The 60948-nt window shown below is 46.6% G+C and overlaps 1 protein-coding gene and 1 long non-coding RNA gene across 2 annotated transcripts; one reads left to right on the top strand and one right to left on the bottom strand.

The window, feature by feature from the left end:
- Positions 1-470: 470 nt before the first annotated feature.
- Positions 471-16014, bottom strand: LOC135972689 (uncharacterized). The gene is made up of 2 exons (XR_010589170.1): positions 15966-16014; positions 471-3136 (listed from the first exon to the last, which is right to left on the bottom strand). It is a non-coding gene; the product is annotated as an uncharacterized LOC135972689 (long non-coding RNA).
- On the top strand, positions 14570-39148 carry LOC101941747 (cytochrome P450 2H2-like). Its single transcript, XM_065551586.1, has 9 exons — positions 14570-14924; positions 17804-17966; positions 26689-26838; positions 32483-32643; positions 33561-33737; positions 34109-34250; positions 35441-35628; positions 37623-37764; positions 38380-39148. The coding sequence occupies exons 1-9, from the start codon at positions 14745-14747 to the stop codon at positions 38556-38558; spliced, it is 1482 nt and encodes a 493-aa protein (XP_065407658.1). The 5' UTR covers positions 14570-14744; the 3' UTR covers positions 38559-39148.
- Positions 39149-60948: the final 21800 nt, after the last annotated feature.

Genomic DNA, 60948 nt, shown 5'->3' with positions numbered 1-60948 from the left:
GCGGACCAAAGCCCGAGCCCACCCCAGCCCTGCCGCCTTGGGCAGAGGGGCCAAAGCTGAAGTCCAAGGGCTGCTGCCCTGGGCAGGGGGCATGTAACCTTAGCCCCCTTGCCCAGGGCTGAATCCCTCAGGCCTCAGCCCTGGGTGGCGGTGCTCAGGCTTCGGCTTCAGACCCCGGCAAATCTAACACTGGCCTTGGCAACCCCATTCAAATGGGGTTGCGACCCATTTTGGGGTCCCAACCCTCAGTTTGAGAACCCCTGAACTTCACAAAATTGATTTTAGTGTTTATAACCACATTGCTAGATTTTTGTCTTGCTGCCCTTTTATTTCACTCTCTTCTTACCAAACTGTGGAATACTTTTAACTCCTCTGGGTAGAAAGTCAGTTATTTGACTATAGATGAATCTCACCATTTGGGGCAGAAAATATGAATGTCTAATTGTTAGGCAATCAGGCAGGAAGCTCACTTATAGTTTAATAAACCCTCACTACTTTTATTTGTGTCCTGCAGTGCACAAACCTCTCATTCAATACAGTACTAAAGCATTTCTCATAACATTGTTTTACAGTTCAAGTGCTGGACTGTACATTGTTTATGTCTTTTATTTTATGCATCTGGATGAACCCAAACGAAGATTTTGATGACCTAGTTTAAGTTCCATTTTTCCCTGACTTGTCAAGGTGACATATTTATAAATGAAATGTTTGTTCATTATGTAATAGTACTTGATTTTGTTCCAGATTGTGTTACTGTACTCTAGCTCCAGATTGAAATACTGCTTTAGTTGCAGAAAAGGAATCATCGATTCTATTCACATTGAACCCAACTCTATGAACACTATGCACCTGAATAGTAATTGTATATACATTTACGTGGGCAATTACATTTGAAGGCATCACTGTAATAAATACAGGAAGATATATCCATTATATTTCTGACATAATGACCTTCTTTATTCTATGGCATAATAAAGGAGAGAGAAATAAATACTGTATATGCATATGCAGAACACTAATAACATATGATAATTTAATTCTTATTGTGAAATCTCTCTGCAGGCAGTTTGCATCTCCCTTCAAGTTCTTGAAGCTACAGGCTGTTATTTCCAGTGGAAATGTTCTTTTGCATTTCCACAACTCATAAGCTCTTACAATGGATATCAAACTAACTAATGCTACAATTATACGCCACATAGGCTAGATCCCTGGGGTGTGCCCAGAGTGCTAGTCATGTGCACATCTATAAAGGTAGCTTAAAGCAGAATCTAATGTTGCTTCAATGCCAGAATAGTCCTGTGCCAAGCGACAGCCATCCCCAAGGGCAGATTCTGTAGTTAGTGGCTGCAGTGACACAGGGAAGTCCCAGCCATACCCTGTTTTTGCTGCTGTGCAGATATCAGGGAGAAAAAATGGTACTGCAGCCCCTATTGGAGTTCTAAGTAGCCCCGTTTTTAATGGAGTGGTCCTCCCAGGTCTGGTTACACCGGTTTTAGGACCGGATTCCCCTGGCAGTCCAGAACCACACTGGAACATCTGTCTCTATATGCCTGCATAAATTACTAGATTATGTTAAAGATGGAAGAAATAGTTTAGGAAAGAGATAAACCACCTGAAACATCTGCCACTTTTAGAACCAAATTTGAATCAAACCTTTTAAAATAAATATTTAGTGCTTTTGTGTTTCTGGCTCAGCAGAACCGACAGTGACAAAATAGTGCAACAGAGACTGTTCTTGTAATATTGTAGCTAGAACTGTACTGTATGTAGTACTGAGTGTTGAAATATTTCCAACCATAGCTTGCAGATTCAAGGAGCCAGATTCAGTTGTAGCCTCTCCCTCCACACAATTGCTAGAAATAATAAAGTATCTGATTTTGCTGCACCCAACCAGAGAGTGAGAACTCTGTTTTTCTCCGACAATTTGGGGGCTCATCCGGGAAGACACGAGGGAAGTGGGAGGGTTGCAATAAGGTACGGGTTATATTATTCATTACTAGAATAATTTCTATACAGGTAAAATTTCCAGTGGCAGAACAAACTCTTTGGGTATTCGTTTGATTATTCACTAATTGGGTGACCAAATAACAATAAGGGCCTCTTTCATTTAACACGTTGCAAATTCCAGGAATAGCCATCATATCTACTTCGCTATAGAACCCATCAATTTCAATTACAGATTCTTGGGGTTCATTTGTAGTGATATCCTATAACTCTATCTCCACCGATCCATTTGTTTTCCACTCAATTGTTCGGTTATATGACCTATTCTGAACTTTAAAGAATAATCTTTCTGAACAAAATTTCAATAAATCACTAAGATGTGAAGGCCTTGGCCAATTAATTTACTTAGAATTTACGGTATTGTCTGTATCTGGGTAAATTACAGTGGTGGTGGCAAGGGTCGAGGGGCTGTTGGGGGTAATTTTTTGTGGTAGCAAGGCGCTTTTGATATTCATCATCTGGAAGCCAATTAGGGAGGGCAGTGTATGCTGATGGTACTCATCCAAAAATACAGGGCACAGCCTGTAGAATAAACCCAAAAATCGAATCAATACCACATTCCCAAGCATGGGTCCCACAAGTTTTTTTCCTGCCAGTGTATAATTCTTTGTTTCTTCACCAGGGTCAGTTCTTAATATCTTTTGTAGCCTGGAATTCCTGGACTTTAGCAATTTCAGCAGAACAAGTATTTCCTTCTGCTTTCCTGAAGCAATCGTGGCTCAGCATCATACAGGGGAGAGGTTACTAGCACATCACCCTGTAATGCTTTGGTTTCTGTAGCAAATACTGAATGCAGGTTAGCTCTATCAGTGGACAAGGGAGAGGTTACCAGCACATCACCTTGTCCTTTTCTCCTGCTGTCCAGAAGGAGGAAAAGAAATACCCAAAGAAGAGACAGGCTGATCGAGTGGAATTATCTTGAGGTGGAGGAGCTTTCTTGCAGTGAGAAGCATGGGTCCCGACAGTCAGTCCTTGACACTTTACAGTGGTGTTGGTAGGTAGCAGGACATGGTAAGGGCCTTTCCAGTGTGGAGCCAGAGCAGTCTTTCATTGATGGACCTTACGTAGACTCAGTCTCCTGGTTTCAATAAATGGCAGGGCTGCTAGGGTCTTTAGATAATGCTTCCTTTACCTGTGAGAAAAGAAACCTGACACGTTTCATTAATGCCTGGCAGAGTTTGCAGATTCTACAGCTGCTTGGGCACATTCAAGCGCCCCACCCCCTTTTGTTGGCTCGAGCCAAGTCCCAGCCATGAGTAGTGTCCTTGAACGGGGCCAGCGTCTTATCTTCTGGACTGTTGTGTTCTTTTTCCTTCTCCCCTTCTTGGCTTCTTTAACCTTCCGGTGACTCTCATTCACACTGGTGTACACACATGTTCACTAAGGCCTCTGTTTCTAACTCTCCACTCACACACCTTTTTCCCCGCAATGAACACATACATATTGCCATTATACAGTACTTTAGTCTTATTATTCAATGTATGCCACATACACGCTTCCAGTAAAATAACTTTATTACAGAGCTTTGGAGCAACAAGCCAGGACGAGCACACCCATTTTTGAGGAGTCCCTCAGTACAACCTCTGGTGTCCAATAGCTTCGCTCCCTCCCCAGCCATCTGGCTAGAAATCTGAGGTAGCCAGAAGGATCCCATGTGCAATATGGGGAGTGGGTTAACCTTTCATGTCCTTGTTTCCAAAGACTGTTGGTGTGCAAAGTTTAACAACAATTTTTTCAATTAAAAGATCTGGCCAATGAAGTTTCTTTTTCTTACTTAAGCAAATGTGTTAGACTTTAGTATATCACATTTTCCTGATTTATCCAAACACTTCGTATTTCAGGTTGAATAAAACAAGTATCTGCATTTTAATTTAACCCTTCTGTTTGATTTTAAACTAGACTATCCTATGAAAATATTAAACACAACAATTCTGGCCATGAGACAAACACCACAAGACAGGACATAGAACACAGAACATAATTCCTATTATGCCAGTAAATGCATGGTATGTTGATTGCTTTTCAGCTGGCATCAGATTTCTCTGATTATCTGAAAGTCAAAAAAACAGAGGTCTACCCCTTCTGGGCAGTCAGTCATTGCTTAAAATATACAAATACCCTTGTTGATTTCAGGCAAAACAGAGGAATTACCCCATATTTTCTTGTATTTGTTTCATAGGCAGCCCAGGTTTCAGTGCTTCTATCTTATCAGTTAGATAATTTGCATTAATACAGATGCTTTTTGGCTTGCTTCTGGATCCAAAGCTATCCACAGCTTAAAGATTCTTACTTAAAAAGGGACACAATTAACTTTACCAGAATTTTGATTGCCTTTTACTTCTAACTCCTACTTTCAAACACACAGTGATCTGAAAGAAAACACTACTTATTATAGCCCCTTAGAGCATAATAGGATTTTAATTAAATAGCACTGTATACATTTCTTTAGCTAATTCGACTAAATTGTTCATAGCCAAATGATTGCAATCAAATAATTTCTTTGCATGGATTTATTTACAAACATTTCAAAGACAGCAAGAACTTTCCCCTTTAGCATTTTTACAAAGTTTATATTAGAAAATATTAAACACAACAATTCTGGCCATGAGACAAACACCACAAGACAGGACATAGAACACAGAACATAATTCCTATTATGCCAGTAAATGCATGGTATGTTGATTGCTTTTCAGCTGGCATCAGATTTCTCTGATTATCTGAAAGTCAAAAAAACAGAGGTCTACCCCTTCTGGGCAGTCAGTCATTGCTTAAAATATACAAATACCCTTGTTGATTTCAGGCAAAACAGAGGAATTACCCCATATTTTCTTGTATTTGTTTCATAGGCAGCCCAGGTTTCAGTGCTTCTATCTTATCAGTTAGATAATTTGCATTAATACAGATGCTTTTTGGCTTGCTTCTGGATCCAAAGCTATCCACAGCTTAAAGATTCTTACTTAAAAAGGGACACAATTAACTTTACCAGAATTTTGATTGCCTTTTACTTCTAACTCCTACTTTCAAACACACAGTGATCTGAAAGAAAACACTACTTATTATAGCCCCTTAGAGCATAATAGGATTTTAATTAAATAGCACTGTATACATTTCTTTAGCTAATTCGACTAAATTGTTCATAGCCAAATGATTGCAATCAAATAATTTCTTTGCATGGATTTATTTACAAACATTTCAAAGACAGCAAGAACTTTCCCCTTTAGCATTTTTACAAAGTTCAACTGCTGTTCCCTCCAGCCAATACAGAGATAACTTCTCATTCTTTCCTTAAATCACTTGCTTGTCTTCCAACGGCCACTTTTTATCAACTTAAATCACCATTTCAAGTATTGTCCTGGGGATTTGAAATCCCCATGCTTATACTTACTTACTCCTTCCTTCCACTATGCCCTCAAACTTTCCAACCTGTTTTCCAGTCTCTCTATCTGTTGCTTGTCCGCTTGGGCCCAATCCTGCTTTCCTCGCTGAACCGTCCCTTCCATGGGCACCGGCTTTGTTCCACTACCAATTTAGCTAGAAGGGTGGGCTTCTCAACTAGCCCCCAACCTTCCTGGTCTCTTCCCTTAAACATTCTTACTCACAAGGCTACCCGAGTCCTCCCCCATGAGGCTTTCCACCTGGACAGAACACACAGCCAATTGGCATTTAACTGTTCAATTTTCTCTCTAGCTGTCAGGTATACATCTCTTCCCTTATTCCCCAACTCCTCTATTCCCAGTCCTGCTACGACTGGGGCTAGATCCACCTGCCACCCTTCCCCATCAACTGGGGTGGAGAGAGGACTGCGAAACCCCTGTCTGGTTCCCAGACCTACTGCAGCTGAGAGAGAACACACTTTTAATCATGCAGTTCTTAACATATAATACCAACAATACCAAGCAAAGCAAACATAAAATAACAAGGGCAAAACAAATAGATGGTGTGCGTTCTGCAGGGCTCTCCTGTTTTGTCAATTGCCCACCAAACTGTGACAGATTTCTGTTACCAATCTATCCCTCATGTCAGGTGATCAGGCTGACAGCGCAGGATCGTGGGGGGAAGATAAAGAAAACACACCATATGACTGAATTTTAAAGCTTCATTAATAAAATAATAAAACAACAACAGAGAGTGTTGGGAACATTCCCACATCACTCAGAGGAAGAAAAACATTAATTCCCCAAGCCCTAAGCCACTTTCATACTCACACACGTACGTCCAGACTGGCCACGTCTGTGTATAACATTCAGAGAATGGGAAGAGGTGGACAGGAGATTATCCTGTATACAGCTTGTCCAGAATTTCCAACATGCTTCCGCTCTTGGGAGCGCTGTTCTTTTACACCCTGGGGTCTACTGGGCATCTTTTTCAGAGATTCCAGTCCAAGCTGGCTGCCTGTGGCTTCTTCAGAGTCCCCAAACCACGCCGGCTCCAGGGTCGCAAAGGCAGACTGTTGGATCTCACTGGACAGTTAAGCTTTGCAAATGTAATCTGAGTCCTGTAACTTGTATTGCCTTTGGTTTGCCTCTGTCTATATTTTTTCACAGCCAGCTGGGGCCAAAAGCAGTTTTTCTTTGTACTTAGAATGGTCTGCATTGATTCTTGACTTTGAACGCAAAGCAACTTTCTCTTTATCTCTGGGTCAAGCTGAATTTCAAAATTACCCATTCCTTTCCTCAATAGACAAATTGCTCCCACTGTGTGTCAGAGGCTTTTTGGTGATTAAAAGCTCCTCTGAGATGTATGATCTTATCTAGATTGAAGGTACCTTCTAGTGGGCATTGTTTAGATGGATTTTCACACATGTAAAGATTCCAATTTTCTAAATATCTGCAGGTTTTAGGACCATAATGTACGTACATGTAACATGCTGGGGTACCCTTAGGGGGTGAGAGGGAATGCTTAGACTGTCCTCCACCCATTTTCCAATCACACACAGGGAGAACACCCTGTCCGCTAGCGGCTCAGAAACTAAGGGTCTCACCCTACAGGGCACTCACACAGGAGAGGTTAACGAGGATGGCCATGACCCTCCTACATCTCCCTTCAGCCCTCAGAGAGACGACGCCGCTTACTCTCATTGCCTCCAATGAGATGGTCAGATCAGTCAGTGACTCACATGGAGATGAAAGGGGAGGGAAGATGGGTTCACACACTCCTAGACCCAGGTAGCTCCCTCGCTGGACAATGCCAGGCAGAGGCAGCCCACCGTGGGTCAGATCTTTTACCGATCCTCTAGGTGGAGAGTCACCGGGCTTGCTTTAGAATTTTTCTGGTCACGAGCCAACAGCTTCACAGAATACTCTAGGCGTCTTCCGGCGACTCTCATTCACACTGGTGTACACACACATTCACTAGGGCCCCTGTTTCTAAATACCATGATGCATCGGTTTTCTCCTCTTTTTATCTTTTTTTTAATTTTAACCTGAGGGCATTACCACAACCCCTCTGCACCGGTGCATTAACCTAATGCATTTCCCTTATGTATTAACCTTATAGGGGGCGGCCAAACTATAGTCCCCAGTACCGCATACAACTACCTTATTTAGGGTGGCAAACTAAGTCCTCAGTACCACTTCAAACTAACCTTATTGGGGGTGGCAAAACAGTTCCCCAGTACCGCTCTGCATCTGATCTTGCTGCACAGTCAATAAGTTCGGATGGCATAAGCCCAACAGGGACAGACAGCCCCACGGACAGTCCTCCTCCGACACCCCAACTTCTCACACAGTTCTTTCCCACTTGCCTCACACAATCCTCACGTCTACAAGTCTCGCGTTATTAGGGTAACAGCTAGCCTGACTCTTGCTCACAGAAGAGACTGTTTGCATTGACAGGTTTCAGAGTAGCAGCCGTGTTAGTCTGTATCCGCAAAAAGAACAGGAGTATTTGTGGCACTGTAGAGACTAACAAATTTATTAGAGCATAAGCTTTCGTGGGCTACTGCCCACTTCTTCGGATGCATATAGAGGGGTTTTTTTGAAGTGATAATCAAGCTAGCCCAGTACAGACAGTTTGATAAGAAGTGTGAGAATACTTACAAGGGGAGATAGATTCAATGTTTGTAATGGCTCAGCCATTCCCAGTCCTTATTCAATCCTGAGTTGATTGTATCTAGTTTGCATATCAATTCCAGCTCAGCAGTCTCTCGTTGGAGTCTGTTTTTGAAGTTTTTCTGTTGTAAGATAGCCACCCGCAGGTCTGTTATTGAATGGCCAGACAGGTTAAAGTGTTCTCCCACTGGTTTTTGAGTATTATGATTCCTGATGTCAGATTTGTGTCCATTAATTCTTTTGCGTAGAGACTGAATAAGGACTGGGAATGGCTTCTTATCAAACTGTCTGTACTGGGCTAGCTTGATTATCAAAAAAAAAAGAATTTTTCTCTTACTTAATTGGCCTCTCAGAGTTGGTAAGACAACTCCCACATGTTCATGCTCTCTGTATGTGTGTATATATATCTCCTCAATATATGTTCCACTCTATATGCATCCAAAGAAGTGGGCAGTAGCCCACGAAAGCTTATGCTCTAATAAATTTATTAGTCTCTAAGGTGCCACAAGTACTCCTGTTCTGTTTGCATTGAAATCCCCTTCAAATCCCTGTCAGTTCTTGCTCTACTTCCACAACTGGAATATCATACAAGAAGATTTGGATGACTTTGAAAACTGAAGTAATAGAAACGGGATGAAATTTAATAGTGCAAAATGCTAGGTCATGCACTTAGGGACTAACAACAAGAATTTTTGTTATAAGTTGGTACTTATCAGTTGGAAGTGACAGAGGACAAAGACCTGGCTGTATTGGTTGATCACAGGATGACTATGAGCCATCAATGTGATGTGGCTGTGAAAAAGGCTAATGCAGTCCTAGGACGCATCAGGCAAGGTACTGCCAGTAGAGACAGGGAAGTGTTAGTATCATTATACAAGGCACTGGTGAGACCTCATCTGGAATACTGTGTGTACTTCTGGATTGCCATGTTTAAGAAAGATGAATACAAACTAGAACAGGTGCAGAGAATGGCTACAAGGACAATCAGAGGAATGGAAAACCTACCTTATGAGAGGAGACTCAAAGAGCTTGGCTTGTTTAGCCTAACCAAAAGAAGGCTGAGGGGAGATATAACTGCTGTCAATAAATACATCAGAGGTATAAATACCAGGGAGAGGAGGTATTTAAGTTAAGTACCACTGTGGACACAAGAACAAATAGGTATAAACTGGCCAGCAACAAGTTTAGGCTTGAAATTAAACAAAGGTTTCTAACCATCAGAGCAGTAAAATTCTGAAACAGCCTTCCAAGGGGAGCAGCGGGGGCAAAAAATCTAACTGGCTTCAAGACCGAGCTTGATACATTTATGGAGGGGACGGTACGATGGGACTGCTACAATGGCATGTAGCTGATTTGCGACTGCTAGCAGCAAATATCTTCAATGGCCAGTGATGGGACACTAGAAGTGGAGGTGTAGCAAGGCAGTGGGATACCGCACAGCCCCACTTAGGGCCGAACCTCCCCTAATACCAACGTGAGCGGAGTCACCGGGTCTGGCGCCTGCCCCTCAGAGGTCACGGCGCCGACCCGGAAGTATAAAAGCCCACCTGCCGAGCTCAGTGGAGAATAAGCTGGCGGAGAGAGCAGACGTCTGTGGCCGGGCTCCCGCTTGGGAGACAGCCGCAGGCCGCGACCGGCCTGCTGACTCACCAGGCTGTGACAATGCGGTTCTGGCGGAACCCAACTGAGAGTGCCAACTCAGGACAAATTGCTCAAATAGGGCAGTTCCAGCCCAAGGCTGGGGTTTTTTCCACTTCTAAGGCAAACCAAACCAGCCAGACTAGGAGGCCTTCGGTCTCACCCCACTGGCTAACCGCAAGTCTCACAAGCAATCTCCTTAGACACTCCAGTTTCCCAATACTCCCACCAGTGCCACTCGTTATGGGGACAAATGGTTATGAAAACCAATACCCCAGTAAAAGAAAAAAGGTTCTCCTGATTCCAAAGGACCAAGCCCCAGACCCAGGTCTGTGGTGACGACGCAGGAAACAGAACGCCAGGTTTGTTGGTAGCCAGAGAGCTTTACAAGCCTCTTGCAAAAAGCCTCCCAGGAAAACTTTTCCTGGGGTTTTTATTTCTCTCCTTGCTTTGTTTACAACACTTCTTAGTGGTTACATTTCATGCGCGTAAAAAGGCTAGGCAGTATACATGCACATAAGATAACGAACCCATCTCTTGAGCGCGTGAACACCAGCTGCGAGGGTACAATCAAATCAGCCAAATAAGTTTCCCAAACATAGGCGCTAGAACAAGGTCACTCCTGCGTCACTGCCAGGGGAACAGTTTGCCGTTCTTCAAGGCTTGTGATTAGGGAGGAACACATTCCTACACAGGTCAATATACAAATCAGGTATTACCCACAAATCACGCTGCTGCCAATCCTTTAGAATCTAAAATCTAAAGGTTTATTCGTAAAAGGAAAAAGATAGAGATGAGAGTTAGGATTGGTTAAATGGAATCAATTACATACAGTAATGGCAAAGTTCTTGGTTCAGGCTTGCAGCAGCGATGGAATAAACTGCAGGTTCAAATCAAGTCTCTGGAATACATCCCCCGCTGGGATGGGTCCTCAGTCCTTTGTTCAAAGCTTCAGCTTGTAGCAAAGTTCCTCCAGAGGTATGAAGCAGGATTGAAGACAAGATGGAGATGAGGCATCAGCCTTATAGAGTCTTTCCCAGGTGTAAGAACACCTCTTTGTTCTTACTGTGGAAAATTACAGCAAAATGGAGTCTGGAGTCACATGGGCCAGTCCCTGCATACTTTGCTGAGTTACAAGGCTTATCTGCCTTCTCTCAATGAGTCCATTGTATAGCTGATGGTCCTTAATGGGCCATCAAGCAGGCTAGGCAGAGCTAATCTCAGCTTGTCTGGGATGTCACCCAGAGCATACCATAAGTTTGCCATACAGACAGTATAGAGCCAATATTCATAACTTCAACTACAAAACTGATACACACATATAGACAGCATAATCATAACCAGTAAACCATAACCTTGTCCTAGACACCCCATTTGACCCCCTTTATACAAGATTTGGGTGCCACTACAGGACCTTGGTTGCAACAATGATCTATACTGTCCCAGTTTATGTCAATAACGTCACACAGGCCAGCCAAGCCTACCCCTTGCCCGTTACCCTGAGGAGGACTGGCCAAGCCTGCCCCTTTCCAGCTATCCCGAGGAGGGGCCGAGCCTGCCCCTTTCCTGCTATCCCGAGGAGGAGCCGAACCTGCCCCTTTCCAGCTACCCCGAGGAGCCGAGCCTGCCCCTTTCCTGCTATCCGGAGGAGGAGCCTAAGCTACCCTTCGCTACCTACTCGGAGGAACCAATGCTGGTGGAGAGCACCGAGGACACTAGTACGGTCCAGGTACCGTACGAGGGGGAGAGTGGAAGTAGCCCGGGGGCAGCCGACCCCAGTCTGGCTGCAGCACTGCCAGAGCCTATGTCAGTGCGTTGCGGCCAGGAGCCCCACTGACAGCAGCGAGTTTCCGCCGCTGCTAGGGCCCCGGGCTGGGACGCAGTGGAGTGGGAGGGCCTGCGTCCCCCCTGCCACCCACTCCTTGGGTGGCAGACTCCCCCTTTTCCCTGGCCTAGAGAGGCTGGGTTCCTGATTGCCTATTTGATTGCTGCCCTGCCCTGCCCTGACCTAAGGCCTGGGCTGCTACAAACATTGACTCAGCCCCGGCTTAAGGGCCTGGGTTCCTGATTGCCTATTTGATTGTTGCCCCGCCCTGACGTAGGGCCTGGGCTGCTACAAACATTGACTCAGCCCTTGCTTAAGGGCCTGGGTTCCCGAACTATTGGCTCAGCCCCTGCTTAAGGGCCTGGGTTCCTGATTGCCTATTTGATTGTTGCCCTGCCCTGACCTAGGGCCTGGGCTGCTACATACATTGACTCAGCCCCGGCTTAAGGGCCTGGGTTCCTGATTGCCTATTTGATTGCTGCCTTGCTCTGACCTAGGGCCTGGGCTGCTACAAACATTGACTCAGCCCTTGCTTAAGGGCCTGGGTTCCCGAACTACTGGCTCAGCCCCTGCTTGAGGACCTGAGCTCCAGACTGCATGGTTGCTGCCCCACCCTGATTGAGGGCCTGGGGCTTTTTCTGACCTATTGGCTCAGCCCCTGCTTAAGGGCCTGAGCCCCTAACCGTGTGTTTGCTGTCCCACACTACCGCTGGACCAGGACTGATGGCGGACCAGAGCAAGGCGGTGGGATACCCTACAGCCTCGCTGAGGGCCGAACCTCGGCCGAGACTACTACAGGAGGGCTCTCAGTTACAACAGGGAATTCTTTCCCAGGTGCCAAAGCTGCTGTGCATTGACGTAGTTGTGCATAGGTCTCCTCTTCAAGTTGTCTCCCACTGATGTATGTGCACCGTTACGCTGACATAGTAATGTCACCTCCCCGACTGGCATTGAGCCATGGTTCATGTACATATGTCAATTCAGCACGAGTTGACCCTAACAGTCTCCAGCAACTGTCCCACAATGCCCGACGCTGGCCGCTTTTGTCACAATTGTGAACTCCACTGCCCAGTGGTCATGTAGACTGGAAGCTACCCTCTCCCCACACTTAAAACATCCATGATTTTTTTTAAATGCGTTTTCCTGATTGTCCAACTGAGTGAGCACCCCTAGCAGCTCTCCAGTGTTGTGTGCAACTTCCCAGCTGACCATGCTGGCTACACACCTGGAGTAGTGAGGAGATACTGGGCCTGTGGGGAGAAGAGGCTGGGCAGGCACAGCTCTGAACCAGGCTGACCCTTCACACCACTGTGGATACCTCAGAGGATCCCAGGTCACAGGACCCTGCCTTGAACCGAGAGGTGTAGGAGGAGGAGGAGAATGGGGACAGGCAACCAGGGAGGGGAGTCCAGCTGTGCTGCGAGCCAGGATCTGTTTTTGACTCCTCCGTAGTCCAGCCAGTCCCAGCAGTCGAGCACGGACAAGCCCAAAGCAGGGGAAGGATCCTTGGGTAAGTGTGTAAATAAATTTTCCATGAGTTATGACTCTCCCAACTTATCTGGACACAGCTATCAAATTTTCATTAATTGATTCATACTAGAAGAGGCAGACAAACAACAAATAGCAGTAGAGTTATCTGTGTTTCATTCCCCTACGCGGAGGTGGGAGGGGGGCCACGTGGAGCAGTTTCTTTACGTACACAGGGATGTCCCTTGAATCTTCATGAGAGATCTTGATGACACTTCCCTGGAGGTACTTTTCTAGGGATGGCAGCCTTATCTCTTGTTTATGCCCCACCATGCATTGCCAAAACTACCCAAACAGCAGTGTGCTGAACAGTGGCTGGTTGCTTAGTGGGAGACCTACCTATAGCTCATCACCCTATGCATTGGCACAAGCACTCTTGGCTAGTACGCACAGTGCTGACACAGGAAGTCAAGTACGCACACGCATAATCAACGTACTAACTCCCGCAACTGTACACCAATGTAACTCACATTGGCAAAACTTTGTAGTGGAGACATGGCCACAATCTACACAAGGCAGTGCTAACATGAGGCATACTGCCTCCCTCAAGGTACACATGCACTGCTTTGCTTTGATCACACCCATGTGGGGCTTGCACGCCCCCCTACATTCACTTCATATCACAATCACAGCTCTGGCCAACTAACTCTTCCACCATTCCATACAGTTAGCCCCATCTCAGTGAATGCAGCTGGAGTGATTACAGATGATTCCCAGCCCCAAGGAGGCAGTTACCATTGTGTGGGTGATACCTTAACTCTAAATTGCCTGGTTTTCACAAGTTTGCATTTAAAATACCTTAACTCTTCAGTGCCTGGTTTTTGAAAAGTTTAAGTTTTGCTGAACTCAGTGTTCTAGAAGGGCACAATTGTTCACTGGTTCTTTTCCCCACTATCCAGCCCACACATGTTCCCGACCGACTCTTGGGCCGCAGAAAGTATGTCATTTATTTGCTGCTTCAGTGAGTGATCAGTTCATGAAATAGGGCAGAGCAGAGGGTTAAATGCAAGTGCACCCCCATTTTCAGGTGCATGCCTAACATACATTGTTGCAAAGCTATTCATTACATATTGTTTAACCACTTTTCTGCCTAACACTATGATTAGTTTGCTAACTCTGTTTTTTTCCTGACCAAACTGCTGATGTGGGTGGTCACCAGATCAGGTTGCTAGCTCAGCTTTTCACCTGGCTGTTCTCTTTACTTGCCAGACAAGTTGGTATCTTTTCACATGTTCTAACATCTAAAATATACATGCTACTTATTACATAGCCTACAACAATATACTTTGGGAAAACCTTAACTATGTGTTAACCAAGTTTTTTGTCAGTATAAGTATGTAATATTTCAGCTAACAGCATGCCTCCATGCAATATGTATCAAAACTGGAGAAGTCCATGGAAGTCTGGACCGCTTTAGAAAGATTCACTTTATGATTAACGTTTGCCCTCTCTGGACAAATACATGGGGAACAAAGGCTGGAGGGGCAAACACACATGATATACAAATAAAGGTTCAAAGGAGATCATTCCTAGTTTGATATCAGGTCTCTTTTGCTGAACAATGACTAATCTAGTTTACCAAGCGGAACTGAGAGCAGCTATTAGCTTGCATGCTCTGTTCCACCGCACAATATATAAAGTGTGGATTCTGAAATACCAGTAAACTCCCTGCTAGAACCCAGAATAATTGCTACTCTGTAATGGAGCCTCTGGGAGCAACAACTATTTTCCTGGCAGTGTGCATCTCTTGCCTTCTTTTCCTTTCAGCATGGAAAAAGATGTCTGGAAGTGGGAAGCTGCCGCCTGGCCCTGTTGCTTTTCCCATCATCGGAAATGCACTGCAGCTGAATACGAAGAAGTTGCCCCAATCAGTGCGTGAGGTAAAAGTATTTGTTTCTCATCTATTGTTTGGTTGTCAGGGCCGGCGCTAGGTTTTTTGCTGCCCCAAGCAAAAAATTTTTTGGCTACCCCCCACCCCAGCCGCACCCTCCTGCTGCCCCAGCCCTGGGTCACTGGTAACTCGCTCCCAGGGCGGGTCATTCAGCAGGAATTCTGGATGTGCACAGAACACAGACAGGATTGGTTCCCATATGGTTACAGAACTGCAGTAAAGTGGAACAATTTTCAGCTTGTGTGACTGGAGGATATCTGGATGCACATTATAAGACTGTCCTACATAAATGAGGAAAAGTTGAGGTGCCTTTATTATTCTTTTGTTCCATTCTTTGTTTCTATAGGGAATGCACTATCACGGTCTTTCTTTTAAACAAATAAAACTAAAACTTAAAAAAAAAAAAAGGAATGGCTGTTGAAAATAGCAACTCCAGTCCTAATAACCACTGGGAAGCATTTCTTGCTCAATTTATTCAACTTTTTCTACAGCAAGTTACAGTGGATCAGTATATTTGATTTGGGGGAAATGAAGTAACAGCTGCCTGAATTGAGCTTGAGCACTCGTGAATTTTGAGGGTGTTCAAATCTGGAACACAGGTGCTAGATTCCCTTTCTGAATATTAGCTATATCTGGAGAGGAAAAGTCAATTTCTGTTTCCATGGCTCAGAAGTGGAAATCCTCCTAAGTGCCTGTTACTGTATCTAAAGCTGCCCAGGTCTAGAGCCTCCCCTCCCTTACTTTTCATTTTAAATTCTAGTGGGATCCACATACCTCCCTTGCTAGGCTTCAGATAGAGAGGTGCACCGTCCATTTAGTCCCCCCAATTCCTTCTTTGGGGGAGAGCCCAGGGCTGGGGCAGCAGGAGGGTGCAGGTGGGGGCCAGAGCTGGGGCGGCAGGGGAGTGTGGGGGGGAAGAGCCCAGGGCTGGGGCAGCAGGGGAGTGCAGGTGGGGGCGAAAGCTGGGGTAGCAGGGGGTGTGGGCAGGGGAGGGGGATGGCAAAAAACCTAGAGCTGGCTCTGTTCCTACCATTCACAGCAAGCTGCAGATTTCAGTTCCATACTCCTTTCCCACACCCCTTCCTGTTGCTAGTGGCCAAGGGAATGCTGGGAAATGTAGTTCTTTCCCTGCTCCAGGGCTGGCTCTATAGGCAGGGAGCTAACCAAGGAACTATAGCTCCCAGGGGCCCCTGTTGCTTCTTAGCTCCCATGCTGGATTCTTGTGCCCCTTGCAAATCTGCCGCCCCAAGCAACTGCTTGCTTTGCTGGTGCCTAGAGCCGGCCCTGTTGGTTGTCGTTGGAGGTTAAGCAGAGCGTAGCTCAAGCAGAACTCTATGAAATGTCTGGCGTTTACACAGTGACAATCCCATGTCACTCAACTCCTCATAGTTCAGTCTTAATTCTCCCCCCCTCCACAAAAATAATCAATCTTGAATGCTAGATATAAACTGTTCATGTTAACGTATGCCTTTTATTATAGGTGTCTTAGCCACAGGTAATCCAGAATATACCTGCCCAGCTTCACTGCAAGCTGTATAGACAATCACACTGTGGGGGGAGTGGTCTAGTGGGGTCTGTCGAGAAATGGCAGTCAGACCTGGTTTTTATTCCTACCTCTGCAACAGACTCTGGCTACATCTACACTTGGAGCTTGGGGTCTGATTCCCAGCGCACATGGGCAGACTTATGCCATCAAACTAGTGTTCTAAAAATAGTAATAGCTGCAGAAGCGTGGGCTAGCCACTCTAAGCATAAACCTACTTGTACCCCTGGGGTATGTACTTGGGGCAGCTAGCCCATGCCACGCTCTCTGCTACTGTGGCTATGCCACTGTTCTTAGTGGGCTAGCCCAATGAGAGCTGGCATGAGTAGGTCTGCTCGAGTTGGGAATCAAACCCGTAGCCCCAAGTGCAGATGTAGCCCATGGGTGCATCCAAGTAAGTCACCTAAGCGCTCAATTTCCCCATCTGTAAAATTGCTGTAATGATATTTGCCTGCTTCACAAGGGGATGGTAAGGTGTCAACTGCAGGTCAGCTATGAAAAAATGGCTTTGTTCTGCCCATGCTATTGTTTCACTATAATTGTCATCTCAAATACCATCATCTCACATGCGAATGGCAATCCACAGCCTGGGATCTGACTGCCAAGTTGGTTTCTTTCCTTCTTGCTCACCATCGCAAATAATAAAAGTTAAACAGGAGAAACTCTGCCCCCAGTTACATCTGTTCAACCTCATTCTCATTGAATCCTACCGTAAAGAGTTACAGATATGTAACCCCATTGTGGTTGATTTGCACAGGTGTAATGGATTGGAAATTAGGCAGTAAGTCTATTTGTAATGTAAAAGGGGGAACAGAATCTCACTCCACTCTCTCTCTGGCTCTGCAGGGCTGACAGGAATAAGGAAAAACTGTCTTGTCATTATAAAGTCAGCAGATGTTGCTATGAATAAATGGAGGCAGGAGTTCTGTGGCATTAGAAGTGTCATTTGTACACAGTCATTTTTCAGAGTAGAACTGAATTGTCTTTAGTTAAATAGTGCAAATTGCTGGAGCTCACAAATGAAAGGACCTGCATTAATTCCAACTGCTAGCAGGATGAGATAATTATATAACACAGATAGAATGATCCTTCTTTCACACTCACTCTATCTCTCTAGGAAAAACACAGTGTTAACAGAACATCAAGATTAGAAACTGAAGCAAATGTCAGGCAATTCCCAAATCAGAATAGTAAACTCTGACTAGTATTATCTTAGCCGCATATGAGCTCTTTCATTAATTTGTAATTTGATCTGATCACATTCTTATTCTTAATTAAGTGGATTTATGTTAAAACGTGCTGGTTTTGTGTGTTAACTTTGACAGCTCAGTGCAAAGTACGGCCCGATTTTCACAATATATTTGGGCTCAGAGCGGGTTGTGGTGCTGTATGGACATGAAGTTGTGAAGGAAGCGCTGATTGATCAAGGGGACGAGTTCAGTGACAGAGGACGTATGCCAGTATTTGAAAGGTTGCCCGACAAAAAAGGTAAATTTCCAGTAACATCAGCATATAGAGCTGATGTTCTCTATATGTGGAGAACACAACTGAGATGACACAAGGGGAAGCAGCTGGAGTTTCATTTAGAACAGTAGCAAAGATTGGTTCCATTCTCTGTTACTCCACTAGCTCCCTGACATGAATGGGTGGTAACATCTCACTACAGGTGAGTGAGAAGCAGTGACTAGGCCATCGCATAACAGAAGGGCCAGAATACAGCCAGGAGACCAGAGCTGGACAGGCCAAGAGGGTCATGAATTCCTATCCCCTTCTTCCCAAGCTCAGTGGTGTAACAAGGCCCCAGAGGTCCCTGGTCCAAGAATACATTAGGTAGCCCCTTTTTCAAATCACAGGCCATAGCCCCCAACCTTCCTCCCTCCCCCACAACATCCCAGCCTACAACTCACCTCATCACCCCCAAAATCCACTATTTCCCTCCACACCTCTCACATCTCACCCCACTTGCCCTCAATTCCTCACCCTGCAGATCACTGATGCTTCCCACTCCCCCTATAACACCTCAACAACTGGCCCTCCAGCCCTTCACCTACTGCCCCTGAGACCTTCCTGGCCACGCACTGGTGACCCAGCAGTTCAGCGCTCCACTGCCATCCCAGGTTAGGGCTGCTACTCCCAATCCTGGCTGCCCAGTGGTGCCCATCTCCCACCCCACACTCACATGGCCTGAGTCCAACTGGAGTGATGAGTGGGGTTGTGACTTGGCGCACAGGGTTGCATCACCACTCAGGTTTCGGCTGACTACTCTTCTGTCATGACAAAGGGCAACCAGTCCAAACCTGAATACCCAGTCGCAATGCCACACAGAGCTGGCCCGGCTGCTCCTCTGTCCGACGCCATGCTCCAGGTGACGTGCTGGAGCACTGCTCCATCTGGTTGAACCCCCATAAACTTCTGGGCATTGGCAACTGCACCACTTGTGCCATTGTAGCCATGCCACTGCCTGTCCTCACTAGACTAGGTATGTCCCAGGAGGGGTGGAGGATTATTTTTATTATTGTTTCACTTTGTTGCCTGAGCTTTAGATTATGTATTCATTATATAGATTACTTAAGAATTCCCAGTTATCACTTTGAGGGTTGCCAGGTTCTTGCCCCCAAGATCAGGCCCAGAATTATAAAAATTATTATACAGTTGGGAACCCTGATGTGCACAGTTGCAACACTCACACTATAGAAACTCTTTTATATTTACAAATATTGTTTATTAATACATTTAGTCCTGTCACAAACATCCCAACTCAGTAAAGTAGATAGAGATACTACGGAATGTACACCTGCACATCCATATACTCACACCATCCCTTGCAGAATAACCTGAAATGCTAGCCATCATCTTTCTCATCACCATCACCTCCCTCATCATCACCAGTGACCATCATTCTGGCACCTCCCAAGGGCTACATCTGTCTCTCCTACTGCCTCTAGGCTGGGATGCCACTTTTATAATATGTTACGCTGATGCCGCTGGAAACTTTAGCTCTGCCACTTGAGCTAATGGAGTAACCATTAACAGTAGTAGGTTGTCATCTTTATTTGTGGACCAGCACTAGGAGCTGAGTGGTGCTGGTGTATGTCCAGTGATGACAGTATCTTTGGAGACTTTAGCCGCTAAACACTAAGCCCTGGTCTACACTATGAATTTAGGTCGAATTTAGCAGCATTAGATCGATTTAACCCTGCACTCGTCCATACGATTAAGCCCTTTTTTTCGACTTAAAGGGCTCTTAAAATCAATTTCTGTACTCCTCCCCGACGAGGGGATTAGTGCTGAAATCGACATCACCGTGTCGAATTCAGGGTAGTGTGGATGCAATTTGACAGTATTGGCCTCCAGGAGCTATCCCAGAGTGCACCATTGTGACCGCTCAAGACAGCACTTTCAACTCAGATGCACTAATCAGGTACACAGGAAAAGCCCCGGGAACTTTTTAATTTCATTTCCTGTTTGACCAGTGTGGTGAGCTCATCTGATCGCTGTATGGGGAGATGAATCATTGCTATCAGAACTCTGTTCCAAAAGACGCAATGCCAATATATATGCTAAAATCTCCAAGGGCAAATGTGAGGTGTTTATTTACAATGCTCACAACTGCAGTGTTGATCTGAGCGGACTCCCGCTTGCAGAACTATGGCGTATGCATGGGCAATCCAGGAAAAAGGGCGCGAAAGGATTGTCTGCCATTGCTTTCATGGTGGGAGGGGGGGAAAAGGGGGGCGACTGATGACATGTACCCCAAACTACCCGCGACTACCTTTTCCATTATCTCATTTATTTTTAATTAATGAAGAAAGAATGCATGGTTTCAAAACAATAGTTGCTTTATTTCGAAGGGGGGAGGGTGGTTGGCTTACAGGGAATTAAAATCAACAAAGGGGGCGGGTTTAAATCAAGGAGAAACTGGTTTTCAAAGGGTATGTCTACACTACGAAATTAGTTCGAATTTATAGAAGCCGGTTTTATAGAAATCGGTTGTATACAGCCGATTGTGTGTGTCCCCACATAAAATGGTCTAAGTGCTCTAGTCGGCGGACCGTGTCCACAGTACCGAGGCTAGCGTCGACTTCCAGAGCATTGCACTATGGGTAGCTATCCCACAGCTATCCCACAGTTCCCGCAGTCTCCGCCACCCATTGGAATTCTGGGTTGAGATCCCAATGCCCGGATGATGCAAAACAGTGTCACAGGAGGTTCTGGGTACATGTCGTCAGGCCCCTCCCCCTCCGTCACAGCAACGGCAGACAATAGATTCGTGCCTTTTTACCTGGGTTACCTGTGCAGACAACATACCACGGCAAGCATGGAGCCCGCTCAGCTCAGCTGAGCTCACCGTCACCATATGTCCTCTGGGTGCCGGCAGACGTGGGACTGCATTGCTACACAGCAGCAGCTGCTAACTGCCTTTTGGCGGTAGACAGTGTAGCATGACTAATAGCCGTGGGGCTGGCAGCCAAAGGGCTGCATTGCACCAGCCCCTTGCCCTTTGGTAGAAGATGGTATATTACGACTGGTATCCGTCGTCATCGTACTGCAGTGGCTGTCAATCATGGGCACCTGGGCAGACATGCTACTGTCTCGATGATGATGGCTATCAGTCGTAGTATACTATTTTCTGCCAATTGCCCAGTATTGTCTGCTAAGCACCCAGAAGAGGCCGAGGGCGATCTGGGTGCTGGCAGACGTGGGGCTGGCAGACGTGGGGCTGCATTGCTACACAGCAGCAGCCCCTTGCCTTTTGGTAGAAGATGGTATATTACGACTGGTATCCGTCGTCATCGTACTGCAGAGGCTATCAGTCATGCTGCACCGTCGGCTGCCAGCTTAAGATGTAAAAAATAGATTTGTTCTGTATTCATTTGCTTCCCCTCCCTCCATGAAATCAACGGCCTGCTAAACCCAGGGTTTTCAGTTTAATCTTTGGGGGGAACATTCTGTGTGACAGTTGTTTGTGTTTCTCCCTGATGCACAGCCACCTTTCTTGATTTTAATTCCCTGTACCTGTACGCCATGTCGTCACTTGGCCCTCCCGCCCTCCCTCCTTCTCCTGGTCCGTCAGATACTAGTTTCGCACCTTTTTTCTGACCAGGCGCCATAGCTAGCACTGGGATCATGGAGCCCGTTCAGATCACCGCGGCAATTATGACCACTATGAACACCACGCTCATTGTCCTGGAGTATATGCAGAGCCAGGACATGCCAAGGCGAAACCCGGACCAGCCTAGGAGGCGATTGCAGCGCGGCGAAGAGAGTGATGAGGAAATTGACATGGCCATAGACCTCTCACAAGGCACAGGCCCCAGCAATGTGGAAATCATGGTGTCACTGGGGCAGGTTCATGGCGTGGAATGCCGATTCTGGGCCCGGGAAACAAGCACAGACTGGTGGGACCGCATCGTGCTGCAGGTGTGGGACGATTCCCAGTGGCTGCGAAACTTTCGCATGCGTAAGGGCACTTTCATGGAACTTTATGACTTGCTTTCCCCTGCCCTGAAACGCCAGGATACCAAGATGAGAGCAGCCCTCACAGTTGAGAAGCGAGTGGCGATAGCCCTGTGGAAGCTTGCAACGCCAGACAGCTACCGGTCAGTCGGGAATCAATTTGGAGTGGGCAAATCTACTGTGGGGGCTGCTGTGATCCAAGTTGCCAGGGCAATGAAAGACCTGGTGATATCAAGGGTAGTGCCCCTGGGCAACGTGCAGGCAATAGTGGATGGTTTTGCTGAAATGGGATTCCCAAACTGTGGTGGGGCCATAGACGGAACCCATATCCCTATCTTGGCACCGGAGCACCAAGCCACCGAGTACATAAACCGCAAGAGGTACTTTTCAATGCTGCTGCAAGCCCTGGTGGATCACAAGGGACGTTTCACCAACATCAACGTGGGATGGCCGGGAAGGTACATGATGCTCGCGTCTTCAGGAACTCTGCTCTGTTTCGAAAGCTGGAGGAAGGGACTTTCTTCCCGGACCAGAAAGTAACCATTGGGGATGTTGAAATGCCTATCGTGATCCTTGGGGACCCAGCCTACCCCTTAATGCCATGGCTCATGAAGCCGTACACAGGCAGCCTGGACAAGAGTCAGGACCTGTTCAACTATAGGCTGAGCAAGTGCCGAATGGTGGTGGAATGTGCATTTGGACGTTTAAAAGCGCGCTGGCGCAGCTTACTGACTCGCTCAGACCTCAGCGAAAAGAATATCCCCATTGTTATTGCTGCTTGCTGTGCGCTCCACAATATCTGTGAGAGTAAGGGGGAGACACTTATGGCCGGGTGGGAGGTTGAGGCAACTCGCCTGGCCGCTGATTACGTGCAGCCAGACACCAGGGCGGTTAGAGGAGCACAGCAGGGCGCGGTGCGCATCAGGGAAGCTTTGAAAACGAGTTTTGTGACTGGCCAGGTTACGGTGTGAAACTTCTGTTTGTTTCTCCTTGATGAACCCTCCGCCCCCCCCACCCGGTTCACTCTACTTCCCTGTAAACCAACCACCCCCACCCTCGCCTCCCCACTTCGAGCACCGCTTGCAGAGGCAATAAAGTCATTGTTATTTCACATTCATGCATTCTTTATTAATTCCTCACACAAGTAGGGGGATAATTTCCCATATCAAGGATGAATTGGGTTGGCTATTTAAAATGGGTTTTCAATGTAAAAGGAGGGGCTGCGGTTTCCGGGTTAACATGCAGCACAAACCCAAGTAAACCACCCCCACACACACACACCCGATTCTCTGGGATGATCACTTCACCCCTCCCCCCACCACGTGGTTAACAGCGGGGAACATTTCTGTTCAGAAGAGCAGGAACGGGCACCTCTGAATGTCCCCTTAATAAAATCACCCCATTTCAACCAGGTGAATGATATCACCCCATTTCAACCAGGTAAATGATATCACTCTCCTGAGGATAAGAAAGAGAGATAAGGAATGGATGTTGTCTGCATGCCAGCAAACACCGGGACCATACGCTGCCATGCTTTGTTATGCAATGATTCCAGACTACGTGATACTGGCCTGGCGTGATAAAGTGTCCTACCATGGCGGACGGGATAAGGCAGCCCTCCCCAGAAACCTTTTGCAAAGGCTTTGGGAGTACATGAAGGAGAGCTTTCTGGAGATGTCCCTGGAGGATTTCCGCTCCATCCCCATACATGTTAAGAGAAGTTTCCAGTAGTTGTACTGGCCGCGATTGCCAGGGCAAATTAATCATTAATCATTAAACACGCTTGCTTTTAAACCATGTGTAATATTTACAAAGGTACACTCACCAGAGGTCGCCTGTGTGCCCTCAGGGTCTTGGGTGAGTTCGGGGGTTACTGGTTCCAGGTCCAGGGTGACAAACATATCCTGGCTGTTGGGGAAACCGGTTTCTCCGCTTCCTTGCTGCTGTGAGCTACCTACATTACCTCCATCCTCATCTTCCTCGTTCCCTGAACCCTCTTCCCTGTGTGTTTCTCCATTGACGGAGTCATAGCACACGGTTGGGGTAGTGGTGGCTGCACCCCCTAGAATGGCATGCAGCTCCGCGTAGAAGCGGCAAGTTTGCGGCTCTGCCCCGGACCTTCCGTTTGCTTCTCTGGCTTTGTGGTAGGCTTGCCGTAGCTCCTTAATTTTCACGCGGCACTGCTGTGTGTCCCTGTTATGGCCTCGGTCCTTCATGGCCTTGGAGACCTTTTCTAATACTTTGCCATTTCTTTTACTGCTACGGAGTTCAGCTAGCACTGATTCATCTCCGCATATGGCGAGCAGATCCCGTACCTCCCGTTCGGTCCATGCTGGAGCTCTTTTGCGATCCTGGGACTCCATCATGGTTACCTGTGCTGATGAGCTCTGTGTGGTTACCTGTGCTCTCCACGCTGAGCAAACAGGAAATGAAATTCAAACGTTCGCGGGTCTTTTCCTGTCTACCTGGTCAGTGCATCTGAGTTGAGAGTGCTGTCCAGAGCGGTCACAATGAAGCACTGTGGGATAGCTCCCGGAGGCCAATAACATCGAATTCCGTCCACACTACCCCAATTCCGACCCGCAAAGGCTGATTTTATCGCTAATCCCCTCGTCGAAGGTGGTGTAAAGAAACCGGTTTAAAGGACCCTTTAAGTTGAAAGAAAGGGCTTCGTCGTGTGGACGTGTCCAGGCTTAATTCGATTTAACGCTGCTAAAGTCGACCTAAACCCGTAGTGTAGACCAGGCCAAAGTCTCTGTGATGCACAGTGCACCTTGCTGTGCTCTTCTAATCGCCCTGGTGTCTGTCCGCTCAAAATCGGACACCAGGCGATTTGTATCAACCTCCCACCTCGCCATAAACGTCTCCCCGTTACTCTCACAGATATTATGTAGCACACAGCAAGCAGCAATAACAATGCAAATGCTAGTTGCGCTGAGGTCTGATCAACAGTGGCAGTGAGCTTGTAAACATCCAAAGGCACATTGCACCACCATTCTGCACTTGCTAAGACTATAGTTCAACTGCTCCTTACTACTGTCCAGGGTTCATGAGCTATGGGAGCACAGGGTAGGCTGGGGTAGGTGCGACCGCACAGTGCTGCTGGGTGGGAGAGCAGCCAGGTTGCTGGACATCAGGATGGCAGAGTTGCAGCGGAAGTGGCGGAGCGAGCAAAACAACATTGCATTGCTGCTCCGAGGACGGCTAAAAGTCATACATATGACAATGGCTTTCAGTCATACTGCACAATCTGCTGCTGGATTGCAAGAGCTTGGGATGGCAGAGTTGCAGCGGAAGTGGCGGAGTGAGCAAAACGCCATTGCTGTTCCAATGGCTACAAGTCCTACTGATGAGAACGGCTGCAAGACTTCTTCTCCAGCGACAAAGGAGAGGAATATGATGTGCCTAAAATCTAAACAGGCCCGCACATGTCCCAGAGTCACTACCCTTTAGACTTGCCTGCAACAGCAGTGATGACGGAGAGCTGAGCGGGCTCCCGCTTGCAGTGCTATGGCGTCTGCACGGTTCACCCAGGAAAAAAGCCGCAAAAGGATTGGCTGCCATTGTTTTCACAGAGGGAGGGAGGGTTGACTGACGACATTTACCCAAAACCACCCGCGACAAATTTTTGGCCCCATCAGGCATTGGGAGCTCAACCCAGAATTCCAATGGGCAGTGGGGACTGCGGGAACTGTGGGATAGCTATCCACAGTGCACCACTCCGAAAGTCGATGCTAGCCACGGTACTGTGGACGCACTCCGCCAACTTAATGGTTTTAATTGTCTTAAGTGGGGACACACACAATCAACTGTATAAAATCGCTTCCTAAAAAATTGACTTCTATAAATTCGACCTAATTTCCTAGTGTAGATATACCTTAAATCTCCACTGACAATGTGTGAAATGAGATTTTTCAAGGGCTTATAATTTAGTGACATTTGGGTAGATTTTCATGGGAATGGCAAAGTCACACATTGACACAAAGGTCAGCCCCTAGCCAAATTTCAAATCCCAGCTCCCAAATGGGAGTGCTAGAGTTTCTCAAAGAAAAGGTCCCAGCATTTTTTAACATGGGTAGAACAACATATTTTCCCTTAACTTTGTTCATGGAAATGGCTGAACACTTTGGCTGAAATATTCAAAAAACGTTCAACCTGAGGCACACAGACAGAAAATTTTTAGCCTAAATGGTTAAAATTTGGCAAATTAATGTGTTTCCCAGTTTACTTCTAATTTTTAGTTTGTGCCAGTACATATACTTTGCTCTACTTACTGTGACTGGAAGAATCCTCATTACTGTGATGGGCCACGCTCTGTTAGAGAACAAACTACAGGTACTGGACATGTTAATTGTGACAGGGTACTGGCTAAAAAACTCTGAGCCAGGCCTCTGTCATACCCGCTCCAATCAAGAAAGGGGAATTGGAACGGGCTGAGTAAGCCCAGGCCTGAGTGGCAAACGGGGAACAGCTGCCGGCCTCGTTAGCTAGGGGCAACATAAAGGCTGGCAGGAAGGAAGCCAAGGGGAGAAGAAAAGGGGAGGAGCCAGAGAATAGAGGGAGTGGAAGCTCATCGCTGCTGGCTGCAAGACTGAAGCTGTTTGTAGCTACAAGGTGGTGGGAAAGTAAACTGTAAATAAAGAGCACCCGTGATTACGCAGAGGTCTCTGGCTGGCTTGTGGGTGCAGCAGGAGCAGAAGCTAGAGGGGCAGGGCCTTCCCTCCTTTCTTTCCCATTCTCTTCCCTTTTTCAGGTATTCCTATGAACAGTGTGGGGCCGTGGAAGGAGCTACGCCGATTTACCCTCACCACTTTGAGGAATTTTGGGATGGGGAAAAAGAGCTCTGAAGAGCGAATCCTAGAGGAAGCCCATTTCCTGGTGGAAAGGCTCAAAAACACTCATGGTGAGGATCAACTTTATGTCTGTTGGAAATTAGAATTGAAGAGTCAGTTAAAGTCTTTCTGCTTTTCATGATATTAAATACTGAGCAGTGGTTCAGATATTGATATTGGTTCAAACATTTTCTAACTAAAGCCTTTATCTGCACATATAACTAACTGTGTTAATATAATACAAAAGTATGTGGGCAAAGGTCTAAAGATGACCTTTTCTGGCCATTGTTCCCCATGTTTTCTACCCACTGATCTATGGCCAGTGAGCAAATGGAAAATGTTTGTCTACAGTTGGCAGAAGCTAAGACAGTGAACCAGGTAAGAGTGGATCCATTTATCGTCAGTCTGCTGCGTTAATGAGACACCCAGGCCTAGAGTTGCTTATTCTCATTTTCATCTCTGCTACACGTCTGATACAAATTTGGCACCTACATTCTATAATGATGGGCTCCCACAGGAATGATTGGAAAGCACTGTGTAAATGGACAGTGCTTTATAAGTGACCCACTGATTATTACTATTTATATTCCAGTAGTGAGTACAGATCCCAAGATTGGGGCTTTATTGTGTGTATGCTATACAAACAGATAGGAAGGACTGTTCTGTACTGCAAGCAGCATACATTTGAAATAGACATGAAAAATAAAAAGTGGAGGAAGGAAGTATGATGGATCTGCTAAGCAGGGGACTATATGGGTGCCATCCTGGCAGACATGCAGGAAACATCTTGCCTGGTGTATTTTGATGGCATCATCACTGGGAGGTCATTTGAGAAGCACCCGCAGAACTTGGGAGCTGTGCTGGAGAGGCTACGCGAAGCCAACTTAAAGGTGAATTCAGCAAAATGCAATTTTTTTCTGTGACAAAGTAAATTACCTGGGGCATATGATCTCAAGGGATGTTGATGGTGAAGCCATCCAGTCCTGGTCAGTGCCGAGGGCTGTCACTGAGGAGCAGCGTTTCATTGGTCTGGTTTCATACTACTGGAGAATGGTATCAGAGGGGTAGCCGTGTTAGTCTGAATCTGTAAAAAGCAACAGAGGGTCCTGTGGCACCTTTGAGACTTTGAGTTAGTCTCAAAGGTGCCACAGAACCCTCTGTTGCTTTTTACTGGAGAATCATTATTTGTTTCGCCACAATTGCACAGCCACTACTCAAGCTGGCAGAGACGAGGTGGATGTTTGAGTGGACTAGCCCTGCCAAGAAGCCTTTCTGAAACTAAAGTGGAGGCTCATGTCTGTAACAATACAGGCCTACTGAGATCCCCAGCACCATCCATTCTAGATACAGATGCCAGTGAAGCTGGTATTGGTGCTGTCTTGACTCAACCATATGGAGACAAGGAAAGAGTAGTTGCATATGTCAGCAGGATGCTGAACAAAGCAGAGCAGACCTACTCCGTGGCTAATGCAGAGTTGCTGGCAGTGGTGAACTTCACAAAATATGTTTGCCACTTCCTGCTGTGGAAAGGATTCCTGAGAAGAACAGATCATGGTTCCCTCCAAGGGCTTTATAATTTCCATGATGCCCAAGGACAATTGCACTGGTGGCTGGAACAGCTGGCTCAGTTCCAATACCAGATAAGACACCATCCAGGCTAACAGTACACGAATGTTGATGCTCTGTCCAGGAGACTGAGCCTGGACAGTGCTTGCAAGGAGGGTGGTTGTGAGAGGCAGGTGCCAGCTTGAGATAAGAACAAAAGCCAAAAGCAAGCTCACACCCAACCAACCAACCAACCAGCCAAAGGGGACCGCCTGCCAGAGGAAGGTGCTGCCCCAAAAAAAGATTGTGATCGCAGGCATATTGGCCAGAGAAAAGGGGGCACTCGTGAGGGGTGGGTGCTGACCCCGTTACAGGCAGGGCCGGCTCTAGGTTTTTTGCCGCCCCAAGCAAAAAAACCCCGTCCCAGCCCTAGGCTCCTCGCCGCTCCCCCCTGCTGCCCCAGCCCTGGGCTCTCCCCCACCACACACACCTCCTGCCGCCCCAGCCCTGGGCTCTCTCCCACCCCCATCTGCACCCCCCCTTCCGCCACAGCCCTGGGTCACTGGTAACTCGCTCCCACAGCAAGTCATTCAGCAGGAATTCTGGATGTGCACAGAACACAGACAGGATTGGTTCCCATATGGTTACAGAACTGCAGTAAAGTGGAACAATTTTCAGCTTGTGTGACTGGAGGATATCTAGATGCACATTATAAGACTGTCCTACATAAATGAGGAAAAGTTGAGGTGCCTTTATTATTTTTTTGTTCCACTCTTTCTTTCTATGGGGAATTTGCCAATGCAATATCACTGTCTTCCTTTTAAACAAATAAAACTAAAACTTAAAAAAAAAAAAGGAATGGCTGTTGAAAATAGCAATTCCAGTCCTAATAACCACTGGGAAGCATTTCTTGCTCAATTTTATCCTACCTTTTCTACAGCAAGTTACAGTGGATCAGTATATTTGATTTGGGAGAAATGAAGTAACAACTGCCCAAACTGAGCGTGAGCACTCCTTAATTTTGAGGTGTTCAAATCTGGAAGGCAGGTGCTGGGGGGGGGGGGAGACTGTGGCTCTGCGGGGGAGCACGGCAACATGTATGCAGCAGTGTGTCTGGTGCTGTGCGGAGCCAGACACGCTGGTCTGAGTGGCACGGTAAGGGGGCTAGGGTGTTGGATGGGGCGGAGGTTCGGGGGGGCAGTCGGGCAGGTAGAAGGGGGGGTTAGATGGGTCAGGGGGCTTGGGGGGGCAGTCAGGGGACAGGCAGCGGTTGGATAGGCATGGGAGTCCCAGGGGTTTGTTAGGGGACAGGTAGGGGGTGGGGTCCTAGGGCAGAAGTTGGGGGGGGTCTCAGGAGGGGGCAGTTGGGGACAAGGAGAAGGGAGGCTTAGATAGGGGGTGGGATTCCGGGAGGGGGCAATCAGGGGACAAGGAGCAGCGGCGCTTAGACAGGGGGTGGGGTCCTGGGGGGCAGTTAGGGATGGGGGTGATCAGGGAGCAGGGCGGGTTGGATGGGTTGGGGTTTCTGTGGGGGGCAGTCAGAGGGAGTGGATGGTGGCAGGGTGGGACTACCCTCCCTCCCGTGGAGTGTCCTATTTTTTGAAATATGGAATCCCTACTCACAGCGCAGCTCTCCATTCACAGCAGGCTGCAGCATGAGGTCTCAGCTACCTCACTCCCTCCCCCTCTTTCCTGTTGGTAGCGGCCAAGGGAATGCTGGGAAATGTAGTTCTTTCCCTGCTCCAGGGCTGGCTCTATAGGCAGGGAGCTAACCAAGGAACTACAGCTCCCAGGGCCCCCTGTTGGTTCTCAGCTCCCATACTGGATCCTGCCGCCCCTGCAAATGGGCTGCCCCAAGCATGTGCTTGCTTTGCTGGTGCCTAGAGCTGCCCCTGGTTACAGGGACAGTTGGGGATGGAGACGCTTAGCCAAAGGGTTTGAAGTTGATGCTACTGGCCTGGATGGTGCAGGTCGCTTAGGGACCATGGACGTCTTGTAGGGCCCATAAGACAGATCATCCTACACTCAGAGCGCCCATGGTTACCACCCAGACAAGCCACCCTCTGGAAATGGTAGCTATGGTTATTCTGGGAGAGTCAGTCAGTACACCCTTATGAGAGAAGGCTACTTCTCTGAGTGGGCAGAGGCTCATCCACGGCCTGATCAAGAAGCACAAATGGTTGCTAACCTCACTCCTTGCATTCCAATGGCAAAAATTTTGAATCATGCTTATTCTAAGGGGTGTGTGACGTCCTTCAGATAAATAAGACCTGTACTACACCTTACCACCCACGGTCAGACAGGCTGTTGGTGTCGGGAATCAGGGGCTGCCGCAGAGTCCGTCTCTGGGCAACCTAACGAGAGCAGCTGGCCTGCGATAGGCTGCCTGATTAGCTACACCACCTGACTGGTGGGAAGAGACAGCGGACCAGCTCTTAAGCCCAGCTGCAGCAACAGTTTGGCGGCTGCTCAAAGCATTTGCCCATGGTTGTGATAGCTCCTGCTCCTGCCTTGCCTAATTCCAAGTAACCCGGCTCTGACCTTTGGCTCCAATTCTTGACTTTTGACTTTGGCTCTGGCACCTGACCTCTGGGTCTGACCCTGGGCTCCTACTCTCCTAATCCTGGCTACCAACTCCTGCTCTGAGCAGTAGGCATGACCAGCCACACCCAGGTCTCTGCCAGGTGGAGCGTCTGAACTGTACATTCGCAGCTATGTTGTAGATGCCAGTCAACAGAAGTGGGACAGTTTTCTTCCCTAGGTCATGGTGGCCTACAGGACTAGTGTGTACCCCTGGGATGACTGCACATCATATAATGTGATGTTTGGGCATGTGACCACCTTCCTAGCAGAATTGCTGGATGGGGTAGCCATGACAGATGAGTTACTAATCCCACAGAGTACCTAGCACTTGACAGGCATCCTCGGCACTGCTGTCCAAGCAATAAAGCCTCACCAGGGCCACCTAGAGAGAGAAGGAGCCCTAAGATTTAAGGGGGACTGCCCAGATATACCAGGAGGGTGAACTGGTTTGGATCCACAGAAGGAAAAGGAGTTTGAGTGCTAAATTGCAGCAAAAGTACAGGGGCTCATACAGACCATCCTGCCTCTTGCAATATTTAATGCAACACTAAGGGCTAAACTGAAGCTGGCTCTGCCCATCTGGTGAATTGTGAGTGGGAGAGGAGAATGCACTGAGACCCTTCCCCACCATTGGTACTACATTAGTGCTGCTGCTGCTGCTACTTGTGCACTCTGAGCCAAGGGGCAGATATTGCTGTTGGGAATGAGTCAAAGAGAATCGAAGGGTGAGGGACACAGGCAGGGGTCTGGTGCATGAAGAAAATGCTGCTTCTGGATGTTCCCCATGAGCACTGTGGTCTCAGGTCAGAGGGGTGAACTCTTGCCAATAATTTCCAGGAATGTTGTGCTGGTCCCTTTGACGCTGCAGCCCCAGGTTAGCTCTTAGTGACCAGCCCCATGTGTTCCTTGTGCTTATGAGGAAGGGAGAACCTGAAACAGAAGCTAAGATGTCACTCGTGAGCCAGTGGGAAATTCAGCCTCTCCAGCTGTGTTAGCTGAGCTGTGGGGCCTGCTTAGCGCACTCTGAAGGCGGAAAGCAGACCCATCCCCCGTGCTGTTGTGCTGGGAGCCTTTATTCCTTCCCTAGCACAACAACTGTGTATTTACGCTGCACGGCCGGGGCTGTCAGTGCCAAGGGGAGATTGCTGCGCTCTGGGAGTTAGTGATGATGCTACAACAACACATGCAATGGCTCAGGCAGAGCCCTCTGATCAGGATCCTGTTGTGAAAGGGTTGGGATCCTTTCTGTGAAATGGGCCCCAAGTCAGACAGGCAGGTGTCACTCAGAGAGGCACTGATGGCCCCTGGTCAGACCACAGTGTATCAGGCAGAGAGCAGCAGAGCAGACAGAGTTAAACTGATTGCCAAGAAAAAAAGTTGCAAGTGTTTAATTTAGCATGTGAGAGGTAAGAGTGGGGGTTGGGGCAGCCTTAACCCACCCTCCCCAGGGAATATTGCTGTCAGCCCCACCTTGAGTTTTGCCCTGTGGTTGGAGATCCACAACGTCCCCGTGCTGCCCATGACTCTGATGCTGAGGGTTAAGACACTGAATTAAAACTGATTCTTATTAGTTTTGTTTTACTCCAGGGCAGCCCTTTGACCCCACCCTCTTCCTCACCCACGCCGTCTCCAATGTCATCTGCTCCATCGTCTTTGGGGACCGGTTTGACTATGAAGATAAGAAATTTGTGACTTTAATAAATCTCATAATGGAAAGTAGAAAGATCCAGCGCTCGCCCTGGACAGAGGTATGTTCAGGGGTTTATTCTATTCTTCTCCTTTGTATTGGGGGAGGGGACAGAAATTTCTTTCTTTAACTATTAATTTTCCATAAACAAGTGTTATTTCAGATTCCCATAATGGTTTCCTTCTCGTTAGGCTGCAGCTACTACCAAACCCAGCCTCAAACTTGTTTCTAAGTATTGTTTAAATTCCCACACAAAACACATCATTAGCTCAGAATTAAATTTGCTTAAGGATATTCACTATCAACATTATCGGTAAAAATCAAGGAAGTTGCCAGTTAAAATGTTAACATCCACACCAATCACATGTCACATGCCTTATCACATAAGCAACATTATAGTGAATGTGATCACATTTCTCACCTCCAAAATAAACTCCTTTTCACTTCCAGCTCACAGCCACTTATCTGCATGCCCCCTTCCTGAAAACCTCACTAAATGTACCAAATGAAGGGCCAAACTGTCTGCTGGCATAACTCATTCGAAATCAATGGAGTTTCATTGGCAGAGAATGTGGGTCTCTTAAATTCGACCTCAGCACGACTAAAGTAAATTTCCCTTTGAAAATCTATAATGTGCTTCCACTTGGCAAGAAAATTTGTGTTCAGAGTTAAGATAGTGCACATCAGTGTGATTTTTCAAGAACAAGATGTGTCTATTGAAGATGGTTTTATTTTGAAAATAATGGAGAGTCTTTTAGCTAATGTAACTGAATGTCACTGAACTTTGTGTGTGGAATATATATGCATTGGGTAATGTGAGTTCGTAAAGTTTTCAAAGTTCTTTAGAATCCATTTAGAAAATAAGATTTCACAAAAGAAGAGTCTGTGCTGCTGTAGTTAAGTCATTTGAGTAAATACTATGAAGGAAGCTTCTCTGCCCAGGAAAACCAAGATGTGTTTTTCTTTCAATCTTTACAGCTGTACAATTTTTTCCCGACTCTCATGCGTTACATCCCTGGGCCTCACCAGAGAATCTTTAAACACTTTGAGGAGTTCAGAAAGTTTGTTTTTGAGAGAGTGGAGATGCACAGAGAGTCCCTGGAGCCCAGCTGCCCTCGAGACTTCATCGATGCTTTCCTCATCAAAATAAAACAGGTAGGTGATAGCCGCAGCCCTTCCCCTTTACTGGGGAGTGGGTTATACATATCAGTGCGATTTATTTGTTAAGGAACAACAGAGTACGTGGCTTTTCAGAAGCCCCTAAAGGGAGACAAGGAAATTATAATATAAAGGGGGAAGCCCTATTCACCTCATTCATGTAAAACCACCTTAGTGAACAGAAATGGCCCAAAGCACTGCAATAATGCTGCTGTAATCTCCAGTACTATGTCCCATTTCTGTAGGATTTGATAACGATGCCAGGTAGGTCACATTTTGGGTAGAAAATGAGACTTCTTTGGCTTCTGACAATAGATCCAACGCTTTTACAATCAATTATCAACCATCTCTACCAAATCTTTCTGCAGGAGCAACACAACAGCCAGTCGGAATTTACCACTGAGAACTTGTTAAGAAGAACATTAGACTTATTCTTTGCTGGAACAGGGACAACCAGTGACACCCTGAAACATGGACTCAAGCTTCTTATGAAATACCCAGAAATAGAAGGTAACAGTGACACACACACAAAATGTCAAGTCTTGGGGAGATGTGAGGAGTGCCTGGCTCTATAGATCAGTAAATGTAGGCAGACCCTCACCCAATAAATCACCAGATACCATCTGGCCTGGTTTGGCAGTGACCTGCGTGACTGCCATGTGGTGGATGTTCTTTGGTTCATGTGAAGTGAGTTGAAGATGTGTTGGGGGACTTTCTTACTCTAGTCCCCTGCAGGCAGAAGTTCTCATCCAAAAAGCACCAGTACAATGGGCATTACTTGTCCCTATATTGGCCATCTGAGGCGAGGATCCAAAGGCTGAATGGGCTGTTGTGACTGAATTCCTCTCTCAAATCCAGATCAGCGTTCAGGTTCTCTGATAAGGGAAGTGTATGTGTATGTCTACACTACAATTAAACATCTGTGGCTGGCCCGGGTCAGCTGGGTCTGGCTCACAGGGCTTGGGCTACGGGGCTGTTTAACTGCGGTGTAGATGTTTTGGCTTGGGGATCCTCTCTCTTCCTGGGGTCCCTGAGCCTTGGCTCCAGCCTGAGCCCTAACGTCTAAACAGCCCCGTAGCCTGAGTCCTGCGAGCCTGAGTCAGCTGACATGGCCAGCCACGGGTGTTTAATTGCAGTGTTTGTAAAAGAGAAGCCTGCACTGCCACGAACCAGGCTGTGTCTGTTCTGTGGGTAACAGATGCTTTCACATTCCAGGGCTGTCAGACGGGCCCCTTTCCCCTGAATGAAGGCAAAGTTGTTTTGCCTTTGGATTTAATGGGCTTATAGAGGACAGGATCATGTAAGGGCTTAAATCAAAGCTCTGCCAGTGCTAAAAAAACAGCTATATCCAGTGCAAAATCCAACTTCATATTAGCAAATGGCCGGGGGCAGGGAGATGCTTTGGGACTCTCTTGCTTAGTAGATATTTAGATGCACTGGTGATAATTTTACATTGTGCTCTAGTTAGTAACAGAACCAGGTATGAACAATATCACTGCCCTGTAATTATATTGTTGGCCCTTTGTCATAGCTGCGAAGTACAGTAGTTTCTGTAACACAAAATTTCACCTGTTTTGTTATATTCCCAATGTCCATCTGCTGAGACTTGTGTTTTGCGGGCAGAGAGACAGACTGTTGGGCAAATCTATGGGAATCCTGTTGTTTAGTCTTCGTGTTAAACCTCATTAATTTGATGACAGAGAAGATTCACGAAGAGATTGACCGTGTGATCGGCCGAAGCCGAAGCCCCTGCATGGCGGACCGAAGCCAGATGCCCTACACAGATGCTGTGGTCCATGAGACCCAGAGATTCATCTCTCTTGCCCCTCTTGGTATCCCACGTGCTGTGACTAGAGACACTCATTTCAGACAATACATTATCCCCAAGGTCAGTTCTGTGTGTTTCTGTGAAAGGGCCAGTTCTTCTGCCTTTTTCTCTTTTTAATTTTGAATTGTTCACAATAGAAATAGTTTTTGTGTGATGGGAGTTTTAAATAATTGCCAGGAATGTACCAATTATATTGAAACTTTCCAAGCCCCTGTATGCAGCTGAACAGACTTTCATAGTCTGCAGGTTAGGGTTTCCATCCAGAAGAGGGTTTGAGAGCCTAGTTGCGAAGCAGTAAGATACGGAATAGAGAACAACTTTAGCAACGATGTGCAGCTAAGATTTTGGTATCACACCAATGCGTGCAATCATTGCCCTCTTTTTTGAGGCCAAAGGGGGGTGTGTCTGGGGAAACTTCTTGACACTGTTCGGTCAAATCAAAACAAAATAGCGCATGCAAATGAGTAATGAATGAATAAGTTTAAAAAGTATCAGAGCTCCCCACACCTTTGCCCATTTCTGGAATTGAATGCAAACCAGTACAAATAAATACACACCACAAAACAAACCACGCTTCAAGGCTGAGGTTTCTGTAAAATTGAGTCGGGCTCTTACTGTTAGTCAGATGATGCCAGTTACTGAACTCAGTTCAGACAGCAAACCAAAAAAAATCAGAAAAAAATATTCATTTAACTTCAGAAAATCTTTGCAATTTGTCAACAAGTTGGAAAAATCTGGTCTACTTCAGAAATCTTGGTGTGGGTTTTATCCCCCTTCTTTAACGCTTTAGCCCAGTGGATAGGGCACTTTCCTGGGATGTGGGAGACCTAGATTTGTACCTCCACTCTGGAGCCGGGACTTGAACTCAGATTTCCCTAGTGAGTATCCTAAACACCAGGCTATAGACTATGCTGGGGTGAGTCCTCAATCTCTCTTGCAGAAGTTATTCTGTTTTGTATCAATACTTAAATATTCATTGAAGCAGGGACTCAAGCACAGGTCTTCCCCCTACCAAATACTGAAGCGCAGGTCTTCCTCCTCTCCCCCCGCCCCCATTAGGCCAAAAACCAGGGAGGTAAGAAATATGGATTGAAATCTTCCCTCTGCTTGATTCAGAGGAGGGATTTGAATCCACATATCCTGCCTCCCAGATGAGTGCCTTTCTCACCAGGCTATAGAGTCATTCTCACTGGTCAGTGGATATTTAAATGTTAATAAAAAGTGGAACAGCTTCATAAGGACAGATTGAAAGGAGCCTATCCTGGAATATCTGAGAGCTTGGAGATTAAAATCCTCATTTTGGATAGGGGAAAGATCTGAGTTCAAATTGCTGCTCTAAATTGGGGATTCAAACTTGCATCTCTCATATCCCAAGTACCTTAGCCTCTGGGGTAAAAGTTATAGGGAGACACACACCCTGACTCATATGTGTTTTCTGAAGCGAATAACTTTTCCCCAGATAAAACTAATTGGGTCAAATTTGAAAATAGTTTTGTATCATCTGAAACTGCATTTCTGGTGGATAAATTTTACCCAGTTCTAATCTCCACCAAACTCTGCACCGGTTGAGGTGTTAAAATGCACCAGAACTCACCATACTCAGGGGCGGGGTTGCTGACTGAGTTTCACTGTAAAATTGCATGGGGCTTTTAGCTTAATTATGAATTATGGGGAAACTGTTGGTGTGATGAATACGGTATCTTGACCAGGAAACCTCAAATGCTTCAGAGCATCAGCTCAGAGGTGCAAGTGAAACTTCTAGATCTTAGCCAAACTCTCCCCAAACTTTTTGATGTTGAATTCAGGATAATGATCAGATAGGAACAACCTCTCTGAAGAGATTTCAGGATTTCCCTGTGGATGGGACTTCAGTGGGATTAGCTCTTCTCATGGAATTTTAACATTTCTACTTCTGGATGAAAACATGAAGTTCAGGAGCTGCAAGGAAATAAAGAAAAATCAAGATGGGTCCCACTGTCCAGCTCTGAATTTTGAAGGTTTCTCTGCTTTGGATAGTATCCACTTTAACTCTGTTTATATGTTTACTAATTTAGGGCACCACTATATTCCCTGTACTGCAGTCAGTCCTATATGACAGCAAGGAATTTCCAAAGCCTGAGCAATTTAACCCAGGGCATTTCTTGGATGAAAATGGTGCCTTCAAGAACAGTGACTTCTTCATGCCTTTTTCTATAGGTAAAGTTATCCATGTTTATTTCAGATCTCAGACTGTCTTCTAGCTTTGCCTTGATGACTCTACTGGCTCACATTGTCTGCAGAGGGTTTTCAGGTGGTCCATGAAGAAGAGTCTCTCACGCTAGTAAAACATCTATCAGTCTTTAAGCCGTGTTACTTCCTGCTAGCTGTCTGAAGTGACTTTTCAGATGCACTACACATACTCCTCTCTTTGCTCTGCTTGGTAACTTCATGCTTTTCTGGTGTCTGTCTGGTGTAAATGAATGCATGATCAATTATTCCTTCATCCACCTACTCATGATCCTGCCCGCACCTCCTTACTTGTTACACAATAACCACCACATTACTTGCCCCTTAACACTTATTAGCTAACTTGGGAAGTGCATAAACTATTCCTCAAATCCCACATCTTCCCAACCTGGATTTAAAAAAGATCGCTTTATATATGGAACTCAAACCTTATAACAATCTTTGAATGGCTTCTTAAGCCCCAAATGCTTTCCTACCATCCTGAACTCGGAGTGACTTCCATTATCCTCCGTCCATAGAAACAGCATGTAAAATGCTGCAAAGAAAGATCTCCAGCATCTCTTCAATATTCCTTTTTCATTGCAGGGAAACGGAGTTGCGTGGGAGAGGGTCTGGCTCGGATGCAGCTATTTTTGCTACTGACAACGATTTTGCAGAACTTTACCTTGAAGCCTCTCATTGACCCCAAGGATATTGATATAACTCCGATGACATTAACCTCAAATGCCCCAATGTCCTACCAGCTCATTGTTATTCCTCGGTAAATACCTTGAAAAGTCACCTCCATTTCCTGAGGTGATTAATTTGATTGTCTGTGATCTTGAACTCCTTAATACAGTGACAGAAATTAACTAATTGCCAGGAAATGAACAGACAAATTAGTCAACTTTTTAAGTAACTAGGATTTAACAACATTAAGTGTTATACCATAAAATAACTACATAATTGACTCTAATGGCATGTACAATAATCCTGCAGTGTTCTCAAATGGGCTCAGGTGTGAATCTATTCTCAACATAAGCTGTTTTTAGTTCATTTGTGGTGTAGTTGACAACCATGAAAGCTTCTTTGACAGCTGTAAAGGCTGCTCTGTTCACAAGGAGCTAGTAACAATGTCCAGCACTTTGGGTTTGTTCAGCCAATAATAGTGAATTATGACGATGACGTTCTGCTTCGGTGGGGAAAATTTCTGTGGCAGGGGACTGAACTGGCGTTCGCACTCCCCACTTTACCCAAGCAGGTTCAGATAAATTCAGTAGGATTAATCTTTTACTCTTCATAAAGATTCTTTCTATAATTTTTGTAACTCACCGCTGGAGTCTTAAATCTATAAAATAAGATTCCAAGAATGTCATTCTGTGTGTCACTCTGAAACCTAAAATGTCTGCTGAGTCAGTGGGAAGGGAGGGAAGTGACAACAAGCGTGGTTGAGCTCCTTTTGTTCAGAATATCACCCGGTGGAATATCAGGTTTTGTGGTTTGTTACCATCCAGTTTTTAAGTTCTCAGCCATTTTGAATTTATGAATTACTCCCATGAGTTCAGTAAGGCGTGTATTTCGGCCCTGCCAAGAGTCCTAGAGTCCTAGACCATTGTGATATCCAGGGAAACTCAACCAGTCACCACCTTTATTCTACAGCTAACTTGCATGCAACAAATTCATTGGTTGTATGAGGAAGACTGCATAGAGGGTGGATTACTTGGACTAGCTGACACACTCATAGGCCCAGATGCCCCCTGTGCAAATCCACATAGCTCTCCCAGCACAACACAACCACACACAAATCAACACAGCAACATAACCAGCATACACAATAACCCCAAACATCACATCCAAGCTGAGGATGTCTGTAGAGTCAGTGTGAAGTGAAGGAAACAGCTACAAGCATGGCTGAGAGCTCTTGATGTTTAGAGTATCTCTCCTTTCAGTCATCATTTGCCTGTTACAGTGCAGTTTTTAAGTTCTCAGACATTTTTGGCTTAGACATTAGGAATTATTCCTGTGCGACAGCACAGGCTTTCAACTGCTAGTATTTATTTAGTGTCACTATTTAACCCAGTTTTACGACATGTAGAACTCAAATGGCGCTCAAATGGAGAGAGATAAGTGGCATAGCATGCAATTGGAAGATACCAGTAAGATTAAAAGAGAAGGTCTATAAAACTGGTTCATCGACGTTTACTGTACGGCAGTGAGTGTTGGGCAAAAGAAGAAGAAACATGAGCAAATGATCCATCCCCCAGAAATGTAAATGTTGAGCTGGATGAGTGGTCTAAGTGAGAAAGACCACCCGAGGAATGTGTATGTTAAAGACATGCTCAAAGTAACATCCATGAATGAAAAATGAGGGAGTTCAGGCTCAGATGGGTCGGTCCTGACAACTACATGGGTAAGAGAGTCCAAGAGATCAAGACTGAAGGGAAAAGAGAAGAAGCTGACCTAAGAAGTCATGGGATGTCCTAAAGGAAGGTATGTTAGCATGTGGTGTGATAGAGGATATGGCACTGAACAGAGCACTTTGGAGGGAGATGACTCATGAAGTGGACCCTTCTGACAGGATTAATGCCAGGAAAAAACCTTACTTACATTACACACAGAGGGTATGGGAAGATGGAAAGGTGGATGATGAACGTGATGCATTACCCAATGTTACACCATGGGGCCTCGTACATACATCACCCTTAGGAGATAGGTTAGAACCTCCCTTCCTACTAGCTTCTCTGTCCTCTCCCATCACTCCTCCTTCCACAACTGTCGGCTTCATGCCTTCTACTCTGTCCCTGGAGGAACATTCCCTGCACCCTCATTCATCAAGTGCCCTCTCTCTCCCCCTTCCAATCTCTTATTGTTGCCCCTTCCTTTGAGGAATCCCTTCTCTTTGCTTTTCCTCATCAGTCATCCCCCACCCCTGCACAGCTGCCAGGATTTATGCAGCTCCATGCGTGGCACAGATTTCTCTCACAGGATCCCTTCAAACAGTGGGAGGCAGGACCTGACTCCTTGTTTCCCTCAGAAGGGTGTGGGCGGGGGGGGAGGGGAGTCTTGTGGGGAGCGAGATGTAACTGCAGATGTGGTGTCTGGGCAGGAGGGGGCCTGAGGATTATTGGACCCCTGTGGTGTTTGGGGTGGGCGTGGCTATGGGTTCGGAGGAATGCTGGGAGGTTGCTCGGGACTGGGACTGGGTGTTTTGCCAATCAAGGCAGAAAAGGTTTTCAGTGCTCCCTTCGGAGCTGGGGTAACCAGATAGCATAGGTGTGGGGCGTAACAGGATCCTATAGAAGACAAAGCCCCTAATATCGGGACAGTCCCGATGAAATCAGGATGTCTGGTCACCCTACTCAGAGCAGCTGTGGTGAGGGGAAAAAAACAACAGCTGAGCAGCACAGAGGTATGGTGCCACCACCTCCAGAAATTGGTGCCCAGGGCAACCACTTTGTTCACCTGCCCTAAAACTGGCCCAGGGAAGCCTGGAGGTGAGTGGGGTTTGGTGGAGTCTCCCTCATTGCTCTGCTTCCCGTTAGCCCAGTACAGGGGGCGCTGACACCGACACCCCCGCCTTGTGTAAACTGACCTCTGAGTACGTTTCTTGTTATAGTTTGAAATACATCCAAGGGGCACCCTATCCCCAAACCACTGACAAGGATTTAGCAATGGTCCATCACAGTGGTGGTATAATTTACTCAGCAGGTGAGAACTGGGAGGGGCGGGGATTACACTGTGATAAAAGGTTGTTTAATGGTAGGCAAGATAGTAGAACTGGCTGTAAAAAAGAATAATATAACAGGGATTCTATTTAAACTGGTACAAAGGGACGTGGATTCCACCTACCTAGAATAACATTTTAACCCTTCTGCCAGGTGGAGCCAGCAGCAACCAGGGCCAAGTTCAATATCTAGAGGTTTCTTTTCAACAATACAACACAGAACTGGTTCGAGCCCCCACCCAGTAACTTGGGAAAATTACACACCGCCTCTGAGAGGCCATACTTCCCCACTCGTAAGCACAGAGTCTGAGTGTAGAAAAGAAACTTTTAATGAAAGGCGAGAAGTCACTCAACATTAATTAGGGAAAGTGCCACAAGCAGGATTCATAAACATAAAACTGTGAGCAGGACACTCACCCCAGAGTGTGTGGGGCAGTGCCTTCCACCTCATGTTCTTGAATCCTACAACCAAAAGTTCCTTTACTGTACCCATTTCTGCTCCCCCACCAGACCCCACTCTCAGTGGGTTGTCCTTGGTCAGTGAGGACCCAGGGTTCAGAGGTACATCTCTGTGAGTTCACCTCCCACCCAGGGAAGAAGGCACCTTGCTTGCTCCACCATCTGAGTGTTTGCCCCGGCTGGCCGCTCATGCCGACTGCCGGCTCGTCACTACACCAGCCAGGGTCCCACCGGCCGGTGCTGCCGGCTCACTGCTTCCACTGGCTGCTCCTGATGGCCTCCTGCTGCTCCCACTGACCTGTCAGTCACCTTCTTCTCTGCTGTGACCTTTGCAGGTCAGTCATAGAATCATAGAATATCAGGTTGGAAGGGACCTCAGGAGGTCATCTAGTCCAACTCCCTGCTCAAAGCAGGACCAATTCCCAACTAAGTCAAGCCTGACCTTAAAAACCTCTAAGGAAGGAGATTCCACCACCTCCCTAGGTAACCCATTCCAGTGCTTCACCACCCTCCTAGTGAAAAAGTTTTTCCTAATATCCAACTTAAACCTCCCCCACTGCAACTTGAAACCATTACTCCTTGTTCTGTCATCTGGTACCACTGAGAACAGTCTAGATCCATCCTCTTTGGAACCCCCTTTCAGGTAGTTGAAAGCAGCTATCAAATCCCCCCTCATTCTTCTCTTCTGCAGACTAAACAATCCCAGTTTCCTCAGCCTCTCCTCATAAGTCATGTGCTCCAGACCCCTAATCATTTTTGTTGCCCTCCGTTGGACTCTTTCCAATTTTTCCACATCCTTCTTGTAGAGTGGGGCCCAAAACTGGACACAGTACTCCAGATGAGGCCTCACCAATGTCGAATAGAGGGTAACAAACACGTCCCTTGATCTGCTAGCAATGCCCCTACTTATACAGCCCAAAATGCCATTAGCCTTCTTGGCAACAAGGGCACACTGTTGACTCATATCCAGCTTCTCGTCCACTGTAACCCCTGGGTCCTTTTCTGCAGAACTGCTGCCTAGCCATTCTGTCCCTAGTCTGTAACAGTTAATGGGATTCTTCTGTCCTAAGTGCAGGACTCTGCACGTGTCCTTGTTGAACCTCATCAGGTTTCTTTTGGCCCAATCCTTTAATTTGTCTAGGTCCCTCTGTATGCTATCCCTACCCTCCAGTGTATCTACCACTCCTCCCAGTTTAGTGTCATCTGCAAACTTGCTGAGAGTGCAGTCCACGCCATCCTCCAGATCATTAATGAAGATATTGAACAAAACCGGCCCCAGGACTGAGCCTTGGGGCACTCCGCTTGATACCGACTACCAACTAGACATGGAGCCATTGATCACTACCCGTTGAGCCCGACGATCTAGCCAGCTTTCTATCCACCTTATAGTCCATTCATCCACCCCATACTTCTTTAACTTGCCGGCAAGAATACTGTGGGAGACCATATCAAAAGTTTTGCTAAAGTCAAGGAATAACACATCCACTGCTTTCCTGTCATCCACAGACCCAGTTATCTCCTCATAGAAGGCAATTAGGTTAGTCAGACATGACTTGCCCTTGGTGAATCCATGCTGACTGTTCCTGATAACTTTCCTCTCCTCTAAGTGCTTCAGAATTCATTTCTTGAGGACCTGCTCCATGATTTTTCCAGGGCCTGAGGTGAGGCTTACTGGCCTGTAGTTCCCCGGATCCTCCTTCTTCCCTTTTTTAAAGATGGGGACTACATTAGCCTTTTTCCAGTCATCCGGGATCTCCCCCAATCGCCATGAGTTTTCAAAGATAATGGCCAATGGCTCTGCAATCACATCTGCCAACTCTTTTTTTTTTTTTTTTTTAGTATATATACATATATATATATACACACTAAAAAGTCTGTTCATGATTTTTAGCTCTTAGCAGGCTGGGCAGAAACATAGTCCCACCACAACTGATTTCAGCTCTACTTGAGCATTTAAAATAACAAAGCAGCTCCTACTGAAGCCTATTTAGCTCTGTCTTTGAACAGTGAGGAGAAACAGGTTAAACCTAGACCACAGACCCTTGGGGAGAGTCCACATTCCCTGGCTGGGGCACCTATCCCCACCCCTTTTACTTGAGCCCCTGGCTTAACAAGGTCCTTTCAGCTGAGGATGTCCCACTCATTTGGGACAGGTTAAGCACAATTCTGTTCCCCTTTATTCATACAATAATGACAACAACATTTGTAATATCATTTCACTACCTTTGCATTCAGTACCAAAGTAATTTGTAACCCAACGCCAGCCAAAGTTGATTACTTTGAGCAACACCGCTTTATCTACTGAATATCTAAGCAGAGTAGATGTGTTCATGTAAATACAGTTTGCTCTTGAAGTCTCTCCCCCTGCCAGCTCGCTGTCAGGGAAGAATTCATTCAGACCCCGCTTACACATTAAATATATGAAGAATATATATACTAGAAAAAAAAAAGATTCGAATACACACACTATAACTTACTATTAACTATACTTAACTAAATATAACCCTCTAAATAAAAAACATCTCTCTATCTATCTGTGTATGCACAGGCTTTTATCTGATAGGTTAGTGGTTCTCAAACAGAGGTCCGTGGCCCTCTAGGGGACCATGACCAGGTTTCAGGGGGCCGCAAAGCAGGGCCAGTGTTAGACTCGCTGGGGCCCAGGGCAGAAATCTGAAGTCCTGCCATCTGGGGCTGAAGCCAAAACCTGAGCAACTTACCTTTGTGGAGACCCCATTGCTTCTTGTCCTATCCTCAGAGGTTAAAGAAAACAATTTTTCTCCCTCCTCCTTGTAACAACCTTTTATGTACTTGAAAACTATTATCATGTCCCCCCTTAGTCTTCTCTTCTCCAGACTAAACAAACCCAATTTTTTCAGTCTTCCCTCATAAGTCATGTTTTCTAGACCTTTAATAATTTTTGTTGCTCTTCTCTGGACCATCTCTGGACTTTCTTCAACTTGTCCACTACTTTCCTGAAATGTGGTGCCCAGAACTGGACACAATACTCCAGTTGTGGCCTAATCAGCGTGGAGTAGAGCGGAAGAATTACTTCTCGTGTCTTGCTTACAACACTCCTGCTAATACATCCCAGAATGTTGTTTGCTTTTTTTGCAACAGTGTTACACTGTTGACTCATATTTAGCTTGTGATCTATGACCCCCAGATCCCTTTCCGCAGTACTCCTTCCTAGGCAGTCATTTCCCATTTTGTATGCGTGCACCTGATTGTTCCTTCCTAAGTGGAGTACTTTGCATTTGTCCTTATTGAATTTCATCGTGTTTACTTCAGACTGTTTCGCCAGTTTGTCCAGGTCATTTTGAATTGTAATCCCATCCTCCAAGCACTCGCAACCCCTCCCAGCTTGGTATCATCCGCAAACTTTATAAGTGTACTCTCTATGCCATTATCTAAATCATTGATGAAGATATTGAACAGAACTGGACCCTGAACTGATCCCTGCAGGACCACACTGGATATGCCCTTCCAGCTTGAATGTGAACCACTGCTAACTAAGACTCAGATTTTGTCACGGATATTTTTAATAAAAATCATGGACAGGTCATGGGCAATAAACAAAAATTCACAGAAGTCCATGATTTTGACTAAAAATATCCTTGACAAAACGGGGAGGGAGGAGGGTCCAGCACCCACAGTGGCTAGGCTGCTGTGGGGGTCCCCCTGCCCTCCCCCTCCACCCACTGTGACAGGGCTGCTGCAGGGGGTCCCCCTGCCGCCTGCCCTGGCTGGGCTGCTGGGCGGGGTCACTAGCTGTGGCTGGGTTACTGCGGGGGGATCCCCCTGCCCTCCCCCACCACCTGCCATGGCTGGGCTGTTGGTGGGGGGTTCCTGCCACATGGCATGGCTGGGCTGCTGTGGGGGGTCCCTCTGTCCTCCCCTACCATGGCTGGGCTGCTGCAGGGTCCCCTGCCACCCACCGTGGCTGGGCTGCTGAGGGGGGGTCCCCCTGCCTTCCCACGCTGCCTGCCATGGCTGGGCTGCTGTGGGGGGCGGGGGTGTCCCCTTGCTGCCCAGTGAGATTGAGACTTGTCTACACTACAAAATTAATTTTGCTGGCATAGCTATGTTGGCCAGACATGTGAAAAAAATCACATGCCCTAGTTGGCACAATGATGTCGGCGAAACTTCCAGTGCAGATGCAACTATGCTGGTTTATCTAATCTCGTGCAGTGTAGATACAACTCTGGTGCCAGAAGAATTCCTTCGGTCAGTATACACTGTGTCTCCATCAGGAACTCTGCTAGCATAGCTATGCCCACATTGGCTCTGTAGCGTAGACATTCAGATTGTAAATTCTTCTCAGCCAGGTGCTTCTCTTTGTTATATGATTGTACAGCACCTAGCACAATGGGGCCCTGACCCATGACAGGTGCCTAGCTACTACCAGAATAAGAAGAACTGACCTTGGGGATAATGTATTGTCTGAATTGGGTGTTTCTCACTGCAGCACGTGGAACGTTCAGGGGGACGACAGAGATGAACCTCAATCTCATGTACCATGGCGTCCATGCAGTGTATGTGGCTTTGATTTGCTATGCAAGGAATTTGCATTTGGCCAATCACACGGTCAACCTCTTAATGAATTTTCTTTGTCATTAAATTAATGACATTTAAGACAATTTGTAAAGAACGTGCTTCCAAGCAAATTGCCCAAATTTTTGCCACTTTGTCTGCAAAATATCTGCTTAGGCAGATGCAGACAGGCAATAGTACAAACCTGGCTAATTTTATGTTCTAGAAGCTACTATCTATGATACCTAGAACAAAGTGCCAACAATGCAATTAGGGGGCAGTGATATGACTCATGCCTGGTTATATTACAGAATAGAGCACAATGTGATGTCATTGCCCGTGCACATAAACTGTAAAGCAAGACAGTCGTAAAGCACCTTTCTCAAAGCCAAACATCAATTTGAGCTTGAAGGAAGCCCATGAGGTGGGAATTTGCTGCAATTTGAATAGCCTCCAGCATCGGCAGAGCTTTGATTCAGACCCTTTCATGATCCTGACACCTACAAGCTGATTAAATCCAAAGATGAAAGGACTTTGCCTTTATTTGAGGTGAAGGTGCCGGTCTGCCAGCCCTACAATGTGAAGGTACCTGTTATCTACAGAGCAGGAACAGCTCAGGTAGTGCCAGTGCAGGCTTCTCTTGCCCAAACACACACGTCCCTTCTCCCTGAACACTGCTCTGGAGATGATCCCTTGTGCCATGCAATACCCACATCTCCATAACACTTACAATTAGGTGTGTGTGCCAAGTGCGTGTGTGTGTTAATCTTCAGTCCCTGGGTATTTCAGGAGGATCAGGAGTCCATATTTCAGGGTGGGGCTGGTTGTCCCCGTTCCCATGAGGAGTAAGTCTAATGTGCTTCTCACCACGTCATCGACATGAAACACCAGCTGGTTGTTCTGTGGAAATGCATGGAACAGCCTTGTGATTGCTGGCTTTAAACCCAAGGCCGGCTCTTGGTTTTTTGCCGCCCCAAGCAAAAATAAAAATAAAAAAACGGAGTGCCGCCGCCGCTGAAGCAAAGGTGCTGCCCCAAAGGGCCGGAATGCCGTGCCACCCCAAGCACATGCTTGGGCCGCTGGTGCCTAGAGCCGGCTCTGTTTAAACCTACAGGAATTTAGCCCCATGAGCAAAAAAAAAGTCTTATTTTCTCAGCAATATGTAGCCCACTGTGACGGGGTGGCTTGCCCTTTGCGGGCTAGAGGCCTGGGGTCAGCCAACCCTGATTATTAAGGAAGAACACCTGAACAGGGGTCCCCTGGGTCCCCTACAAAGAGCAGCAGGAAGGGGTGGGTGGTTGTTGAGGGAGATCAGAGGCTACTAATAGTGAGTAGGCTCCAGCAGAGGGTCCTGGGGCTGAGACTGCAGGGAATTCCTGCAGAGAGCAGACTGGGGGGAGATGAGAAGCCCTGCGACTGAGTTTTTTGTTTTCTGCCAGTAAATTAGACCCTGGGAGAGGGCATTAACAGCAAGGAAAAGCCTGTGTGGAGTTTATCTCAGGAGCCTCTTGAAGGAGGAAATGGAACTGGGTTGCAGGGCTGCCCTGTGTTCACTCAGGGCAGGGCCGGCTCCAGGGTTTGGGCCGCCCCAAGCAGCCAAAACCAAAAAAAAAAAAAAAAAAAAGCCGCGATCGCGATCTGCGGCGGCAATTCGGCGGGAGGTCCTTCACTCCGAGCCGGAGTGAGGGACCGTCCGCCGAATTGCCCCCCAATACCTGCACCTGCCGCCCCTCTCCGGCCGGCACCTGCTTGAGAAGCTGGTGCCTGGACCCGGCCCTGACTCAGGGGTGCCATGACATGGCAACTTGTTCAAACCCACTTAAATCTGGTGGTTACACGAGCATTTCTGCAGGGCTTTGGAGCACTGCTCAGTGTCGCCATCTTTTTTTTTTTTTTTTTAAACAGGCGAGAATTGGAGCATGACTGTAACCAGGTTAGTTTACATATTTTGCTGAAGCTGTGGCTGCAAAATATTGCAGGGAATTAGCAGGCTGGGCTTCCCTTTAAGAAGCTGGTCATTGTTTGACCCGTGGGTGTGGGCACAGGCCGCAATTTTTGATGCCTGTTTGTTTGGTCTGTCCTTTTAGAGCTATGGTCTGTGCAGCTTATTCATTGGAGTAGAGCCATTGACTTTACTGTCACTGTTCACATGAATGAGGCCAAGGGGCCTGGCCATTATATTGTAAATTCCTTGGGGTGAAAACAGTGTCTTCCTTTTGGTTTTATATACAATACTGCATCCTGTTGCGTGATCCTATTCTGTTGTTCTGTTTCTTGGGGCTTAAAGCATTTGAATTTCTCTGGGTGTGAATGTTAATGTTGCAACTGATGAATTCCTTGATTTTTACCAGTTGCATTGATAAAGAATGCCTCTGATTAAACTAACTCTGAGCTAAGTGTTTTGTGGAGCAGTATAAATCATCCTGAGGTGATGTACATGAAAAAAGTAACTTCAGTTTTGTTCTATTAGTTACAGAGCCCAACCTGTGACATACAAAAAAGTAGAGACAAGATAGGTGAGGTAATATCATTTATTGTCTCATTATCTTTTACTTCTATTTATTTACCTCACCCACCTTGTGTGTCTAATATCCTGGGACCAACACAGCGACAACAACACTGCTAACACAGATAGTGTGGGATGATATCAAGTTACTGAGAAGGATTAAGATGTGGGAAGGTATTTGCTGGCTCCTGCCTGGGACATGATCTCATTAAAGTAGATGATAGCAATGCCATCTGGTGGCAAACTGTGGAAGGTACAGTGGTCAGTCTCCTGCTGGGACCTATTGCATTTGAGTTTTGCATTTAAGATGATCTGAGTATTTTATTTTTATAAACAGTCGGCAGGGAAACACCTTGGTCAGATAAATGACTCTATGAAAAGGACATCATGTTCCCATAGAGCAGAACTTCAGAGTTTCGAACACCAGTGTTATGAACTCACCACACACCTCATTTGGAACCAGAAGTAGTAATCAGGCAGCAGCAGAGACCAAAAAAGAAAAAAGACGAAGCAACTACAGTACAGTACTGTGTTAAATGTAAACTGCCAAATAAAAGGGAAAGCAGTATTTTTCTTTTGTATACTAAAGTTTCAAAGCTGTATTAAGTCAATGTTCAGTTGTAAACTTTTGAAAGAACAACCATAAAGTTCTGTTCAGAGTTATGAACGTTTCAGAGTTACAAACAACCTCCATTCCCTAGGTGTTTGTACATAAGAACATAACATAAGAACATAAGAACAGCCGTACCGGGTCAGACCAAAGGTCCATCTAGCCCAGGATCCTATCTACCGACAGTGGCCAATGCCAGGTGCCCCAGAGGGAGTGGACCAAGAGGCAATGATCAAGTGATTCTCTCCTGCCATCCTTCTCCATCCTCTGACAAACAGAGGCTAGGGACACAATTCCTTACCCATCCTGGCTAATAGCCATTAATGGACTTAACCACCATGAATTTATCCAGTTCTCTTTTAAACGCTGTTATAGTCCTAGCCTTCACAACCTCCTCAGGTAAGGAGTTCCACAAGTTGACTGTGCGCTGCGTGAAGAAGAACTTCCTTGTATTTGCAAAAAGAACAGGAGTACTTGTGGCACCTTAGAGACTAACAAATTTATTAGAGCATAAGCTTTCGTGGGCTACACGAAAGCTTATGCTCTAATAAATTTGTTAGTCTCTAAGGTGCGACAAGTACTCCTGTTCTTTTTGCGGATACAGACTAACACGGCTGCTACTCTGAAACCTGTTCCTTGTATTTGTTTTAAACCTGCTGCCTAATAATTTCATTTGGTGACCCCTAGTTCTTGTATTATGGGAATAAGTAAATAACTTTTCCTTAACCACTTTCTCCACACCACACATGATTTTATATACCTCTATCATATCCCCCCTTAGTCTCCTCTTTTCCAAGCTGAAGAGTCCTAGCTTTTTTAATCTCTCCTCATATGGGACCCGTTCCAAACCCCTAATCATTTTAGTTGCCCTTTTCTGAAACTTTTCTAGTGCCAGTATATCTTTTTTGAGATGAGGAGACCACATCTGTACGCAGTATTCAAGATGTGGGCGTACCATCGATTTATATAAGGGCAATAATATATTCTCAGTCTTATTCTCTATCCCCTTTTTAATGATCCCTAACATCCCATTTACTTTTTTGACCGCCTCTGCACACCGCATGGACATCTTCAGAGAACTATCCACAATGATTCTAAGATCTTTTTCCTGACGTGTTGTAGCTAAATTAGTCCCCATCATATTATATGTATAGTTGGGGTTATTTTTTCCAATGTGCATTACTTTACATTTATCCACATTAAATTTCATTTGCCATTTTGTTTCCCAATCACTTAGTTTTGTGAGATCTTTTTGAAGTTCGTCACAGTCTGCTTTGGTCTTAACTATCTTTAGCAGTTTAGTATCATCTGCAAACTTTGCCACCTCACTGTTTACCCCTTTCTCCAGATCATTTATAAATAAGTTGAATAGGATTGGTCCGAGGACTGACCCTTGTGGAACACCACTAGTTACCCCTCTCCATTCTGAGAATTTACCATTAATTCCTACCCTTTGTTACCTGTCTTTTAACCAGTTCTCAATCCATAAAAGGACCTTCCCTTTTATCCCATGACAGCTTAATTTACTTAAGAGCCTTTGGTAAGGGACCTTGTCAAAGGCTTTCTGGAAATCTAAGTACACTGTGTCCACTGGATCCCCCTTGTCCACATGTTTGTTGACCCCCTTAAAGAACTCTAATAGATTAGGAAGACACGATTTTCCTTTACAGAAACCATGTAGACTATTGCTCAACAATTTATGTTTTTCTATGTGTCTGACAATTTTATTCTTAACTATTGTTTCGACTAATTTGCCCGGTACCGACGCTAGACTTACCGGTCTGTAATTGCCGGGATCACCTCTAGAGCCCTTTTTAAATATTGGCATTACATTAGCTAACTTCCAGTCATTGGGTACAGAAGCCAATTTAAAGGAGAGGTTACAAACCTTAGTTAATAGTTCCGCAACTCACATTTGAGTTCTTTCAGAACTCTTGTGTGAATGCCATCTGGTCCCGGTGACTTGTTAATGTTAAGTTTATCAATTAATTCCAAAACCTCCTTTAGTGACTCTTCAATCTGTGACAGTTCCTCAGATTTGTCACCTACAAAAGCCGGCTCAGGTTTGGGAATCTCCCTAACATCCTCAGCCATGAAGACTGAAGCAAAGAATCCATTTAGTTTCTCTGCAATGACTTCATCGTCTTTAAGCGCTCCTTTTGTATCTTGATCATCAAGGGGCGCCACTGGTTGTTTAGCAGGCTTCCTGCTTCTGATGTACTTAAAAAACATTTTGTTATTACCTTTGGAGTTTTTGGCTAGCCGTTCTTCAAACTCCTCTTTGGCTTTTCTTATTATATTCTTGCACCTAATTTGGCAGCGTTTATGCTCCTTTCTATTTGCCTCACTAGGATTTGACTTCCACTTTTTAAAGAAAGTCTTTTTATCTCTCACTGCTTCTTTTACATGGTTGTTAAGCCATGGTGGCTCTTTTTTAGTTCTTTTACTGTGTTTCTTAATTTGGGGTATACGTTGAAGTTGGGCCTCTATTATGGTGTCCTTAAAAAGTGCCCATGCAGGTTGCAGGGATTTCACTTTAGTCACTGTACTTTTTAACTTCTGTTTAACTAACCCCCTCATTTTTGCATAGTTCCCCCTTTTGAAATTAAATGCCACAGTGTTTGGCTATTGAGATGTTCTTCCCACCACAGGGATGTTGAATGCTATTGTATTATGGTCACTATTTCCAAGCGGTCCTGTTATAGTTACCTCTTGGACCAGCTCCTGTGCTCCACTCAGGACTAAATCTAGAGTTGCCTCTCCCCTTGTGGGTTCCCGTACCAGCTGCTCCATAAAGCAGTCATTTAAAGTATCGAGAAATTTTATCTCTGCATTTCGTCCTGAAGTGAAATGCTCCCAGTCAATATGGGGATAATTGAAATCCCCCACTATTATTGTGTTCTTAATTTTGATAGCCTCTCTAATTTCCCTTAGCATTTCATCATCACTATCACTATCCTGGTCAGATGGTCTATAATAGATCCCTAATGTTATTATTAGATGTAATATGTTCTTATTAGAGCATGGAATTACTATCCATAGAGATTCTATGGAACATGTGGATTCACTTAAGATTTTTACTTCATTTGATTCTACATTTTCTTTCACATATAGTGCCACTCCCCCCCCCCACGACCTGTTCTGTCCTTCCGATATATTTTGAACCCCAGAATGATTGTGTCCTATTGATTGCTCTCAGTCCACCAGGTTTCTGTGATGCCTATTATATCAATATCCTCCTTAATCACAAGCCACTCTAGTTCACCCATCTTATTATTTAGACTTCTAGCATTTGTGTACAAGCACTTTAAAGACTTGTCACTGTTTATTGGTCTGCCCTTTTCTGATGTGTTAGATTCTTTTTTATGTGAATGTTTATCATCTGGTCTGGCCCTTACATTATCCTCCTCCATCCTCTGCTCCTGACTATAACCTGGAGATTCTCTATCATTAGACTCTCCCCTAAGAGAAGTCTCTGTCCGATCCACATGCTCCTCTGCAGCAGTCGGCTTTCCCCAATTTAAGAACCTGAGGGCCTCAAGTGAAATAATATTAAAAATAACCCTTTGTTCATTGTGGGTTCTGCTTAGTCTAGTGAGGACCATGAGAGGTAAATGTGGGTATTTTCGGCAGCATATACTTAGGCCTGGTCTACACTATGACTTTAATTCGGATTTAGCAGCGTTAAATTGAATTAACCCTGCACCTGTCCACACAACGAAGCCATTCATTTCGAAATAAAGGGCTCTTAAAATCGATTTCTGTACTCCACCCCGACGAGCGGAGTAGCGCCAAAATCGATATTGTCATTTCGAATTAGGGTTAGTGTGGCCGCAATTCAATGGTATTGGCTTCCGGGAGCTATCCCACAGTGCACCATTGTGACCGCTCTGGACAGCAATCTGAACTTGGATGCACTGGCCAGGTAGACAGGAAAAGCCCTGCGAACATTTGAATTTCATTTCCTGTTTGCCCAGCGTGGAGAGCACGGGTGACCACAGATAGTTCATCAGCACAGGTAACCATGCAGGCCGATAATCGAAAAAGAGCACCAGCATGGACCGTACAGGAGGTACTGGATCTGATCGCTATATGGGGAGAGGATTCAGTGCTAGCAGAACTTCGTTCAAAAAGACGAAATGCCAAAACTTTTGAAAAAATCTCCAAGGGCATGATGGAGAGAGGCCACAATAGGGACTCAGATCAGTGCCGCGTGAAAGTCAAGGAGCTCAGACAAGCCAATCAAAAAATAAAGGTGGCAAACGGTTGCTCCGGGTCAAAGCCGCGGACATGCCGCTTCTACGCCGAGCTGCATGCAGTTCTAGGGGGGGCCGCCACCACTACCCCACCTCTGACCGTGGATTCCGAGACGGGGGTAATCTCGTCAGCCACACCTGAGGATTCTGTGGACGGGGAAGAGGAGGAGGAGGAGGAGAACGACGAGCTTGCGGAGAGCACCCAGCACTCTGTTCTCCCCAAGAGCCAGGATCTTTTTCTCAGCCTGACTGAAGTACCCTCCCAACCCTCCCAAGCCAGTACCCAAGACCATGACCCCATGGAAGGGACCTCAGATGAGTTTACCTTTTAAAATATAAAACATGGTTTAAAAGCAAGCGTTTTTTAATGATTACTTTGCCCTGAGGACTTGGGATGCATTCGCGGCCAGTACAGCTACTGGAATAGTCTGTTAACATGTCTGGGGATGGAGCGGAAATCCTCCAGGGATATCTCCATGAATCTCTCCTGGAGGTACTCCAAAAGCCTTGCCACAAGGTTTCTGGGCAGTGCAGCCTTATTCCGTCCTCCATGATAGGACACTTGACCACGCCATGCTAGTAGCAAGTAATCTGGTATCATTGCATGACAAAGCCTGGCAGCGTATGGTCCCGGTGTTTGCTGGCATTCAAGCAACATCCGTTCTTTATCTCGCTGTGTAATCCTCAGGAGAGTGATATCGCTCATGGTAACCTGGTTGAAATATGGGAATTTAATTAAGGGGACAGAGGTGGCCGTTCCTACTGGGCTGTTTGCTTGGAGCTGAAAAGAAATCCTTCCCTGCAGTTAGCCAAGCGTGGGGGGGTGGCGGGGGAATTGGCCCTGAGCTTTTCGTGTTTGGCTAGCAGGGATCTTCCCTGTTACCAGCCACGCGGTGGGGGGAGGGATAAAGCGATCATCCCAGAGAATTGGATGCAGGGGGTTAGTTTGTTTTCTGTTGCTGAAGGTTAACTGGAAAATCGCACCAGTCAACGGGCTTTGCTTGGTATGTGGGAAAGGAGGGCGCAGAAGCCGAAAGACAATGGCTTACCATGGCCCCATGCAAGCTGATTTCTGTTGCCTGGACCTGCGTCTGTGATCTCTAACACCAAAGCCACAGGCACTCAATATTAAGATGGAAAATGTGACCTTGTACTGAAATCACATGTGCTATGTAATGTGAATAGTGTTGTTCACCATGAAAGAGTATAAGCATTGTTCTGTAAAATGTATCATTTTAAAAACTTCTCTCCTTTTTTTCAACCCTCCCTCCAGCAGCTGCAAATTTTTCAAGCCTCCCTCCTCTGTCCCGAAGGTTATCTCAGATAAGGCCGCGGAGAAAGAGGACACGAGATGAGATGTTCTCGGAAATAATGGAATGCACCCACAATGAAAGAGCTAATTTGAATTAGTGGAAGGACACGGTATCTAAATACAGGAAAGATGCCAGTGAACGTGAGGTCATGAGGGATGCTCGAGATGAGAGGTGGCAGGCTGCAACGTTGGGGCTGCTGCATGATCAAACGGACATGCTCCGGTGTCTGGTGGAGCTTCAGGAACGGCAGCAGGATAACAGACTGCCGCTGCAGCCGCTGTATAACCTCCCTCCCCCCTCACCATGTTCCATATCCTCCTCACCCAGACGTGTAAGAACGCGGGGGGGGGGGGGGGGGAGGCTCCGAGCACCTCCCACTCCACCCCAGTGGACAGCCCAACCAAAAGGCTGTCATTATATTGAATTTTTTCAGTGGCCTTTTACTTCCCTCCTATCCTCCTCCCAAACCTCATCCAGATTACCTTGTCGGATCTCTCCCTATGTTTATAATCAATTAATAAAGAATGCATGATTTTTAAACGATAGTGACTTTATTTCCTTTAAAAGCAAGCTATGATTTAAGGGGGGAGGGTGGTTTGCTTACAGGGAATGAGTCAATCAAGGGGGTGGGTTTTCAACAAACAGAACTTTCACACCGTAGCCCGGCCAGTCATGAAACTGGTTTTCAAAGCTTCTCTGATGCGCAGCGCCTCCTGGTGTGATCTTCTAATCGCCCTGGTGTCTGGCTGCGCATAATCAGCGGCCAGGCAATTTGCCTCAGCCTTCCACCCCGCCATAAAGGTCTCCCACTTACTCTCACAGAGATTGTGGAGCACACAACAAGCAGCAATAACAATGGGGATATTGGTTTGGCTGAGGTCTGAGCGAGTCAGTAACGAGCGCCAGTGACCTTTTAAACGGCCAAATGCACATTCTACCACCATTCTGCACTTGCTCAGCCTGTAGTTGAACAGCTCCTGACTCCTGTCCAGGCTGCCTGTGTATGGCTTCATGAGCCATGGCATCAAGGGGTAGGCTGGGTTCCCAAGGATAACTATAGGCATTTCAACATCCCCAACGGTTATTTTCTGGTCTGGGAAGTAAGTCCCTTGCTGCAGCCGTTTAAACAGATTAGTGTTCCTGAAGACGCAAGCGTCATGAACCCTTCCCGGCCAGCCCACGTTGATGTTGATGAAACGTCCCTTGTGATCCACAAGTGCTTGCAGCACCATTGAAAAGTACCCCTTGCGGTTTATGTACTGGGTACCCTGGTGCTCCAGTGACAAGATAGGGATATGGGTTCCATCTATCACCCCACCACAGTTAGGGAATCCCATTGCAGCAAAGCCATCCACTATGACCTGCACATTTCCCAGAGTCACTAACTTTCGTAGCAGCAGCTCAGTGATTGCTTTGGCTACTTGCATCACAGCAGCCCCCACAGTAGATTTGCCCACTGCAAATTGATTCCCGACTGACCGATAGCTGTCTGGCATTGCAAGCTTCCACAGGGCTATCGCCACTCGCTTCTCAACTGTGAGGGCTGCTCTCATCTTGGTATTCTGGCGCTTCAGGGCAGGGGAAAACAAGTCACAAAGTTCCAAGAAAGTGCCCTTACGCATGCAAAAGTTTTGCAGCCACTGGGAATCGTCCCACACCTGCAACACTATGCGGTACCACCAGTCTGTGCTTGTTTCCCGGGCCCAGAATCGGCGTTACATGGCTATAACCTGCCTGTAAGACGTCCGGACTCACCCCTGTGGTGCCTCATGCTGGTCGTCCAGGGAATTAGCTCACCAGCCTCTGGAGCGCCCTCTGCAGGCCGGTGATCCACCTATCCTCTTCTGGCGCCCGTGGCCCTCCCAGGACCCAGTGCCCCTATTACTGGGATGCTGCCCCCTGGCAGTACCCCACGGATCTGGGTCTCCCCTCCCTGGGGAACCCTCACCCACTATCCCCACCTTGCCTCAGGACTAGGCCACTGCCAGTCATCAACTAGCTCCCGCTCCCTGGGGCAGACTGCAGTATAGGCCACTCATCACTGGCAAGGAGGGTTTGGACCTGCTGCCTTGGCCTAGCCCTGGGCTGCCCTCTGCAACCCCCAGTACTCCTTGGCCTAATACCAGGCCACAGCCTGGGGCTTTCCAGGCTGGAGCTCCCCAGCTCCTTAGCCTTTCCCCAGCCCTGTTCTACTACAGGTACCCTATGTCTAGCTCCCTGCAGCCAGGCCCTTCTCTCCCTGAACGCAGAGAGAGACTCCTACTGAGCTCCTGGCTCCCAGCCTCTTATATAGGCCAGCTGAAGCCTGATTGGGGCATGGCCCCAGCTGCAGCCACTTCCCCCAATCAGCTCAGCCTTCACGCTGCCTGCTCCCTGGGCTATCCCAGGCCCTTCCAGGCAGGAGCAGGTGTCCACCCTGTTACACTGCCCCATTAACAGCAGGATCTCCAAAGCACCGGGTCCCTCGGATTGATAGAATTCCATGTTCATATCCTCCTCACTCTCGCCGCCGCGCTGCCGTAGCCTACTCCTCGCCGCCTGGTTTTGCAGGTTCTGGTTCAGCATAAACTGCATGATAACATGCGAGGTGTGTACTATGTTCATGACTGCTGTCTTGAGCTGAGCGGGCTCCATGCTTGCCGTGGTATGGCGTCTACACTGTTCACCCAGGAAAAAGGTGTGAAACGGTTGTCTGCCGTTGCTTCCCTGGGGAGGGGGGAGGATATACCCAGAACCACTTGCGACAATGTTTTTGGCCCCATCAGGCATTGGGATCTCAACCCAGAATTCCAATGGGCGGAGGAGACTGCGGGAACTATGGGATAGCTATGGTATAGCTACCCACAGTGCAATGCTCCGGAAATTGACGCTAGCCCCGGTACATGGACGCACACCACTGAATTAATGTGCTTAGTGTGGCCGCATACATTCGGCTTTATACAATCTGTTTCCAAAATTCGAATTATATAAATTTGGATTAATCCCGTAGTGTAGACATACCCTTAGAATAAGTGGTGGGGTTGGGGCTGGCAATTAGATATATACAGAATCCAGAAACATCTCCAGTGGCCCTCCAAAAATATTTCTGACGTGCACCCAAAACCATTTCGGATCTCCTAAACAAAATCAACCAACCAGCCACTTTGAAGTGGTTCTGCACCCCACAAAAGCTCCTCTCTCTGTCCATGCAATAGAGAGAAGAGCTCCCTTAGGGAGCTTGAAGCTGAAAGCCTCTCCCTCCGTCATTTGCAGTCTAGAGTGCTGCTGGGCTGAAGGTGATAGGTGCTGGCAGCCTCCCCTGTCCAGACTGCATTCTGAAAGTGCACTGAATAGTCTGGAAGTCGGCAGCCCTTCTGCTCATGGCTGGTCTCTGCTTTGTGCAGCTGGAGGCAAGAGAGAAAAAGCAATCAGCTGCTACAAAGACTTTTTGTTTCTTTAAAGGAATGGAGGAGGGGATTTAACAGGTGGGGATTATCTCCATTTGCCCCTAGTTATCAATGGTCACTGCTCCGGCCTTCTTTGTCTCTCCAGCTCTGCTATCCTGGATCTTGCACTGGCTTAGCAACTCTTACAGTGAGACGTTAAGAGCCATGCGTCGTGAGCCAGTGGCCTAGTTAAGGAATGGATGGCATCCTTGTTGGGACTTTGTATTTCCAAAGACTAAGATTTTTCAAAGCTAGTGGGTCCCAAGTGGTTAGCCAAACTTTAGGGTCCTGTGGGTTGTTTATGTGAGAAGGAGAAATTGATGATGGAGCCAGGTCTCTTTGGAGCAATCCTATTTATTTACTAAGCATGTATGAAGTCCTGTTTTCCTGAATGCAGGAGGAATCAAACAGGAGAGCTTCTTTGCTCACAGTTCCAAGCCTCTTTCAGACAACAATCCACCCCAAAAGTTCTCTAGGCTTTTCTCAAGGCCATGCTCTCAATGTGCTTGTTCAGGTTGTAGCCTTAGCTTTCAGCTCCTTTTCTGTCTCTGTTCTGTGGTGTTTTCTTGCGGCCTGGCTTCCCCTTCCCCCCCAACTAAAACAATGCCCAGCCAAGCCGTCTGCCCACAGAGTTCAAATTCCTGAGTGGCCTCATGTGTCTCTTTGTCGGGGAGCCCCTATTATTTCAACTATGCAGTTCCATAACGGAGTTTATTGGCTTCTTACAATGATCCTAAATGAAGGGCAGTGATTATGCTCCCCAGTTTCAACAAGGTTTAATCCAGCCAGTAACAAAAGGAAAGTTAAGTTCCTAAAGCCCTATTCAGGCACATAAATAAGAGAACTGATTTGCAAAAGGACTGAACACCAGAAGACTCTCAGTTACGCTGACTGGAGTTGCTGACACAGGTCAAGCCATAAGTCCTGAGTTGGAAGGTCTGCGGAGCGCAGTATGGACACGTTAGCATGGCTGAGAGACCTGAGTCTACTGGTGGAAGCCCAGGTTTACATTCAATGTGGACACTCAAGTGAAGGTGTAGAAACACCCGGTCCACATGCCTGGGTCCCACAGACCCAGCTTTAAAAAGCAATTTAGACATACCCAGGGTCTCTGCTACAGCGACTTAGCTGCAGTTGTAGGGCCTGTAGTGTAGATGTACCCTAAGTGACAGTCTGTTCCAAATAACATTATGAGCAAGATTTGTCTACTGAGCTACACCGAGTGACTCGTACTTATCCATGGACAGCACTGGGGTTGCACAAGGCACAACTAGAAGAAGGAATTCGCACAGGTGTTGCTGAGGACCCAATAGGGTTGGCAGAACCGTTACTATTGTTATTGATGTAGGAGCTAGGAAGTGCAGTGTTCCTTGCTGTGAAGAAAAGACAAGGCTCAAGTGTAATAAGGCTCATAGACTTTAAAGCCAGAAGGGACCATCATGATCATCTAGTTTGACCTCCTGCACATCGCAGACCACAGAACCTCACCCACCCACTGCTGTAATAGACCCCTAACCTCTGGCTGAGATACTGAAGGCCTCAAATCATGGTTTAAAGACTTCAAGTTACAGAGAATCCACCATTTACACTAGTTTAAACCTGCAAGTGACCCGTGCCCCGCACTGCAGACAGAGGCGAAAAACCCCCATGGTCTCTGCCAATCTCACCAGGGAGAAAATTCCTTCCTGACCCCAGATATGATGATCAGTTAAACCCTAAGCATGTAGGCAAGACCCATCAGCCATTGCCTAGGAAAGAATTCTCTGTAATAACTCAGAGCCTTCCCCATTGGACATATTTGCTGGTAGCAGTCACAGATTGGCTACATGCCATTGTAGCAGTCCAATCGTACCATCCCCTCTATAAACTTATCAAGCTCAATCTTGAAGCCAGTTAGGGGTTTTTTTGCCCCCACTGCTCCCCTTGGGGGGCTGTTCCAGAACTTCACTCCTCTGATGGCTAGAAACGTTCGTCTAATTTCAAGCCTGAACTTGTTGATGGCTAATAAACACAAAAGGGATCCTTTACTGAGGGCTGCTGGGTGCACACAGACATTAGGTGCCTGACTCCCTACTAAGGGTGCTTCACAGCCTTGTGGCAATGCAAAGGGTTCATACTGCCTTTATGGCCCCTTGATGCTACCCCAGGGGTGTAAAACAGCTTGAATGCAACTGGAAATTGGGCCCCGGCCCTCCATAGCGCTCTAGCTTCCAGGTTTTGCACCAGCTTAAATCAGTTTCAAAATAAAAGCCCACTTCTAGTTAAATCAGTGCAACTTTGTGTGTATATAAGGTCTTAGACTCTGGAGCAAAGCTGAGAGGGTGTATTCTGCGTTAACTGTGAATAAAA

This window comes from Chrysemys picta, chromosome 7 (assembly GCF_011386835.1).
Source record: "Chrysemys picta bellii isolate R12L10 chromosome 7, ASM1138683v2, whole genome shotgun sequence".
Taxonomy (NCBI): domain Eukaryota; kingdom Metazoa; phylum Chordata; order Testudines; family Emydidae; genus Chrysemys; species Chrysemys picta.
The sequence above is the reverse complement of the archived record's forward strand: the minus strand, read 5'-3'. Positions and strand labels throughout refer to the sequence as shown.

What these genes read in the sequence shown, in the direction of transcription:
- LOC101941747 (XM_065551586.1), top strand. Translation starts at nt 14,745, where the DNA reads ATGGAGCCTCTGGGAGCAACAACTATTTTCCTGGCAGTGTGCATCTCT. An exon ending in AAGGTTGCCCGACAAAAAAG is followed by an intron (nt 17,967 to 26,688) that starts GTAAATTTCCAG and finishes TCCCTTTTTCAG; the next exon opens with GTATTCCTATGAACAGTGTG. An exon ending in AGCGCTCGCCCTGGACAGAG is followed by an intron (nt 32,644 to 33,560) that starts GTATGTTCAGGG and finishes CAATCTTTACAG; the next exon opens with CTGTACAATTTTTTCCCGAC.